The following is a 65,149-nucleotide window of genomic DNA, read 5'->3' on the forward strand; positions in this document are numbered from 1 at the left end:
TGAGAGGTGTTGGATCTTAATGAGAAAGCATGAGATCTTTGACATCATCACAAAAACCAAGGTGTAAATGTTCTTTGAAGGCTCCATTATCCCATGAAATATCAGTGGCAATCCTTTAGAAATCTGGTGTATAAGAAGATGCAAATTTAGAGCCTTAGCACAATTGTTGCAATTTATTGATGGTGGTGCACTCTCGATTATCTCTAAATATGTTGATAAAGAGCTAAATAAAGAGGTCAAAATCCTAAAAAACAATATCACTCTTTTCAAAAAGGGCAAAGAAGCAAGAAAGAAGTGTACCAACAAGAAAAGATTTGATTAGGAGGTTATATGGAAATTTGACATCTAACTTAGTTGAGAAATCCATGGAACTCAAACCATATACCATCAAACTTTGCATACCAACCTTTGACTTTGAATCAAGAAGCCATTGTTGATGTTGAGTAATTTGCTAGAGTTGTGAATGAAGTATACTTCATATGACTTTTGTAGAGTATCAAGATATAACTAAAGCTATAAAAGAGGATATGAGGAAGCCATTGATATTAGAGTATTCAAACTATTCATCAAGAGAAGGGGAGATGACAAAATTTATTAAATAATATGATCTAAGAAGATACTTTCATGAAAAAGAGAGAAGAAAAAATGAATTTACAAAATTTTAAAACCCTAATTTATAAAAACTAATCTTGTTTAACCATCAACTAATGTAAACCTAATCTAGCCATGTCCTAAATGAAATCTCATAAGCAAAGGTTTAGGGTTCAATTTTTACCATGGCCAGTAGTGGTGAATATACTCCAAAGAGATGGTAAACACATGAAAAACAACGCCTTTCTACCAATTAATAAAGAATGTCAAGCAACATTCATTATTAATTGCATCCTTCAAGTGCTAAAGCAACCACTCCCAATTTGTGTCATTCTCAATATCAACTATAGTAAATAACCAAAGATATAACACTCTTTTCATATCAACATCAATAAACAGCCTAAGAGTTCCATTTAGCCCATTTAAAGACCTACAACATGAGAAATAAGTTAAGTATGCTCTAAAAGTAATGAAAAACTGCTTGAAGCAGCTTATTTCATCTCTTCTATGAATACTTTGCTCTTAGGATTGCTCTCCAAAAACTTCTCACAGTACAAAGAAAGCTTTACATAAGCTTCTCTGTGATTTTTATGAATTTCTTCAACTACTTTATGTTTTTCCCTCTAATCTCACACATTAATACCATCTTCTTGAACATCCTAGATAATACTTCTCACTTCAATCCTAGTTCTTTTAACAAGTTTTGCTAAAACCTATCAACAATTTACATAGAGCTAACTTTCTTATTCTCTAAATGTTTAACTCCTCTACATTGATAAACACTTGTGAAGGTTCAAATCAAACAAGTTAGCCTTCCTTCTAGAACCAATTCATGCAACTTCCAAGGGCAACCCTCACTCTTATAAGTTATAGTATGTCTTTTCCAATCCGATGCAATCATGTGGAGCTCATAGTGATCATAAATAACATCAATCCTGTAACTTCTTGATGGATCCTACAGTAACCCCCAACCCCAATGCTTGATTAACCTTAATCCCTAATCCCATTTACCCAAAACTAAATAGAATATTCTAGATTATTTTAAAATAAGTAGAATGTTCCAGATTATTCTAGTTGAAAGATTGAGTAAAGGTATTTTTAGTTTGCTTAAGAAAACTTGTAAGGGGAGGGTGTACTTAGAATATGCTTAGATATTCTAATATGTTCTACTGGTTGTTATTCATTTAGATGAATCTTGTATTTATAATTTATAATTGTTTATATTCAATAATATTAATATTCTGTTTATAAATTAGAAATATGCTTATAACAATAAATCTATATTTGATTAATTTGATTAATAAATAAAAATAACACTAATATTAAGCAAACAAAACGTTATTGCATGCAATGTGTAGCAAATTATTGTAATTTTCAAAACTTCATTAGAGAAAATTTATAATCTTAGAACTTCTAGAGGCAAATTTGTAATTTTACAAAGTTAAAATGATAAAAATGTAATTTTTCATTACTCCAAAGCATATTAAGCATCTAGTTACTCCTTAAGAGCAATGCAGCTTTAGTGAGTGAGTCTAATGAGAAGTTCTATAACATAAAGTCAATTGTGGCATTAGTAGGTGGCCTCTAGACTTTAGTTGTACTAATCTTATAAGAAATAAGAATAATCTCTTTGTGTTCACCTTTGCAATGATACCACTTTACTAGTTAAGGCACTGCTCAATTTCAACCTCCTCTTGCTGCAGGGAGCCATGCATGTTTCCATATTGCATCTTTGATCACAAAGCTTGGAAGCAAGAGATGGATGTCTTCTCAACATCCATTCATAAATGGACTCTCAAGTAAATGAAGAGTCAACCAAAGAGATGCCAAACACCACAACAACTCCACAATTTGATGTCAATCTCGATGCTGTAAGTGTTGTTCAACCACTTCCAGAGTGGACTTAGGAATTGATAGAGCAACAAAGAGAACATTCCAGGATAGGCACATTGCAATGCTCCCTCTTGCTTGGAATCTAGAAAGGTCTAGTTATGAACCTTAACAGTTTAGGCTCTAATAATAGGTAGGATTCAAAATGGATCTTGAATCCCTCAAAACCTTCTCTATTAAACTCACAAATTGATGACTTTCCTTCCATAGTGGTATCCTTTAAGATCTAATTGACCTGCGACAGGGAAGCCTGGTAGGTGAGCTAATGGCTAGTTTCTCTAGGAATCTCCACAGAACCTAATTGCCCAGGGCTAGAATGAAGTTGATAATGATCCATATGATTGACAAGCTTCCCTAATTGGATTTGAGGTGCTCAGGGCAGATCAGCCACCTCAAGTAGAAGACTAGAAAGGATTGAAATCTTCAATCCTTATTGCCATTGCCAAGATTGTTTCCCATAATCATTGAAAAGGAGGTTAAAATAGGAATATTACTTTCATATGAAGTTTAAGCAATTATTGCAAACATTAAATAAAATTTAAAATCAAATTTTTTAAATAAATAAATATAATCCAGGATATTATTATAAAAAATAATAGTGGAATGGAAGACTTTATTATTGATTATAATAATGAAGAGTCAAAATGATTAAAAGAACTCATGGAAAATACACCCAACAAATAAAAGAAACAACAAGAAATAATAAAATTATAGATGACAAAAAAAATGTAATGTAGAAACACTTAGTTTGCTTTGGTTTTTTATATGTTTTCTAAGCTCTTTTATAATTTATCACATCTCTAATCAATCACTCATGCAGTCCCAATGTGTATGTATTCTACCTTACCAATTCCACTTTTTATAATTAGAATATAATTTGAGTGGCATTATACATATTATAATGTTACAATCAAATTACTAGCTAGAAAGCATTATTTCTTGGAATAGAAAAAATGAAGGTAATGAATTTTTTAAGATTAATAAAATAAAATAAATTTTGGAATAATTGTCTTCACTAATGTACATTATAATATGGAATATATATTTATAATCTTAATAATTTAATTGCAATCTATTAAATTAACTTCTAAAAATTATAATTTAATATTTAGATCCTTTTAGAAAATATTAAATTAAGTTAATGTTTGGTCTATATTTTCATGTAGTTTAGCATCATAAAACATGCATTGTGGTAAGTTGCCATTTTGCACCTAATGAACGCAGCACACCAGTGAAGAACAAGGCATTGTCTTTTAAATCTCCCTCCAGGGAGTTGGAACCATCACTGCTGCAACACGCCTCCTCCTTCATCTAAATTTTACTAATGTTAATATTAATGTAATAAAATATTATCATGAATAAATGAACTAATTTCACTTTTAACTAATACTGGTGGGAAGAAAATTAGAGTTAATGATTTCAATTACATAGAACATATGCTTTGTATTTCTGGAAGTTCTTCCATGAATTCGGCAATGTTAATAAAGATATGCTTGCCCATGCCAAGTGCCCTGCATGTTTCCACCCTTGTCCTCAGAAAGTGTTTTGCATATCTCCTCCACCTTACTTCTTGAGGAAATGCTAAAGCAAAATCACCAGCTAGATCTCAACAAGTGGTTTGCAGATCAAAGAGTTAGATTGGGCCTCACCCCTTTCTTTCTTCCACCTTGCCCTGCAAACAGTTCCTGGCACACAGTCATCACCGACGTGGATTGCATCTCTCCATCTTGGGCAAATACTTCTTGAGGTTGAGGAAACGCTGATTGACTGTAAGTTCCACCTACAATCACCTTGCATGAAAGTATTGGACGATTCACCCCTCTCAAGAAGACCCTCAGCTACTGTTGTCTTGCCGCAAACTCCCACAACTCTGTATGACTCGCAATCCTTGCCCCTCTTTGGCAATCGCTCCCTTATCACGCCACCTTGTGTCCACTTGGAGCTTCTTCCAGGCCTTGTCCCTACACACGTAGTGCGCTTGCTCGTGTTTGATATTATTGTGGTAGTCATAAACCACAAGGGTCGGAAGATCATGGGGCTCCCAGCAGTGGCCGTGAGCTTACAAGCCCTCTCGCACTTCCCATGCACCGCCTCTTTGTCTCCACTAAAGTATTTAAGCTCGTATAACCTTAAAGGGATCCACCCAAATAACTTTGCCACCTTTTTGGTTAAGTTTAGAGCTAAAACACAAAAGAATAATGCCACGGACAAATTATTTCCTTTTCTGTTTCGCCTCGTTCTCCCGCTTCATGTACAACCGGTTCAACACGGACTTGGCCTCACACTGTGGAAAGTTACTCAAATCGTAGTAGTGTGGTGCTATATCGATCAGCCTGTCACACACAAGAAGAATCACAGCGTCAAACGAAGAAAAACTATTGGCAAAACCAAACCAAAGACACGTACCAGTCACCCCGGACCTCGGTGTTGATCCGGATGTAGTTCCTTGTGGTGAGCACGAACTCATTGTAGATGACGAACTCCGGCTTGCGCTCCAGGCACGACGAGGGATGCAAGCTCACCGTCTAAAGAGAAAGAGCAGCGTAAGTAGCTTCGAAGCAGCAAAAAAACGATCACAGACCTGGTTGTCCTTGACAGTCAAGTAAGTCCCGTTGCGCTCCAGGTGCGCCACTTGCATGAAGTAGCCCGCCAGCATACACTTCCGGATGTTGGTGTAGTAGTCCCGGCTTTGGAAATCTGTGCTGCACAGCTTGAGGTTGTAACGGTTCATGATCCGAACCAGTTGGTTCCGGACGTTGTCTGCCGACTTTAACGCTCTAACATTGAGGAAGTTGTCATAGCACCAGTTGCTGTCCTCGTCTGTTTGCACAAAGAAAGAAAAAGAAAACCCAGTTGACAAAGCAAGGAAAGCAAAGGAAAAGAGCGCTTACTGTTTTGCTTGTAGGCGTGGTAGACGTTGAGCAAAGTGAGATGATCCCCATCAACATGCGCGAACCTCGACTTTGCTTCATCGGCAGACTTCTGCGCGTCTCTTGGGCGAAGAAAGCAGTTCGGGACTATGGAGATCAATCAGTTCAAACCAAGGTTATCACAGGTAAGGCAGCACCCGGGGTCAGCAGACGTAGAGATGCGGAAACCGACGATCTACCTGAAAGCATCGCAGTGATCGACAGGATCTCGTTCGAGCAGTTAAACTCGGGGCTGACCACGAGCATCTTCGACATCTGTGGGTCCAGCGGGAACTCGCTCATCAGCTTGCCGAGGTGTGTCATGTTCCCATCGTCGTCGAGAGCGCCCAAGTAGTTTAGCAGCTCCAGAGCTCGCATCAGCGTCTCCGGCGCTGGAGGGTCCATGAAGTCGAAGTGAACCAGGTCGTCGATACCGAGCTTCTTCAGCGTCAAGACCACGTTCGCCAGGTTGGATCTCAGGATCTCCGGATATGTCTGTGGCTGGAGATCGTTGTTGAAGCTCCTCTCGGTGTAGAGCCTGAAGCACTTGCCAGGTTGCGTACGTCCAGCACGACCAGCTCTTTGGTGAGCGCTAGCTCTGGAGATGGGCGATACCAAAAGCGACTCCACCCGTATCCTGGGATTGAAAACCTTCTGCTTGGAGAAACCGGGATCGATCACGTACACGATCCCATCGATGGTCAGCGACGTCTCGGCAATATTGGTGGACACGACAATCTTCCTTCCTGGAGGACCACCTTCTCTTGCCGGGGGTGGCGCGGAGTCGAAGATCTTTTGCTGCAAAGCCGGGGGGAGTGACGAATAAAGCTGTACCACCTTCACAGGACCAGCCTGTTCTCCACAGTTCTGCACGTCGCGAGCAATCTTTTTACACGCATCTTCTATCTCTTCCTCCCCCGTCAGGAACACCAGGATATCACCAGCGGGCTCGCAGGTGTGGATCTGCACGACCGTCCGGATGGCCGCCTCTAAGTAGTCCCTTTCCGGCTCCTGCGTGTAAAAGATCTCCACTGGGTGCAGCCGTCCGGGCACTTTCATCAGTGGAGCACCGTTGAAATACGCCTGGAACTTCTCGGCCTCCAAAGTAGCACTCATCACCACCAGCTTCAAGTCGGTCCTGTTCTTCAGCACCTCTTTCAGCAGCCCAAACAGGACGTCCGTCGCAAGAGTTCTCTCGTGAGCCTCGTCGAGAATGATAACGCTGTATCTCTCCAGCAACGGGTCCGTCATCGCCTCTCGCAGAAGCATACCATCGGTCAAGTACCTGGAAAGGAAAAAAGGAAACTTTACCACGGAACACACACAGATCCGTAAAGAACTTACTTGAGAATGGTTTTGGCACTGCTGCAATCCTCAAACCGGATACTATACCCGACTTCTTCACCGACAGTCACGTCCATCTCCTCGGCAACTCTGCGCGAAACCGACATAGCGGCCACTCTTCGAGGCTGTGTACAAGCAATTTGCTTGCGATTGGAAGTGTATCCAGCCTCCACCACGAATTGGGGGATCTGTGGCAATCACAAGAATTATAGCTCAAGAACTAACAGCAATCGATCATCCATACCTGTGTTGTTTTACCGCTTCCGGTCTCTCCCACAAGAATCATCACCTGGTTCTTCGCCATTGTGTCCATAAACTCTTGCTTCTGCTGCCACACCGGTAGCGTCTTCCTCTTGTCGAGAATATCGTGGTACCTCTGCGAAAACGGCCGGTGCGTGTAGGGATTGAGCAGCGACACTCCATTCGACTTGGCCTTGTGCAGGGCGCCATCGTCCACGACGTCGAAGAGGCTCAGCTTGCGCTTACGCTCCGTCGCCATCGCCGAGAGCTCACACACACAAGACCTAACCCTAAAAAAATCCCCGATAAACCCTAAATTCTCCTTTCTTTTTCTTTCCCTTTGAGGGAGCGAGCTGGAATGCCCGGCGATGGATGATCGATCGAGGTAAGCGCGATTTCTTCCTTGGACCAAGCGCTTATCGATCCCCGCATTGTGATTCTCAGATGATGGACCGAAATAAGCGCAAGTTCTTCCTTGGAGCGAGGATCGAATGCTCCCATTGCGATTCTCAGGTGGGACAAATGGAAGAATTCTTTGTTCCATTTGTTTCGTTCCTCGAGGCGGTTTGTTTGTAGGTAGGTCTTAGCTTTCTTTGTTTTGGTGGAGAGAGTATACATCGCATCCATCCATGCTTTTTTTTTTTTTTTTTTTCTTTCGTTCTTTAGGCAAGCTATCGAGAGAAGCTGTCGATTCTTGGGTTAGGCAAATGCCAGTGAAAGCTTTCACTCCCTTTCGCTTGATATATCTCCATTTTCTTTACTCTCTTTCTCACTTTGAATGTTTTGCAGCGTGAAGCACGGCAATTGTGGAGGTAGCGGAGATCCAAGACACTCAAATCAAGGATCAATCCAACAGGTACGTAGCCTCCTACTCCTACTCGATCGATCGATCGATCCAAGCGCAAAAAAAAGAGAGAAGTTTTTTTAAAAGTTGTCGTGGTTTCGAGGCACACTAAGAGAGGAAGAGCTCGACTCGTGTGCACAGAGAACAAGACAAGCACCGTACTTGTTCCGTGCGAGCTGGCCAAAACTCGTTTTTGAGCCGCTCACTCACATCACTCACAGGCATCCTGACTATTTAGTCCCATTGGGCCCTCCTTGAAAGGTATAGTAGTCTTTTTTTACTCGCAAGCTCCTCTCATTCTCTCTTGAGTGTTGCAGAGCACAGCATCATCAAGGAGGAGAAAAAAAAAGAGGAAAAACAGTGAGAGGGATTCTCACTGCTGCGGAGAACTCACAGATAAGTAGCTCATCATCAACTGCTCATATCGATCTCCGATGGGTTTCCAGTTCTCGGCCGTTTTCGACATCATGTGGAATCATCCACTGGTGTGCGGATCCATTTTGTTGCTGCTCACGCCCTCGCTGTTCCACATCCTGCTCTACTTCTCGCCGCTGCTCATTTCCACCACTTTGTTCATCATCGCGCTCATCAGCATGAAGCCGAGGTTGGAGGAGACCACGGAGGAGCGCGAGCGATGGGCCAAGGGGGAGAAGTCCATTCCCAGCGTCATGGACGAGAGCTGGCCGTATGGAGACTGGAGCCAGGCGAGCAACGAGGCCGTGGCTGTGAAGCGGAGACGATCGGAGGTGGATGGCTCCGGCCCGACCTGGATGGAAGTGATTGAGGAGTGGAAGATCAAGCTTGCTTCCTGGGTGGACGAAGTTTTCAAGGCCGGAGAACTTAAGCCTCTTGCTGGAGAACCGGTAGCTCCTCCGGCCGAGAGCAAGAAGAAGAGTGGAGAAGAAGATGGTGTTACGCCCTCGACTGTTCGTGATCATCCTCCAGTGGCTTTTGCCGGGTCGAAGCTCGAGGAGTCGGCTCCACCGAAAACTCTGGAAGAGGTCAGCAGTAGAACTCTGGTAGAAATAGTGGAAGAGGTAGAGGAAAAGCCGGTTTTGGTCGCTCCAGAGTCGAAAGTTCTCGAGGTTGCTCCGATCGAGGTGAAGGAGATCGATATGCCAGAGTTAGAGACAGTGGAGGCGCCTCTTCTAGAACAAGTTAGCGTTGCTGGCCCGGAGAAAATTCCAGCGAAAAGCGGACCGATCTGGGACGAAGAAGCTCCAGCGACTCCACCTCCGGCGGCCGAGTCCTCTCCTCCGGTTCCATTCTCAGACGATGAGTTGCTCGAGGTCTCGCTGCACGATCCGGTCCAGGAAACCGTCCGTGAAGATCTTGAGGAGATCCTTCCAGTGAAAGATCTCGTCAAAACCGAGGAGCCACCGAAGAAGAATCCCGAGGAAATTCTTCCAGCCAAAGAGATCAACCGAGCTTTCAAGTCATCGCCAGTTTCCAAGGAGCCGACTACCACCTCTCCGGCAGCCTCGGCCCGGGACGTCCACCGGCGAATTCTCAAAGATCTTCACACGCAGCTCGACGAGCTCCAATCCAAGCGGCGCGCCAAGTAGTGAGTGCCTCACTCTCCTCTGTTGGTATGCTTTCCTGTTCGTTGTTAGCTCCTGTTTTTCCAGTTTTCGTTGTTCCTCCAAAGTAGAAAGTTGAGCTCTTTGTATGCTTGATTTCACGGATTTATAAAGCTGGCTAATGCAAGATGTCGTTCTTTTTGGGATTTTTTTATAGCACTCAGGTTCTCTCGAGGAGAACATCCACGAAGAACACAACCGGGCTCTAGAAAAACTACACTACACCAAAGAAATCAAGAGAGAGGAGAAATCCAAGGACAAGGTACAAGAGGTCAACAAAGACAAAACGAACAACGAAGATCTTTGTGAATCTGACCGCTACATTGTATAAAAACAAAAAAACCTCCAGTTTAGTTCTAATCACGCTTTAACCTGTGATGAGAGCGCCCGCCCGTTTAACCCCGTCCCCGTCATAATTAGAGAATTTACCCGAAAATCCTGAATGTCCGTGCCCACATTTACTTCCCTGGGGCCAACTCTTTTTTTAACTCCCACCGTCGTCGTCTCGTCCGGCGGCCAGCTAGAACACGTAAAAGAAAAATTATCATAGTAATTACTCAAGTGGGGTAGAAAATGAATGACGGGCGTCGTAATCCAGGCCCCGCATTTACACTGCTTGTGCCAACCGAATCTCTCTGCGGCGAAAGAAATCCCACAACCCTAAAATCTAAGCCTTTAGTAAGAAAGAGAACGTTATTTAGCACATTCCGTCCGTACATAGAATAGTCCTACCGTACCCAAGGCCGTACAGAGAGGGGTTTAAGCCCACGGCGGTACACAAGGCCGTACAGAGGGGTTTTACGCCCCCGGCGCCGCCTCTTGGGCCTTGCCGCCGGCGTAGCTGCCGTACTCGCGGGCCTTCTCGGTGGCCTGGTGTACGGAGCCCAGAAGCCTCTGGCGCGCGGCCTCGATCTTGTCGGAGCCGACGGGATGCCTCCCCTTGAAGTAGTTGTAAATCCACGACACGGAGGAGAGGAAGGCGACGAAGGCGACGCCAGTGATGACAATGCCCGAGACCGCGAGGAAGAGGACGATGCCCAGGGGGACGAGCACCGGGCTGAAGAAGAGGAAGACGGGGATGCCGATCACCACCGCCAGCGCCAGGCCGCCCAGCATGAATCCGCCCACCGTCAGCACCGCCACGGTGCCCAAGAGCAGCGCGACGAGCCCTAGCACCTGGCGCGCGTTGGGCGAGTGCTCGCGGAGCTTGCGCTCGCCGCTTTGCATCTTGTCCGCCATGGAATTTGGAGCGAGAGAGAGAGAGAGAGAGCTAGAGCTGCGAGAGAGTGGTCTTCTTTCCAGCGAGACATGGGGTTTATTATAGGACACAGCAGCGGCATGTCGTTGTTGGTGCATGGCATCCACGTGCCACACTTCTACTTTTTGTGCCCTAAAAAGATCCTACAATTCATCTTAGCTTTTGACATAAGGGGAAAAATAGTTTAGGGCTTGCGAGGGAGGAATGTCGTTTGTGCGGGCGCTCAAGCGCGTGTCCAGATTCTCGTGGTATGTGCTTGTTGGCAGTGAGATCCTCTTGGTTGATTCCTGTGCGCTTCAGGGCCACTGGAAGATTGGAATCAAGCTCTGGAATTGATCGCTGCGCGATTCCATTCCAAGCTTTGGTTTTGGGAAGGAATGCTGATCGTTTGAGCAGGTTTTTTTAATCGTTTGGTGTGTGGTCTTGTTTTTCTGACCTTCGTTCTTTTTTTCAGCTCTTCCAGGAGAAAGTGTCTTACCAGAGAGCCCTGGACTCGAGGTAGCGTCTTGGTTTCGAGAGTTTTAGCGAAAGCACTAAAATGCCGAGTTGTCATTCTGTAAGCTGAACTGTTGCAGGCTCCAACTTAACGCGCGAGAGATGCCTCGGATGCGAGTTTTCGTTCCGGCCAGTGCGTTTCATGTGCAAAGACGCTGGCGTTGAAGGTCTGCGCTGTTTTCCTTCATTGTATCTGGAGCTCCCATTCTTTTTCTGTTTGTTTTCTTGCAGACGAGAAGGAGTCACATAAACACAAGGCTTCTCACGAGAGCAAGAAGCAGAAAGAAAAAGAGGAGGACGATGAGAAACGGCGTGTTCTCAATGCGGCTCTTACGTATGTTGTATGTACACTCGTTTCTCCGTTCTTCCTAGAGAATTCAAGAGCTGTGATACTTTTGCAGCCTACTTTGGGATGGACAGAGGCCGCCATTGCAGCGGGAGCAAGAGACGTAAATCTATCGCCCGCGATCCTTGGAGCCTTTCACAGGAAAGAAGCTGCTCTCGTGGAAGTAAGTCTTTCAACAAAAGGTCTCTTGTTTTCTCAACAGACACTCTCTCCGTTGCTGAGCAGTACTTCATGGATGAATCGCTGGACGAACTTACGGACGCTGTTGAAGAGCAAAGCGAGGAGCTCGAGAAGCTGGTGCTGCATGAGAGATTGGCGAAAGTCATCCGCATTCGTCTCGAGATGCAAGCTCCTTATATTTCCAAGTGGGCTCAAGCTTTGAGTATCCAAGTAAGTTGTTCTCACTTCTCCCAAGCTTTAAACTCTTCTATCCTTTCTCTTTGTACCAGGCGAATCCCATTAACCTTCCTGTCGCGATGAAACAACGAGCCGTGCTAATGGACGAGATCTGGCACTCCGTCGGAGACAGATCCACGGACTGGGATTTCTACTCCAAGCGAGCGATCCTCGGCGGAGTCTACACAGCAGCAGAGGTTTACATGCTCACAGATTACTCTCCCGGTAAGTACAAACGCTCTCGCAAGTTTGTTTTCGCGACCAGATCTATTTTTTGGTTCCAGGATTCAGGGATACTTGGACTTTCACGCAACGCCGGATCATCGACGTGATCGATTGTAGGAAAACTGCCAAGGAGGTAATGCAAAGGCTCTCGGAGTCGTGGAAGTTTAGGCCGGTTTTGCTGAGCGGTAGTGGAATGGTGCAGGCAGCTCAATTGGCACAGGCCATCGGTGCGGGATTGGGCAACACCATAGCTACCTTCTTGAAGCAACCACGGCCTGGACCGTGAGAAAAAAAAAACGCAAAAAAAGCGAGAAAGAACTCGTAAGAATCGATAGAAGAGATAGAGAGGATAGAAAACTATCTTATGCTCGATAGTTCTACAATACGTGGCCATTTTATTGGTATCTTTGATGTGGACAGATCGCGACCGTTCACGCAAAAACTATGAACAAGACAAAGAACCCGCATTGGTGGTAGGGTTTTGGAACAACGGCGCTATCTCTCGATCGATCGCTCGCTCCGTCGCGGCGCGCGCTACCGGCGATCAGGTAATGCTAGCTCCCCGCCGCCGCTGCCGAGCTGTAAGCGCCATTGCGCCAGCGTTATATGCTTGCAGCGAGATTCTGGGCTCCGGCAGCAGGATTTTCTCGAAATCCCGACTTGCGAGCGCTGAAATCGACGACGATGGTGGCCACTGCGACGCACCAGGATTCCCCTCTCCTCTTTCGACAGCTCTTCGAGAAGGACTCGTGTACTTACACGTATTTGCTTGCGGACATTGGGCATCCAGAAAAGCCAGCAGTGGTAAGCAAAGATATTTCTTCTTTTGTGTTTCCTTTCTTCTTCTTTTGTGGCTAAGTTGTGGAGCTTCCAGCTGATAGATCCCGTGGACAAGACCGTCGATAGAGATGTAAACTTGATCAAGGAACTTGGGCTAAAGCTCAAGTACGCGATGAACACTCACGTACACGCCGATCATGTCACTGGAACGGGTCTCCTGAAGGTACTCTTTTTTCTTCTTTTGTCGTTCTTTCTTCTAATCACGGTTCCTTGTTTAGAGTAAACTCCCGAGTGCAAAATCCCTGATATCCAAGGCGAGCAAAGCACAAGCGGATGTTTTCGTGGAGCCAGGAGAAAAGATACACTTCGGGAACTTGTATTTGGAGGTACATTTTTTTCTTTTCACTGCTTTTAGCTCAAAGATTTATTTGCACAGGTTCGTCCCACACCGGGACATACCCAAGGATGCGTCACATATGTGTCAGGAGAAGGTGAAGGGCAGCCATCGCCACGAATGGCTTTCACAGGAGACGCTTTGCTCGTTAGAGGGTGTGGCCGCACGGATTTCCAGGTGTTTTATTTCTCTCTTTTTTGGCCTTCGAATCTCGGAGTAAGATTTTGCCTGCTTGCAGGGAGGTAATGCAAGAGAGCTTTACAAGTCGGTTCATTCTCAGGTATGAATGATTGCCTTATCCTTTTGGTGGAAATTGAATTTGCTGCTTCACTGCCAGATTCTCTCGCTCCCGAAGGACACCTTATTGTATCCTGCACATGACTATAAAGGGAATACTGTAAGTCGAGCTATCATGTTCTTCGATTTTCGCCCTTAACTCTTTTTTTTTTTTTTTCTCAAGGTTACAACTGTGGGGGAAGAGCTGCTTCACAACACTCGACTTACGAAGGACGAGGTATTTTCCTTTGCTTGGTTCGCGTGTTTCCTGACGTTGGCTTGCGATTTTGCAGGAAGCATTTGTAAAGATTATGGAAAGTAAGTGAATTTCTTGCTGGTCTCGTACACTTGAATAACTTTGTGTGTGTGTGTGCAGATTTGGGACTGCCTTATCCCAAGATGATCGATGTAGCCGTTCCAGCAAACATGGTCTGTGGCCTTCAGGAAGCGAATGCCGCGACAGCTTGATACCACGTCAAAAATCCTCGGAGAAGTCCAACACCATAAACACATACATACACTCCCAGTAAATTTCTGTCGTCGATTTCTGTGCTAACAATTCCGTTTATAAACAGTGCAAGGCAATGAAAGTGATCCATTCTCACTCTTTCTCCTCTTGCCTTTATTTTCTCTTTCCAGGGGAGGCAAAACTTTTCCAAGACTCGGGAGGTCCACAAATAAAATACAATACTCTCGGTCAGGTTTGATCTGAATTTTGTATCAACAACCATATTCATTGATCGTTCTTTTCCAGCAGAAAATAAAGAAAAGAAAACGAGAGCGATGTTCTCGCTACATGCCAGCAATACCTTTGACAAACCATTGATCTATCCCTTGACAAGGTTCCTTCATTCATTTGACTATATAGTGCCAGCAAACTTCTCGCGAATTTGAAAACTAACAATGGATCAAGGATTGTTAAAGATGCTTTGGCGATCCAGTGAGTCATGGAATCAGTGAGTTTAGAACTTCTAAGTGTCCACAAATTTTCTCGTCTCGAGAAACTGACCAAATTTGACTTGGATCCACAATTCCACCGAATATTAATTCGTCCGTACGCTTTGGCTCCGCGTGGCCATGTGGCACATAATGTGGCCGTTTGTCAAACGTTTGTTCGTACTACTCACATGAGCCCAAGTTGTGTGTGAGCGAACTTCTTCCTATAAGTTTACAGGACGAGGACGAATCCAAGCATTCCCATTCCCGTGTGACCGCCGTGCTAGGTTTTCTTGCGCAGTCGCAGATTTCCTCGATCGATCCGGCATGGACCTCAATGAGGCGGAGCTGCATTTGCTGGAGCGGCCACTCTATCTCACCCCGACCTGGGCCGTATCGGTGGTTTGCACTGGATTCGTCATCGTCTCGCTCGGCGCGGAGCGATCCATCCATTGTCTTGGCAATGTAAGTCGCGAGCAATGGATTTCTTATGCTTTCTTTCTCGATTTGTTTGTGTTGCCGCATTTAATGCCTGTTTTCTCCCTGTTTGTTCGTGACCATGTCGCGGCAGCGATCGTTTTTCTAATAAATTTTCTACTGCTTGCGACTTCTTTTTTGATCGAGATCTTTGATCTTTGCTCGATATTTTTTCTTTGGCAGTGGCTCAAGAGGACTAAACGAAAGCCTTTGCTTCATGCCCTCGAAAAAATAAGAGATGGTATAGCCTACGTGATCTCCTCGTTTGGTTGATATCACATTGTAATGTTTTTCTTGCTTTACAGAACTTATGGTCCTGGGATTTATTTCTCTCGTTCTCACTGTCACACAGAACTACATATCGCAGTTCTGTGTGGATTCCAGTTTCTACGACAGAATGCCTACACCATGCAAGCGAGAGTCGAGCAGCCACGAGATGGAAGGCAGCATTCACGCGGCGATGCTCGGGAACCTCAATCCCAGGCGACAACTGAATTCTCGTTTCGGGATCACTTGTGTGCACAAGGTGAGGATCGAGTAAAACCCTCGGAACTTCTCATGATTTTCGATGCAGGGGAAAGAACCATTTGTGTCGTTTGAAAGCCTCGAGCAGCTTCACCGTTTTATTTTTGTTTTGGGAGTGACTCATGTAGTGTACAGCTGCTTAACTATGCTGCTCGCTCTGATGAAGGTGCTTAACTTTGTGAGTTTCGTTTCTGTTAATGGTCTGACTTACTTCCAAGATAGATATATAGCTGGAGTTCCTGGGAAAACGAAGCTCACGCCGAAAGCCATGACAGTCTTAGTGGTAGAGTATGTCCTGCTTTTCTTGACTAGTAACAGCGTTCTTCTTTTGTTTCAGAAATAACGAAGACACTGACTCTCAGACGGCAATCCACATTTGTGCTTTATCATACTTCCAGCAGATGGAGCAGAAACAAGCTGCTAGTGTGGATCGTATGTGAAACCAATCTAGTCAGTCTTGTGACTTTTTCTAATTGCATACTTTCCTGCAGGTTTGTTTTCTTCGACAATTTGGACAGTCGGTGACACGAGCCGACTATTTGACTTTGCGCTTAGGCTTCATAACTGTAAGGCCAAGATTAACCGGTTTCATGATACTCAGCTGGGTTATCTCATACAGAATCATCACACGGGAACATCGTATGATTTTCATAGCTACATGATACGAACTGTAGAAGACGAATTCAAAGAGATTGTGGGCATAAGGTAAAAAATCCTGTTGTTGTTTGTCCTTGCTCAGGCTTTCTGTAATGCAGCTTCCCCTTGTGGATATTTGTGATTGTTTTTATGCTAATCAACGTACATGGTAAGTTTCTCCATTGCTGTCATGTCTAAACTTTACGTTTGTAACAACAGGTGTAAACTTGTACTTCTGGTTTGCGTTTCTGCCAGTGATTGTAAGTATTCTCACCAGCCCGAGCTTTATAATGTAACAAGTGATGATTTGCAGCTGGTAATTCTTGTTGGAGCAAAGCTCCAGCACATCATTGCAACGCTTGCTCTGGAAAATGCTGGTATTCGCGGTCGTTACATTGGCCAGGCATTGAAGCCTCGGGACAATCTATTTTGGTTCAGTAAGCCGGAACTTCTACTCTTCCTTATCCACTTCGTACTTTTCCAGGTCCGTGATAAGGTTTCTTCTGGTATGTTTTGTAACTTTGTATTTCCTTGGTCCAGAATGCATTTGAGCTTGCAACGTTTCTTTGGACTCTGGTAACATTTGCTGTGTTGAGATTTGCAGTTTACATTTTGGCGAGTTTTTTGCAGTGGCAATTTGGATACGAGTCTTGTCTCATGGCTGATCAAGCGTATAAGAAATACATCTACGTATATGCTCGCTTGATTTCGGGGTAAGGCACTCGAATAAAAAACAGCCTGACGCTTAAATTTGCTATGGCAGGGTCTTTGCACAGTTCCTATGTAGCTACAGCACCTTGCCCCTCTATGCTCTCGTCACTCAGGTAGCTTTCCTTAAATTTTTTCCTGATCGAGTGTATACAGCAATGGAAGAAGCAACGCGTTGACTCATCAAATTGTGGATGCAGATGGGTACAAACTACAAAAAGACAATATTCCAGGAAAGTATTGTGCACTCGCTAAACGTCTGGCGCAAGTCCGCTCAACAAAAAGCCAGACAAGCAGCAGCAGCGGAAGACTCTCACAGCAGTGATCACGACCACGACCATGATGAAACCGTCACGGGCAGGCACAAGGTCTTGAAAAGAAGTGGCTACTCGTCTATTGGGAGGGAGGAGGATGCATTTGTGGAGGAACATCCGTGTTGACAACACATGTGTTTACGAAAAGGTAATGGCTGGTGTTATAGACTTTGAACGGATCGTGCGTTGCGACTCCGGAGTCACGCCGCTAACTTTGTTTGTGTAACGTTCAACAGGCTGACTTTGAAAAGCTGTAACTCGTTCCAAGTAAGAATGTGAGCTTTTCTCGCTCGGAAGCTAATCAAACAGATGGTTTCCGGTTCACGAGCAAACGCGCCACTGAATTGACTGTTTACCAGGCCCGATGGAGGAAGAACACTTCTTCTGTGTATATAAGACACTGGAGGCGCGAGCACTGAACACAACTTGAGCAGTTCTTCATCCGATCGAATCGTATCAGAGCAAGGACAGCGCCTGACAAGAGATCCTGGTTTCTTACACAACGATATCATCACTCTCTTGGAACACAAGTATCAGCAGCAAGAACGTATCAGCAAACGTATCAGCAGCAGAAAGAAAAGAGCTAGAGATTTGTTCCTGGAGCGGAGGAAAATGGCTCACGGAAGGATACTTCTCGCGATCGCGTTCGTGATTTTGATCAGCGGCAGCGTCCACTGCTCCAGGCTGGGCTCGTTTTCGGTGATGAACCACCAGGCCGAGCTTGGGAGCTCGCTGCAAGGCAGTGAGTCTCCGGGAGGCCCTTCGAAATGTATCGACAGCCAAGATGGGAAGTGCCCGGACAGACCGTCGAGCGTGGATCTTCTTAGCAACAGGAAGGCTCAATCCGGAGTTGAGATGCTCGTCAAGGATCAGAGCACTCCCGGGCAAGGCCCATCCAAGGACAACCGCGACTAAATGCTGAAACATTCAATTGTATATAAAAGAGCCTGAAATTTACACTTAGCTGTCCTAAACGAGTATTCGGCATTTGTAGGGTTTACGCTGTTCTTGAGCGTTTATCTGGAGCTGCTTCTCCATCTCTGCTCGCTTCTCTGCTATGGACGCGTTGCGATTCGTGCAAACAAGGCGCAACCACAAGATCAAGGACGCTGTGCCTGTTTTGTGGCTCGGCTAGTGACAACAGCAGAGAAGCAAGTGGAGATGGAAAGGTAGATTCCAGAAGATCATCACACCCTGGTAAGTCAAAAGAACAAGCGGCTGGTTTTAAGCTGGATCATGCAAGAGGCAAATCTCAATGTCCATTTCTGGAATTTCGTGTGCTGCTCTTGTACATAACAGGGTCAAGATTAACTCTTGTTTGAACTAGTTTCGGGAGGTTGCGTTTTTCAGTCGTTTCAGATTTGATTATACCCATGGTTCGCAAAAATCGCAAACAAAACATTCACACATGGTTTTTGTGTTCCTTTGGGGACAACATAGAATATATTATATACATTATGTATAGGTCGACCTTTATCTTTAGAAAATTTAAAACCTGTGGTAGATGCACTATAATAAAAAGTCATTAGGAAAAGGTGCAAAGTTCAAGATATTATTTTATGGTTGTAAACAGTAACAAATATTGCAAAACAATTCATCTAAGTTTGTAATAACCCAGCGTAGGAGACATCTGACGGCCAGCATGGTCCAGACTGTCCAAATTGTCGGCGCAAACACGAAGTCACGTTCGATCCACGGTACGAATCGCATATCCCGGGAATCCACAGTAAATCTTACCAGGTGCAATGTATTTACCATGCTTCCCACATATATACGGCTTGCTCCTCTCTCTAGGTTTTCCGTGCTTCCCCCATATTTGGAGCAGCCCACTCTCGCCCTCTCGTTCCTCCGGGCGCGCTCTAATCTCTTCCCCAGGCAGGCGCCGGTCACTCAGGTGAGATTTCTTGAAGAAATCCCAGGTTCGACGATTCCAGCCACAAATCTGCCGAAATGTGGCTGCCCTGGTGTCCTTGTGCCTAGATCTGTGAATTTCTTGCTAGATTTGTGAGCTCCATGCTCGTAGGTAGCCAAATCCTCGGATTCTCGAGCTAAATCTCCCCGCATTTCGATTCCAGGCACGAGCGGCGCAATGGAGAGCTTCTTGTTCACATCCGAGTCGGTGAACGAGGGCCATCCAGACAAGCTCTGCGACCAGATCTCCGACGCCGTGCTGGACGCCTGCCTGGCGCAAGACCCCGACAGCAAGGTGGCCTGCGAGACGTGCACCAAGACCAACATGGTGATGGTGTTTGGCGAGATCACCACCAAGGCCAACGTCGACTACGAGAAGATCGTCCGCGACACCTGCCGGGAGATTGGATTCACCTCCGACTCCGTGGGCCTCGACGCGGATCACTGCAAGGTTCTCGTCAACATCGAGCAGCAGTCCCCCGACATCGCCCAGGGAGTCCACGGCCTCGGCACGAAGAAGCCCGAAGAGATCGGCGCTGGCGACCAGGGACACATGTTTGGCTACGCCACCGACGAGACCGAGGAGCTCATGCCGCTAAGTCACGTCCTCGCGACCAAGCTCGGCGCCAAGCTCACCGAGGTCCGCAAGAATGGGACTTGCAGCTGGCTGAGGCCGGATGGAAAGACCCAAGTCACCGTGGAGTATCGCAACGAAGGTGGCGCAATGGTTCCCATCCGCGTCCACACCGTGCTCATCTCCACCCAGCACGACGAGACCGTCACCAACGATCAGATCGCCGCCGACTTGCGGGAGTTTGTGATCAAGCCCGTGATCCCCGAGCAGTATCTCGACGAGAACACCATCTTCCACCTCAACCCGTCCGGGAGGTTCGTCATCGGGGGTCCTCACGGCGATGCGGGGCTCACTGGCAGGAAGATCATCATCGACACCTACGGCGGCTGGGGAGCTCACGGCGGCGGAGCTTTCTCTGGGAAGGATCCGACCAAGGTGGATCGGAGCGGAGCTTATATCGTGAGGCAAGCTGCCAAGAGCGTGGTGGCGGCGGGGCTGGCTCGCCGATGCATCGTCCAGGTTTCTTACGCGATTGGAGTCCCAGAGCCGCTGTCGGTGTTCGTGGATAGCTACGGGACTGGGAAGATCCCCGACGCGGAGATACTGGAGATCATCAAGAACAACTTCGACTTCCGCCCGGGGATGATTGCCATCCATCTGGATTTGAAGCGCGGATCGAACAAGCGCTACCTCAAGACCGCTGCGTACGGGCATTTTGGTCGCGACGATCCGGATTTTACTTGGGAGACGGTCAAGCCTCTCAAGTCCGAGAAGACTGCTGCTTGAGAAGCCAAGGGAGGTGAAATTCTTCTTTTTGTTTGTATTACCTCGCTAAAGGTGAATGAATCACGACCGCTGGAATTGCTTTTTTTTTTTTGCGTGCATTTCTTTGGACGGCCACGATGGCGCTGTAATCGTGGTGCCACATCAGAGATGTTTGATTACGATCGTGTTTGATTGCGATCGTGTGCCCGGAATCCTTGACTGCAATTCCACGATCCTCACAAGCCTGAGGAAGTACAAAATACTATCAAATATTATTGTTGCTTTAAAAGTATCCAATCTTGCCACTGAATTCCTCTGATATAATGACTTGATCAAATTAACTAAAGAGCTTTAAAAAAATTAATAACCTGAGTTTGCATATTTATTAAATGTTTTTGGTGTTTAAGAAATTTCATAATGTTTATAATTTATAAACACGAGATTAATCTTATTGCATATCAACCGTTAGATGGTAGAATAAATTAAAATATACTTCTAGGTGTTTAAAATTTATAAACACAAAATTAATCTAAATAAATATCAAGAATATACAAGAATATTCAAACATATTCTTAATCATTTGTTACATTTACGAGTTTCTGACTAAAATTTGAAAATTGAGGAGGCGGGATTCTAAAACAAACCAACTTGCCTCGGGCGCGAATCTGGAAATAGTCCGCGAGGAAACTCAACAGGAAATTCACTTTATTCCAGCCTGAGTAAACGACGAGATCCTTTTTGTGTGCTCCAAGCTTCTTCACCTATAAGATTGCTCTGATGCCTCCATTCCAATTGATCGACCCGAATGCCATGATGGAATTGGGCGATCGCCAATAATTCTATTCTCAATCTTCTTGCAACGAAACAAGATCTCTTCTCCCTCTAATCCCATCGTGATAGAGCGACATCCATGGAGTACTCGATGCTCATCGCTTTCTTCTGGTCGGTGGAGGGCGTCGCGGCCTTCTTCAAATTCCCAATTCCTCCCGATTTCTATCTCTTCTTCGAGCATCTCCAGCGCAAGATCCTCACCCGCTGGTCACTCTACCACACCATTACGATTACCTTGCGTTCGTGATGGAAAGTGGCAGAGAGATCGAGAAATCCAGCTGCGACAAGGAACTCCTCACTAACATCTATGACTGGTGGGAGTCCATTCCTTTCAATCCGCCAGCCACATTCGACACAATTGCCATGGATCCGGATTACAAAGCTCTGCTCATGGACGATCTCGCGAAATTCATGAAAGGCAAGGATTTCTATGCCTCGGTGGGACGAGCATGGAAGAGGGGGTATTTGCTCTACGGCCCCCCTGGAACCGGGAAATCCAGCCTGATTGGAGCCATGTCGAATTTCACTGGCTATGACGTCTATGATCTGGAGCTCACCAAGGGGTCCAAAACAACCAGAATCTCTGGCAGCTGCTGATTCACATCAAGGAGCGCGCGATTGTCGTGGTGGATGACATCGATTGCTCCATTCCAATCGAGAATCGCGAAGAAGACAATGCCCAGGTCCGAAAGTGGAGGAGGAGGAGGCGAGAAAAGGCGCTAGATCCTGGACAGGACGACAACCAGGGCGTGACGCTCTCGGCATTGCTGAATTTCACGAGTAGCTCATGTGGATGAGCATGTCCATTCTCCCCGGCCGGAGGAGCGCAGCGTCTAGTCGCGTCACGAAATTCGTGGTGAAGACGAAGATCCGCTCGCTGCCGCAGGTGGACCACAATCCATCGCTCGTTCGCGGCGTTTCGATCGCTGGCGGCGACCTATCTCAAGATCGAGGATCACGAGCTCTACCCGGCGATCGAATGCCTCCTCGAGAGCGTGAAGATGACCCCCGCCTCCGCCGTCCGGCATGGCGAGGATCCCACCGCCGCGCTAGAGAACGTGGTGAAAACCTTAGGCGGATAAGGTGTTGCGCGACGACTATCTCGATGATAGCGATGACGAGGAGGACGATTACGATGACTATGACGATAATAATGATGAGGACTATGGCGATAATCGGACAAAGTTTACTGCACTGCATTGTGGAGCAAGGATTGATCAGATCGCGAGAGAGTTTGTGATCAAGCCCGTGATCCCCGGATCTTCCACCTCAATCTCTACGCCATCGGAGTTTTCAGTGTTCTTGGATGACTCTGGAAAACAACTTCGACTTTCGCCCAGGGATGATCGCCATCAATCTGGATGCGGTGTGGATCTAGAACGTCATATCCTGCGCTTGGTGCCTTCGATGGTGAGCTGCTTACGAAACCTTTTATTTCACTTAAAATTTTTTGTGTACCCTTTTTCAACGCTGGAATTGCTGAATTCTTTTGGACGATGACATGCATGTAATGGTGGCCCTAAATTTCCCCTAGTGTTTCTCGGGTGGCGATGATGATTTCGGATCCATCAATGTTGATCCAAAGCCCAGGAGGCAATCTTTCTTCGTCCAAGGGATGGATCGCTATTTTTCCCTCTTCCAAGGGTTCGATTGGTGGGAGGAGGGGATCACTGGTCGTGGCGGCGGCGAAGATCCACGAGATCCTCATGCCGAAGCTCAGCGCCACCATGACCGAGGGCAAGGTCGTCGAGTGGACGAAGGCCGAAGGGGACAAGGTCAAGAAAGGGGATATCGTCGCGGTTGTGGAGTCGGACAAGGCGGACATGGATGTGGAAGTGTTCTACGATGGATATTTGGCTCGCATTGTGGTGGAAAGTGGCAGTTCTGCGGCGATCAACGAGTTGATCGCGTTGCTCGCAGAGAACGAGGAGGATATTGCCGAGGCGAGGAGAAAATCGATTGGATTGTCATCTCCAATATCTCCAGCTCCAGCTGTGGAAGCTCCTAAAGTCGAATTTCCCGACGCGCTTCCAGGGGTGGTGGCGGAGGAGAAATCTCTCGTCGCAACTCCTCATGCGAAGAAGTTGGCCAAACAATACAAGGCCGACCTCTCCAAGATCTCCGGAACTGGGCCGCATGGACGGATCGTCCCAGCTGACGTCGAGGTATTTGCTGGAAAGCCAGTGACGAGCCTGGGCAGTGTGCTGAGCTTGCAAGGTGTGGGAGCAAGCATCCTTGCATCGCCAAAGGAGCAGGAGGATGGAGCTCTAGTGGCAAATCCATCTCCATCTTCGGGAAAAGCTGAAGCTCCTCCTCGAATGGATTTCACCGTGCCTTTCACAGGCATGCAGGCAGCAGTGTCCAAAAACATGGTGGAGAGTTTGTCCGTGCCAACTTTCCGGGTCGGGTGTTCCATCTCGACAACTGGGATTGATGCTCTCTACAGAAAGGTTTGTGACTTCTTTTCCTACGTAACTTTGTTACTTCTTTTGCTAGCTTTTGAGGATTTTTGCTGCAGATCAAATCCAAGGGGGTCAGCATGTCAGTTCTTTTGGCAAAAGCAGCTGCTTTGGCGCTTGCCCGGCATCCTGTCGTAAACGCAAGTTGCAAGGAAGGCAAGAGTTTCTGTCACAACAGCAACATCAACATCGCTGTTGCCGTGGCTATCGATGGAGGCCTTATAACTCCAGTGCTCCAGAATGCGGACAAGGTAAACTCCTCTTTCCCAGATCAGATTTGAGTTTTGCGTTCGCTGTTTTCTCTGATGGCACTGTTGTATAATAGGCTGATGTCTACACCCTTGCTCGAAAGTGGAAGGAGCTTGTGGACAAGGCTCGTGCCAAACAGCTGCAACCCCAGGAGTACACCACAGGTTTCAGCAAACTCTAGTGTGTTTAAGCATTGCACAATACGCTTTGACAACCAATTACAGGAACTTTTACAATATCAAACCTGGGGATGTTTGGCGTGGATCGATTTGACGCTATACTTCCACCTGGCCAAGTAAGCATGGGTTTTGTCGAGTTTTCAGTGAGCTTGTTAAATTTCTTGTCTCCACAGGGCGCGATTATGGCTGTCGGTGCAGCCAAACCAACTCTTGTGGCAAGCGAGGGTCGCGTGTTTAGTGTTAAGAACCAGATGCAGGTATGAAAACGTCAAGGAATCTTTTGCTCATGAAACTTAAGTGATGGAATTGTCAGGTGAATGTGACTGCGGATCATCGGATTATCGATGGCGCGGACTTGGCATCGTTCCTCGATACATTCTCCAAAATCGTTGAGAATGCAATGGAGCTGACGCTGTGATCAAAGTTTTGTCTTTTAAACTGATTTCTGATTCTCTTGATCCACACGCCTACCTAATCGACCATTTTGTAGCATTTGTCCGCCACTGGAACGATTCTTTTCGTCGATCACTACACTGGCTCGATGTGCCAATCAGCACTGCCTACGCGCTACAAAACATGAGGTACGAATATCTGAGTTTGATCCCTATGCGAAGATGAAATTAACATAATAAGAAAAGCAAGTCCGGCGCCGAAAGAGTTTACTTTGTTTGACAAGTAAACAGTGAAGAGGACGAAGATTCGTTGGACGTTCCATTTGTGTGCTGTCCAAGCTTCTTTTCCCTATAAAGTGCGTTCTCCACTCCACCATTGGAATTGGGCGATCGCCGAGGTCAAGCCGAGTGATAGATTTCTTCTCTCTCTTCCAATCCACTCGTTCATACTTGGAGAGCGAGAGAGAGATCCATGGAGTACTCGATGCTCATCGCATTCTTCTGGTCCGTGGTGGGCGTCGCCGCCGCGCTCAAAACCCTAGTCCCCCCCGATTTCTATCGCTTCCTCGAGGATCTCCGCCGCAAGATCCTCCACCGCTGGTCACTCTACCACAGCATTACAATCAGCGAGCGCAGCGGCGCCGGAAGCAACGATCTCTACACCTACGCCGCCCTCTACTCGTCCAGCCTCAAGAACAGGGCCGACGCGCTCACCGCCGAGTGCCCTAGAAACGCCAAGAAGCTCACATTCACCATCGCCACTGGCCAGCAGGTCTTCGACGAATTCCGGGGCGCCAGGATAGTTTGGGAGCTCCAGACGATCGTGAGCGAGGGAATGTATCGCAGGGAGGAGCAGCGATTCCTCCATCTAACAGTCCCCAAAGCCGATCGAGGTCTAGTGCCCGATTACCTCGAGTTCGTCATGGAAAGGGGCAGAGAGATCGAGAAATTGGGCTGCGAGAAGGAGCTCCACACGAACATCTACGAGTCGTGGGAGTCCATCCCTTTCAATCCGCCCCCCACATTCGACACGATCGCCATGGATCCGGATTACAAAGCCCTGCTCATGGAGGATCTCACGAGATTCATGAAAGGCAAGGATTTCTATGCTGGGGTGGGGCGAGCGTGGAAGAGGGGGTATTTGCTCTACGGCCCCCCTGGAACCGGGAAATCGAGCCTGATTGGAGCCATGTCGAACTTCACTGGCTATGACGTCTACGATCTGGAGCTCACCAAGGTCCGGAGCAACCAGGAGCTCCGGCAGCTGCTGATTCACGTCAAGGATCGCGCGATTATCGTGGTGGAGGACATCGATTGCTCCATTCCAATCGAGAATCGTCGCAAGAACAAGAAGAAGAAGAAGAAGAACAAGGACAAGGAGGACGAAGGAAATATCTCCAAGATCCAAAAGAGGAGGAGGAGGAGGAGAGAGAGGGCGCTAGATCCAGAGGATCAGGGCGTGACACTCTCGGGATTGCTGAATTTCACGGATGGATTGTGGTCCTCGTGCGGCAGAGAGCGGATCTTCGTCTTCACCACGAATTTCGTGAAGCGATTGGACGCTGCGCTCCTGCGGCCGGGGAGAATGGACATGCACATCCACATGAGCTACTGCTCGTTCGCGGCATTTCGATCGCTGGCGGCGACCTATCTCAAGATCGAGGATCACGAGCTCTACCCGGCGATCGAAGGCCTGATCGCGAGCGTGAAGATGACCCCGGCCTCCGCCGTCGAGACGCTACTCCGTCATGGCCAGGATCACACCGCGGCGCTGGAGAATGTGGTGAAAACCCTAGCGGACAAGGTGTCGCAGGGCGACGATCTCGACGACAACGAAGACGAGGAGGACGATTCCAGCCTCTGCAGCAGCGGCAGCGACAGCGACAGCGACGATAATGACGATAATAATCAGGATTAGCATAACACTTAGTTTTTGACAGTGACTGGCCGCATTATTGTGACAAAAGTTGGAAGAAAAATCTTTCCACGTTTTTTTTTTCTATCATGTGCTGTGGTCTTTGTGTAGACTGTGCAATGTGATTGCAAACATAACATGGCCGCGTAGCGCAGTGGATTAGCGCGTCAGACTTCGGATCTGAAGGTCGTGGGTTCGAATCCCACCGTGGTCGCATTTCTTCTACTTTTATGAACTTTTTCTTTTTGGTGGTTTTAGGGTTTTTATTTTCTGTGGTTTTAGGGTTCCTGGATGAGCGATGGAAGCACAGGTTGTGGCATTCCACGACAAGCCGCAGGAGCTGCAATGCGTGGGATCGATGCAAGTCCAGAGGACGCTCAATCACAGCGGCGATGATTCTCAGGCTGCGGGGCTGAGCTTCATATGCGGGAGCTTGCCCGTGCCGACGGCGAGCCCGCCCAAGGCATTTTCCTCTACAGCAGTCGTCTATCACAAGAGGTGAATTCTTGCGATCGATGTGATTTTGAGTGACGATCTTGCGATGGCTCAATAAATTGCTTGCCTTGCATTCATCCAGGGTGATTGCGCCTCACTACAAGCTACTTCCAGCGGAGACTGATCTCAATGCGCCTCTGAGCAACAGAGCTCTCGCTGCTGTTAACGAATCATCCGGAAGTAAGAGCTGATCGTTTGGATTGTTCTTTAGTTTTTAGTCTTTTCTCTTTCAGACATATGTGAAACAACCAGCAAAACAGTCGCTCAAAAATGCGATGCTTTAGCTGCCAGTGCCCTCTCCGGCCACGGGGACGGGATCGACGTGATTGCTCCCGTTGACATACTGAAGCAGATCTTCAAGACTCCATACTCGAAAGCTCGGGTGTCAGTCGCGGTTCATAGGATTGGGAGGACTCTCATACTGAACAGTGGGTGTGTCAACTTTTGTCTTTGCTTTAATTCGAGTTTCTTTGCGTGCTTACGTTTGAATGCAGGCCGGATGAAGACAGAGAAACGCTTGTTCGTAAAAAAAAAGCAGTCAAGCTGGGTGAGAAGCTGCTATACTCGAGATTTGTCCACCATTCCATGCAGTCGAGATCGCCCCCGCCGTCGGAATCAACCAAAGAGACGGACAGTTCGACGGAGTCCTTGTTCAGCCCATGGCAGGAAACTATAGACGAAGAAGGCTGCGAGGGAAACCTGTGCGCTACGATGAGACTGCCGGTCCAGCATAACGGGAAGCTCTCGCGTGGAAGGCAGGCTGAAGTTGAGCTGGGGGATGATGATGACGAGGATGATGATGCGGAGTACAGTGAAGAAGATGGAGTGAGGCAAAAGAAGACATCCGACGATTTTTTGCGGGTCCTTTACTGGCAGTTTCAGAACTTGCGAATGCTTCTAGGAAGCGATCTACTGGTTTTCAGCAACGAGAAGCATGTCGCTGTAAGTTTGCACCTCATGGAGATTAAACGACAGGTAAAAAGAAGATGGTTTGTGTGCGAGGCCGTTGCTGACAGCCTCTTTTATGCAGGTTACGCCTCTGATGTGGCTCGATGCCTGGTTAGATAATGTAATGGCCAGTGTTCCCGAGCTGGCTATTTGCTACCATCACAATGGCGTCGTTCAGGGATATGAGCTTCTAAAGACCGACGACATTTTCTGCTTAAAGGGCCTTGCGGAAGACGGGACAGTCTTTTTTCAGCCACATATTGTGCAACAGAATGCCATTTCAGTGCTGAGGTTTCTTCAAGAAAATTGCAAGCATGACCCTGGGACCTACTGGGTAAGCTATCAATCCGGAGTGTCATGTACTAATACTTCACTAATTTTGTAGCTGTGTAAGAATCATGGCGAGGACGTGTTGCAGCTGTATGATCTATCAGATATATCTAAGAGCTGCAAGAAAGTTGACAGCCACAGCACACTACCTTCGCGGAATGCTAATGGTAACTGTTATACGTTGCCTCTGGCAATGCTTTTGTACCGCATTGCTTACAGCTTATCACGTTCTCAGGTATGTTTTGAAGTAAGGGGACTTTTTCTTAATTGAAAGTTTGTGTTTATTCAGGAGTCAAGTGACATTTGCAAATGTGCTAAATTGTTTCGGAAATGTCTAGAGTTCTTAGACAACGAAGAGCATCTGGTAGGTTGCTATTCGTTAATTTTTTGAGCTCTGGCACTAAGTCTGAGTTTGTTTTGTTTAGATAATCAGAGCAATCGCGCATGAGCAAGTTGCCAGATTAATTCTAAACTGTTGCAAGGAGCATGACTCTTCAGCGAAGCCTGTTCTGCTTTTAGAAGCCTACGATCATGAAGAAATAGTTGATCCGGACCTTGACGGGAAAAGCGTTTGCATCGAGGAATTATCTACGACATCGGGCGAGACAGAAGTTTCGGAGAAAGAGCTGACTCTTTACGACTCTCCTGTACAAGTCATGGATGCCGAAGTCGATCCTGTCTCTCCGCGCCTGGCCGCTGTTCATCACGTCTCTGAAGCCATACTATCTCTACGGTCCCAGAGGCAGCTTCAAGACATTGACAAGGAAAAGTTGAGGGTGACAAATATCAAGCAGTTCCCTCTGTGCCTTTGCGGGGATATAGACTGTATCAGCTTCTACGACATTGGAAGCAGCGAGTTCGGTGTTTTGATGGACCAGAAGCTCAGGGAGCTCATCTTGATGCTGGGAGAGTCTTATCTTGCTCTGGGGGAGGCTTACAGCGAGAAAGGAGACCTGGTTCGGACAGTGAAAGCTGCTCAGCTCGCCTGCTCCGTTTATGCGTCAGTGCTGAAGCTGGAAAACCTGCCTAGTCCGTATGGCTGCCAGTACTGTTTGCCGGCAAGCAGCTCAAAGAAGAAGTTCCTACCTCGTAAATCGGGAACTCAGCAGAATGACCTCCAGAAAGGACTCTTTTGGGGCCAGGTGTGGCGGTTGATAGGCGACGTCTACATCAAAAACCTCATGGTTCTCGGTGAAAATAGCCTTCCACGCAAGGGAATGAAAGGTGGCGAGGAGCTACAAATGGCTGAGGAGATAGTGCGAGAAGTTAAACGCCTCAGGAAGAAGTCCGGACAAAAGCCGGGATGTGGAGTCTGTAGTGCCAGTGACTGTAGCTGCCATATGGATAGAATAAGCAGTGGGAGCAGTGCAACGAGTAGCAGTGATTACAGCGAGAAAAATTCCTCGAGGCAGCGGACAAAGCACAAGAAATCAGGGAAAGCGGTGGCAACTGTTTATGAGGCGAAAGATGGGACAGTGGAGGAAGAATCGAAGACTCAAGCAGACTACAGTTACAAGCAAGTTTGCAAGAATCACGTCTGCTTCCACTTGCAACGAGTTCTCACCAAAGACTTGAAGCTCAACTTCGTGGCGGCAGTGGACTGCTACGATGCTGCGATATACGCTCTAACAGACGTTCCTGGAGCCTCTAGAGATCTGGACGCAGCCGTTCGGAAGAAAGGCTGGGCCTGCAACGAGCTCGCACGTCTGATACTGGCTAGCGAGGATCTTGCTCTCGCCGAGATGGCCTATCTCACCGCCATCCGAGCGTTCGAAACAGTTGGAGATTCGACAAACGTACTCCTCGTGAACTGCAACCTCGGCCACGCACTAAGATCGGCTGCCGAGAAGCTGGTTGCCTGGATGTCCGTGGGTGACTTGAGTCCGGAGAAACGCGAACGAGTCGCTCGCGAGGCCAGGGAGTTTTACTTGAAGGCCTTGAAGTGCTACCGAGCTGCGAAGAGAGAAGCCGCCAACTTATCCGGCTCGAAGGAACTCGAGGAAAACGTTGTGACGCAGCTCGCCAACACGTACCTGAGGCTGGGACTCTTCACGGTGGATCAGCAGACTTCCGCGGTTCTAAACTCGGGCGACTCGCTGACGAGCTACAAGCTGCAATCGCTGTTTGCGACGTCGGACATCCTCGAGGCTCTGCTGCTCTACGAGTCGATTCCTCGAGCGCAGGAGACCGCCTTCACGCACTTCCAGATCGGCTCGCACCTTCGGAACTGCCTCCAGATCGCCAAGCTCAAGACCGACTACAGCAAAGACACGAATCTCAAGTTCCACGCCTCGCTAGCGGACCACCATCTCCGGAAAGCTCTCGGCTACTATCGGCCTCATTCGCATCCGACGATGTTCCTCGACATCCTCCTGGTGGAATGCGACCTTTGCTTCTTGGTGCTACCATTTTCCGGCGCAAACCAGGTACTACCACTTTGCTTTTTGCATAACAAAGTTCTTTTTCTTCGATCGTGAAGTTCTAGTGTTCTAATGGAAGGTTTCTTTGCGCAGCTGTTGATACTGGAGCAAGGAATGGCGTGCATGCTGGAAGGCCGGCGAGCGCTGGAAGTGACAGTGGAATCGAGGCCAGCGGACGAAACTCTGGAAAAATTCATCGCCCAGCTCCAGACTTTACTGAAAAACTTGCTGGGAGCTGTGATCAAAGAGGACAAAGCGTCGAGCGCTCGAGCACTGGACGTGGAGACGATCAAAACCATGTACCGCATTGCTTTGAGGTCCTCCATCCACGCTTTGCCAAACGAGTTAAAGGAGCTCCATGATCTCTGGCAAAGACTATAATAACACTACTGTTTTTAGGGTTCTTGAGAGGACACGGTCTTGACTTGACGAGCAGCGTTTGGCGATCGCATCAACGAGGTGAGGATCGAGCGAGCGAGCGCCAGTTCCTGGAAGACTTCGCTGGGATCTCAGGAAAGAATGCTTCTGGATCTTAGATTCTAGAGATTTCGCGAGAGATTCTGGGATTGGACAGAATGCTGCGCGGCGGCATAGGGAATGCGGTGTTGGCACCGATCTCCGAGGTGCTGGCTCGATTGGTAGTCCAGGTAACGGACACGGCCATGGCTGCCAAGGATGTGTTGATCGAGAGGGAGAGCTTTAGCGAGCTTGGGAGCTACCTGGAGAAGATCTTGCCCGTGTTGCGAGAGCTCCACGATAAGAATGTGAGGGACACGCCGCCGATGAGAGTCTCGCTGGAGAGCCTGGAGAGGGAGATGAAGAAGGCACAGGAGTTGATCAAGTTGTGTGGATCCAAGAGCCGGATCTACCTTCTTCTACACTGCCGGACGCTCGTCAAGCAAGTCCAGGACATCACGCACGAGATTGGGAGGTGTTTGAGCCTCATTCCACTGGCGAGTATGAACATCTCGGTGGACAGCCGCGAGGTGACTTCCAAGCTCTTGGTGGACATGCAAAGCGCCCAGTTTCGAGCTGCTGCCGCCGACGAAGAGCTCGTGGAGAAGATCGAGCTGGGGATCCGAGACCAACGAACAGACAGTGCTTTCGCGAATGATCTGCTGCTCCAGATTGCCAGGTCCGTTGGAGTGCCTCAGAACACACTCGCTCTCGCTCAGGAGCTGGAGGAGTTTAAGAAGGAGAAGGAAGAGGCCGAGCTCCGGAAGAACCGAGCCGAGGCGTATCAGCTTGAGCAGATCATTGGGCTCTTGAGCGCCGCCAACGTGAAGAATGGTGGCAGTGGGGAGTTTCATAGAGTGACTGGAAGTAACTGGCAGTACATGCCTTTCTACTGCCAGCTGACGCGAGCTCTCATGGAGGACCCGGTGGAGATTGCTTCCGGCCAGACTTTCGAGAGGAGCGCCATTGAGAAGTGGTTTCGGGATGGGAACACTGTGTGCCCCGTGACTGGGGTCGAGCTCGACAGCTTCGAGTTGAAGCCGAACCACTCTTTGAGATCTGCGATCGAGGAGTCCAGAGACAGAAGCACGCGGTACAATATCGAGGCTTGCGGACGAAAGATCAAGAGCCAGGAGGATACTGAGGTACAAGCTGGACTATGGGAACTACACAGGCTTAGCGAAGAGAGGCCTCGGAACCCCACGTGGATTGCCGAAGCTGGACTTCTCCCGGTTATAGTGAGCTTGCTCGAGTCCAGACAAAGAGCTACAAGGATGAAAGCTCTGGCTGCGCTTTCTAGCCTTGCTGCTGGCAACGAGAACAAGGTATGCTCTGTCACCTTTTGCTCCTTGATGGTCTGATTCAGTTGTGCAGGCAAGGCTCTAAATTACGCACACTTTGAGGCAGGAAAGGATAATGGACGCAGGTGCATTGCCCCTCACGGTGAGGTCGCTGTCGCGAGATGGTGAAGAGCGAAAGGAAGCGGTCAAGCTCCTGTTGGAGCTATCGAAGGTTCCCAGGATTTGCGACCAGATTGGGAAAGCTCAGGGATGCATTCTTCTGCTTGCGACGCTGAGGAACGAGATCGAAAGCGCTGTTCAGGATGCCACGGCTTTGCTGGATGCTCTTTCGAACAACAGCCAGAACGTGGTACAAATGGCCGAGGCAAACTACTTTAGACCCCTTGCTGTCCGGCTGGCTGAAGGTATGCATGGTTCTCTTTTGGAACAGGCATTTCATCTGTTTTACTGGTATCTGTAGGCTCGGACAAGGACAAGATTTTAATGGCAAGTGCGATCGCGAGGATGGGCCTTACGGATCAAGGCAAAGCGACACTAGCACAGGATGGAGCTATAGGTCCTCTGGTGAAAATGATTTCCCTGGGTAACTTGGAAGCCAAATCTGCAGCGCTTGGTGCACTTCAAAACTTGTCAACGCTTCCGGACAATAGGGACGAAATGATTGCTGCGGGCGTCGTCCCCTCCCTGCTCAGGCTCTTGTGCTCAGTCACGTCTTCCTTGGTCACGCTCAAAGAACAAGCTGCAGCAACTTTTGCCAATCTGGCATCGTCACCTGCGAATACATCCAAGAGCAACGAGGTGCTGGAATCCGAAGATACACTAGTGCAACTGCTTTCGCTACTCAATCTCGCCGGGCCAGAGATCCAGGGACATCTTCTACGTGCACTCTACGGAATTGCTACTTCTAGAGACGCCGCAGAGGCCAGAAACATCCTAAGAGCGGCAGACGCCATCCAGCTGCTTCTTCCATTTTGCGAAAACAGCGATTCTGGCGTCCGAGTCTACGCTCTCAAACTGCTCTTCTGCCTGTCGGGAGATGGCTCTGGACGTGAGATATCCGAGTTCCTTGGCCCGACTAGCTTCAAGACTTTAGTCGACGTACTATCGGCTACATGGAGCTCGGACGAAGAAAAAGCTGCCGCCGTTGGGATCCTTGGCAACCTCCCGTCAACCGACAACCAAGTGATCGAGAGGCTGCTCCAAGCCGGAGCGCTTCCTCCAACGCTAAATCTCCTGGACGGTGTGGTTCGGGGTACGAGAGCCATGCCAAAGAGCGTCCAAGACTCGGTCGTGGAGAACTCGGTGGCGGTGCTACTACACTTTACAAGGCCAGCACGGGAGGACTTGCAACGCCTGGCTGCTGATCACGGTGCCGTGTCACGCCTGGTCGACGTACTTTCGGCGGGGAGTCCACTGGCAAGAGCGAGAGCTGCGACAGGACTGGCACAGTTCTCGGAGAGTTCCCGGAGGCTTTCCACGCCCGTGGCGAGAAGCAGCGCCGGATTGTTCTCGTGCTTCTTCCGGCCTCGAGAAACAGGATGCGAGCTCCACCAAGGCCACTGCTCCGAGAGAGGCTCGTTTTGCATGCTCGAGGCCAAAGCAGTGGCTCCGCTGATCCAGTGCCTGGAGGCGAGCGAGGCCCAAGTCCAGGAAGCCGCACTCACTGCGCTAGCGACGCTGCTCCACGACGAGATCTGGCAGAAGGGAGTGAAAGTCATCGCGGATGCTCGCGGGATTCGCAGCCTGGTGAGAGTTATCACGTTTGGAACGCCGGAGGCGAAAGAAAAGGCGCTGTGGATGCTGGAGAAGGTGTTCCGTATCGAAAGGTACCGGAACGAGTTTGGGAGCTCGGCTCAGATGCCACTTATTGAGCTGACCTCGCGAGGTAACAGCGTGACGAGGCCGATGGCGGCAAGGATTTTAGCTCATCTCCAGGTACTCCACTCTCAGTCATCGTATTTCTAATCCATTTGTGTGGTATACTAGTGATTGTAAATAGATTTTTCTAAACGAGAGCAATGGCTCTCTACAATCCTGCGTCTTGTTCTTGCGCAAAAGTTTATGTGGCCACAGTTCCTCTTCGTGTTCCTCCAGGTCCTCCATCTTGGCTTATCAACACAGTGGAAGCCAGTGGGATTACAAAGCTTTGCCACTACATGACCATTGTCCAATCCAAGCAGCAGTGCACAGTGTTTGATTTCCAGCCAGAGAATCCAGAGGACCCTCTCGTGGCACTGGCCTTGATTTGTGGCCAGCAAGTCTCAGGTAGATTTGGATTTCTTTCTCTTCTTTTGATTTTCTTCTTTCAAATAGTATAAGATTTGTATTGTTTGCAAGGAATTGTGCAGCAAAGAAGGCTGCCAAGGCTTCCTTCCAGCAGAATTGAGCTTGTTGGCAACATGCTTCCTGGATTGGATCTTACTTCTGCTGTGGAGTTTAACAATTCATGGCCTACTGACCTGATTCTCCACAGGCATGATTGTAGGCACCACACTGCAGGTATTTGGGAGATATGTTTGTTTTCTTAGCCACTTCTTTAAGCAGGTCTCGTTGGTCATCTTACTGGGAGAATGGTTGTTCCTTTTTAAAAGCTGCATTTTCATATAAACAGTAACTTAGCCAAATCTAAGGAGGATTAACATCTCTGATCTAGATTTCTAAATTTCTCTTATTCTTACCATCTCCTGTCATCTCCATGCTTGTTTTGACCCAAACAAACTGTCGGGCAAGAATAACTCGCAGACTAGTGAAGTACCAAAGAGCTCTATATGGGATTGAAAGAATTAACTGGATATATATTAAAAGTGTTGAGGGGGAACAAGCTAAAATGATTGCAAAACGAACGGGGGACCACTTGCTCGCTCTCCCTCAGTCAGGAGGAGGGGAGAGCGGCAGCTGCGAGTTGGTATAGGACAACATTGAGTTACATATACCAAATACCATAAACATTAAAAACATTTAGAAGCATTTGAAGTACTAGTTTAGCTTGGACAAGTTTTTCATGGATGGATGGTGGATAATGATCATTTGTCCAAGAAAGATCAAAGAACATTATCAAGAGATCAATGTAGTTTTTCCGTGCGCTTTAACAATCGTTCTACTGTATAAACTAGATAGTTTAACAAAGATAATAAACAGTATCAATTAGTATAGTATGTGGTCATGAAATGAATGCTTTCTCATTATTTTCAAGTTGAAAATCAGTCAGTGGATTATTATAAAACATTTATTTTTAGACGATTTGTTAATGCCTTCAATTATTTGCTCAGAGAAATTTTTTTAGAGGATCTAATCTATTCTTATTAACTGGGTATATTACTATGCATATTATTTTTAGTTTACAAAACCTTAAGCTATTAAGCTAATAATTTAGCAAAATGTACCTGAATTCCATACATTTTTCTTTATGGGTTTAGTGCTGAATACCTTTTGATATGAGAAATATAATACTAAATTACAATTATTTTGTACTACTAAATGTGCATTTTCATAACAATTATTATATTTACAATAAGTACCAGAAGCCCAAATAACTTCTTTATTATAAGAATATAAAACTAAATTTCCATCTTCTTGTAACCTTAGTATACATTCTGTACCCTTATTTGTTGTTTGTGTAGACCATAAACTTTTTTTTTTAGTATATAGTACTAAATTACAATCACTATTTAAATATAAATATGCTTTTTGGTTTGAAGAAATTAAAAAATGTGTTGTTAATAGATATTGATATAACATATTAACATACCCACTTATTAAGATACTTGAAAATACGTTACAATTAAAAAGTTTTATTGCATAAATTTGATTATGACGGGGAATATAGTTTCTAATGTAATAATAAATAACAAAATGTTGAGTGTTAATATAAATATAGGAAGCAGCAAAGTTCCTCATCTCATTATATGATCTTTCTAAAATATGATTTAATGAGTTTCTAATTACAGATCCTACATCTTCATTGCCTTCATTATTTGAACCACAAAGTTGAGCAGCTGTTTGTAAAGCATAAATACCATATACAATAGAAGTAGTACTTCTACCTGGATTTATAAGTAATAAAAGTCCATGGAAGCTTTGATCTCTTGGAAGTACATTATTTGGTATAAAATTAATTGCATTTTGAATAACATGGAAAATAATATTTACTGCTTCTTCAGATAGAACATCAAAATCACCTGTTTGAAAATTAATATCTTGTGAAATTGTTGTTATTATTATCAATAGTATGCCAAAGTTTGATATATATATCTTTCTCATTATTCCAATTTATAATAATAATTACATTCTTCATTGTTATAAGTACTTAAAATAATTATCTTTTGCCAAAAAATATTTAGCAAGATCAGTAAAGTTAAGTTTACTTTTGTAATTAAATATTATTATAGAATTTCATTTAATATATAAAAATCTTAATAATTATAAAAGTAAAGTTCACTCGTAATTTTTAAATGAATATGGCTTTATAGGGATAAAATGAGTTTGAGGTTTGCACATAATAAGATTTTCTGTTTCTCTTAAATTTAACTTGCGGGAATCGAACTCACGACTTGCAACAATGTAGATTCAGGCGGTGTTATAAACCTGTCATAACGGTGGGAGTTTGGTTATAAACCGGCTCTCTAATGGCCCAGCAGCTACGCAAAGCCGCAGTGTACAGCAAAGAAGAAGGCGAGTGCGGAAGCCCAGCTTCGTCCATCGGCAAAGGCGTCAACCAAAGAGCCGAGGCCATCGCCGAGGCACACCGCAATCGTGTGGAGACGGAAGCACAGGCCTACTTGGAAGCCGCCACTCGCAAGGCCGAAGCACGGGCTCTCAAGCTCCAGGTAGTGACGAGAAATACTTCCAAGTTCCTGTGTAGCTTCATCCCCCTCCTCTTCTGGAACTCTTTCTACAGGGAAAAGCCGAGAGGCAGCGAATGCTGGAGGAGTCCAAAGCGCTGGAGAATCGAAAGAAGGAGGAGCAGCGAGCTGAGATGCTCGTCCACTCTGCCGAGGTTTGACTGATTGGATTGCCTTCTTCTCCACCATGGAGTTGTACTGCTTGATCTCAAGTGGAATGCAGGTAAGGGTTGATAAACTCCTGGCCAGAGCCCGGCAAGAGTGCCAGAAGATCAAATCCCACTCCCACGAGCACACCGAGAAGAGCATCGCCGATTCCTTCACAAAAGCCGAGCGGGTAAAAACGGACCACGAGTTTTGTTTTATCGCTCGACTCCACATAAAAAGAGAAACCTGACTTGCCACAGTTGAAAGCCGAGATCGAGGAGCAGAAGAAGAAAGAGCTTGCGGACATCGTGGACCGCGTCCAGCAATTGATAGTTATCGGAGAGTTGCCGGCTGCAGAGAACAAGAGCGTTGTCAAGAAATTGAAAGATGGCCTTGCGCGGTACTTCTGAAAGAAAAACTGTAAGTTAATGGTATGACCTCCATACCCGGTGATGCAAACTACAAAAGTAAAAGAGTTTACCTCGGAAGTAGCTTCTGACACTTCAATCACTGTCTGGATCGCCGTCGATAATGTCTGGAAGCGCATCAGTCTCCGAATCAGATCCTAGAGTGATTTTGGAAGCAGCGAAACTAGAGAGGTCCACAACAGGTGCCTTTTCCGAGAGTGAGCAAGGCTCCTGTTTACCTGGGACACTGTCTTGCTGCTGGTCTTCAGAGTCCATGAGCCGCGCAAAACTTGGAAAGTCGTTTTGCAGGCTGGTTGCCACTTGAGCACGCGCAACGTCCAGTATGTCTCTCTTCGGCGACGAGCTGAATTCGCCACCGGGTGTTGAAAGAATCGACATGGACGTTGCAGTAGCAGGCATACCGATGTCCACGTATCTCAAAGGATCCATTGGAATTACTTCGTCCCCCGCAGCCTCGGCCATTGCTGTCGCAGCTGGCTGCTCCGAACCACCACTTTGTTGGTCACCTTTAAAGACCAGCCCCTCACCGCTCAAATCTTCAGCGAGCAATCCCCTCCAGTCTTCTCCAATATCTTCTCCATAACCAAGCCAAGTGTCTACTTCCGCCCACGGGTCCACAGCCAGCTGATTATTGACCTTTAATGCTGGAGGAGCTGGAGGAGCTGAGGGTGCCGCAAAGCTTATACCCGTCGGCGGAGTCCCAGCTGGAACTGCTCCAACATTTGCAGCAGCGTTCGAGGAAGTCTTTGCGAGCTTCTGAGTGCTTGACGGATTAGTAGACGGGTTTCCAGAAGCACTTCCTCTCGCCCCCGCCACCGCAGAAGCAGCCATGCCCGAGGCCACCGCCGCGGGAGTGTCCAGAGGTGGCAAGCATCGAGGATGGATGAGTGCTTCTAAAGCGAGTAGAGCGTGGGCACAAACTTCAGCTACTTCGCTCCCAGCGTCTTTTCGACCTGAATGAAGTTCTCATAAATAACCAAACTAAAAATGTACGTGAGAAGAGATTATACCTTTGCGGAAGATTGATAATCCTTGCGCAAGGTAGGGAGGCCGATGAGCGCAAGGTGACAATAGAGATGCCAGCAGTGCCTTGTATGCGGCGACCTGGAAAGAAGCCGATGCCGCCGACAGATTTCCTTCTAGTGACGTGCTCTCGTCATCAAAGCCGCCACCAGATGCGCTTTTCGAGGAAGCTAAGATTGCTATGCTTGCAAGTAAACTGTCCACTTCAGCTCGCACACGTTCCGGAAGCATTGCACCACCCTGTAACATTGAAGGATTAGAATAATATAAAGAACAGCATATAACAGCTTACAGCAGTGAGCAAAGCTTCCAAAGCTTGCAATGCAGAGATTTGTACGGAGACAGGGATCACTATTTCGTTGAAACAGCTTGCATCTGGCATACCATTTCCTTGATGGTCTACAGGAACGCCACCCGGTTCCTTCCTTTTCTTCTGGTTTATCCCAGGCCCCCAGGCAGCAACGGTGGACATAGTACTTCCGGGACGTGTGCCCCTCGGAGAAAAAACAAAAGAACCAGAGGCGCTTCCCCTTAAGTCGGATAGAGCATTACCCACAACTACAGGAGCAAGTGCTTCCGCCATTCCTGGATAAAAAAAGTAAACAACTGACTCATGCACAGTATACCGTCGAAAATACCTGCACCGAGGGATATCAACAAATGCTTGGATATGCCGTAAAGCTTAACTCTCAAACCAGGTGGTACAGCTCCGCACCTTCGGAAAGCATCAGTTAATAAGTGGACAATGTGGGCCGCTCGTGGAAGAAGCTGACTGCAAGGACCAATGCAGCAAACATAAGACACAAGATCATGGGAGTACGTCCACTGTACCTCCTAGCCCCGCATATGGTTGAATGGAGAAGATTCAATGCGCAGAGATGTAATGCTGGAAGTTCGGAGCAAAGAGCCGTTTGATGAGCACTTGATACGGATACACACAGAGGTGATGCTGCTGGCAAGCGAGATCCATCAACCCTGAGGATCCTTGTGGACAATGCAAGTAAAGGAAGTATAGGCACCGGCACCTTCATCAAAGGGAACCATAAGAGAGGTCCAAACAAACCCGTCTCGTGCTTACCGGGACTGGGTATGGATTGACAAGCAGATAATGGCAGCTTTGCAAGAGCGACGATATTCGTGGAACCAACTGTTGCCAAAACCTTTTGTTTCCTTGAGTGGACATGTTTGCGCCAGCAAAATGCCACCCTCCTTCCCTGGGCTGTAATGACATAGTGGCCTCTTCGGCAGCGTTCACTACAAAGAAGACTTAGGAAAACCAAGCAGCTTAAAAATTTGACGTCCTTACCCTCTTCCATACCACGAAAGGCTCTATCGAGCTCGGAGTTTACCGCGATGAGGATGCGACGAACCATTGCGCTCCATGCCGACGCTTCACCATGAGCTCTGGGAAGTAAAGCCAAACATCGAGCACACCTCTGCTTCCTTAACATTTGAAAAGAATTAGCCGCCAGCGCTTCGAAAACATAGATAATAAATACCTCAGAAAGTGCGATATTACCGTCAGCATCCATGATTTGAGCGACAAGAATGCTTTCAACCTGAAAGTTTTGAATTATAAAACGCCTCAAAACGGAGTTTCACAAAGAACTTACATTGCTATAGTGTTGTCGGAGACAAGCCGGAAAATACTTAAGAACGGTGGCTAACAAATCGATAGCCTCATTCTGCAAGAGCGGCAGTGAATGATTTACTGACCGATCGACAATGACTCTACATACCCATATTGCGCAGGAATCCTTGTCAGTAAGCAGCTGCACAAGGGTCTGGACCAGCTTAGAAGCCAGAGCGGCGCCTTCGCGCCGTACTCCCGGGTAGTCAAGAAAGCTTCCCAATCTGAAAAACAATCAATCAGCTTAGAACAAGATAGAAAGCTCTAGTACCTCGTAAGAAAATCATTAAGCGCAGCACAGACTGCTGCACGGATGAAAGTTGGTTCTGTGGGCTGCCAGAGAAGAAGTTTCAAAAGTGTAACAATTATGTTTTCACAAACCTTGAGCTGGACAAGGAGTTTCTGAAACCATGATACATAGGACTCTAGAAAACGTTGTCTTGTAAATTCCTGAAACGTAATTCCCAGCAGTCCCACTCCCGCATAGCGTGAATCAGCCTAAGGGAAAAAGATAAGACAAGGAGCTTATGAAACAACACAAGCGTACCACCGGACTGGAGAGAAGACCATGCAAGCGCTCGACCCACGCATCCACCGCGCATTTCCTAGCATCAGCAGCGGCTTTGGCAGCCGCGCCACCATGGAAAGGATGCAATCCCGGCGCCACTGCCGCAGCAGCCATGGGCTCGGACAGCAATGCATGGCGCCGGATGAGAGTCGCGGCGAATTCCAGCTGCGCCAATCGAGACCCGCTACCAATGAAATGCCGCTCCTGCTGCGACCTGTGGAGGTGATGATCTTCCGGCAAATGCGTCTGCATCACGGCCTGGAGAAGCGCTGGGCGAAGACGAGGATCGTGAACGTTGTGGATGCCGTCCTCAAACCCCAGCGCCATCGCCGCCATAGCCGCCATGGGAATGGAAACCTCGCAAACCCTAGAAATCCCTAGTGGGGGTTTTAGGAGCTTTGGAATGCAAAGAGGCGGGATATAGAGAAACCGTCTTGGACGATAACGCGAGTTCGAATCCTCGGTAGCGCTTCCACTCCACTGCCATGGCATTGGCGACAAGCACATAGCCACTGGCGGCGCGCGGGTCGAAATATTTCGCCCCGGCCCTCGCGATCGCGAGATCCGCCCCATTCCTGCAAGATCGAAGCACACAGCTCCACTCCAAATCATCCGGGGCAAAGGGCATAGCAGCGATGAGATCCATGGCGTCGTCCAGCGATCCCGCGCGGCACAGCAGATCGGCAATGCAGCAGTGATCGCGCTTCGAGGGGTGGACGCCGTAGCTCTCTCGCATCGACACGAAGATCGACCGCGCAGCGTCCATCTGGCCGAGATGGACGCACGCCGCCAGCGCCGCCTCGAAGCACGCGGCATCCGGCGCCTCCTCTAGCTGCATTTCGAAGAAGAGGTCCAGGGCTTGGCCGGGCAGGCCATTGCTCGCAGATGCCGCCAGGATGCCGCCCCACGCCGCGGTATCCCGCTGCGGCATACAGCCGAAGAGCTTTCGCGCCATCTCTACTTGCCCGCTTTGGGAATATGCTGCGGACAGTACCGTCCACGACGCCGCAGTACGCCGTGGCATGCTCCCAAACACGGCCTTGGACTCCGCGAGCCTCTCGTTATTGAAAAACGCTACTAGCATACAGTCCCAACTGACGGAATCTCTCTCGGGCATCCCATCAAACGTAAATTTTGCTAGCTCCAGATGCTCGCATTGGGCATATGCCGCAAGTATGGCATTCCAAGAAACTAGGTCCTTCATTGGCATAATTTCAAAGATGCTTTTAGCGGAATCAAGTCTCCCGTTAGCAGTATATACAGAAAGCAATGTGTTCCAAGAGAAGAGATTGTGGCGCGGTATTTGATCAAACACAAGCTTGGCCTCCTCCACATTCCCGTCCTGGGAATATGCTGTAAGGAGAGCTGTCCACGTTATAAGATCCGTCTGTGGCATATCCTCCAATACTGCCCAGGCACCCGTGATGTTTCTACTCTGTACAAATGTGGAAACCATCGTATTACAGGAGCTAAGGCTTCTGTACGGCATGGCACAGTATAATGCCCAAGATTCCTCTAGATACCCAGCACGGGCATATGCGGCAAGCATTGCGTTCCAGCACACAATATCTCGCTGACGAATCTCATTAAAGATTCTGATGGCCTCGCCAAGATTCCCTATCTCAGAGTATGCTGCCAGCATGGCAGTCCAGGAGACCACATTGTGCTCAGGCATCTCGTCAAACGCGCGTTTGGCGTATTCTAGGTTCCCGCTTTGGGAATATGCCGTGAGCTTGGCATTCCATACGACAAAACTCCTCTCAGGCATCTCGTCAAAAATGCGCTCGGCATCTACAAGATGCCCATTGGTGGCATAAGTAGAAAGCATTGCCGTCCATAAGACTAAGTCTCTCTCGGGCATAGAATCGAAAAGTTTTACGGCCTCTTTGATCAAGCCGAGTTCGCCATGAAATTTGAGCATGGTTGTTCCCGAGACAAGATTCCTGTGGGGCATGACAGTGAAGATTTTTTGGGCCTCCTCCATATGCCCGTCTTGTACATATGCATCCAATATCAAATCCCAGGAGTAGTAGTCTTTTCTGCGGATGCTTTGAAAAATTTTGCGAGCGTTCTTTGGGCTTCCACAGCTCGTGTACATCTCAATCAGTTTGTTGGCTAAGAAGGTGTCTAAGATCTTAATCCTGCAGTGAAGTTCTTGTGCAATTGTGAGATCCCTACAAGATTGTATAGCTCTTAGTAACTTGTTTCGATCCATCATGCCATAGTTTCAGCTAGAATTCATAAATAAAGTGATCTTTTTAAGTTACAAAAGACCCCAATTAGTAATATTTAATGTTGGCAAAATGTAAACTTTCACTCTAAATTTATTTTTTAAAGTTAAAATAAAGATAAGATCATTTATTTCTTTTTCAGGGGTTTTGCGGGATCATTTCAGGCATTTCAAGATCACAGTGAGCGTTTCAGCTGAGGATAGATTTCTACTGCTCACAAGCGTGGCAACCTCAAAGCTGGTCACTTCCCTCCTGGCTGCCAGGCCCAGGTTGTAAATCTCTTGGTAGATACGATAGTTTTCATTCTTGCAAGCAGCCTCGCCAGCGATTCCCAGAGACTTGGTCCATCATCCCGAGCGAGATTGTTTTTAAGAAGCTAGGTTGAGGATCCAGGAAAATTTTGAACTCCTCTCCCAGGATGTCACACACTCGCTGGGGCAAGGAGGCGAGGAAGGAGCTCGTTCTCCATTCCTCGAAGGATTTCTTACATCTCCATCTTTTATGATCAAGAAAATATAATCGCATACCTCACTTTCACCCTCCGGGGGTCATAGACGGCGAAAATTCTCTCCTGGCCTCGTGTGAACTCCACTGGAACTTGCAGATGCGCCACTGGCAAGAAAGTAATCCCCCTCTTCTTGCCAAACACGAGTGAATCTTTGCCAGAAGGGGCCGCTCGCAGCGAAGGCAGTGTTTCAGCTTGTGTCTCAAAAATGCTCCCCAGGGCCACCTCGCAGAGAAGAACAACGCGCAACCCATTTGCTCCTGCTGTAGCATAGGACAATGCCTTCCCGACGTAATCGGTCAAGTAGACAGCGTACCTATGATGCAAAGAAAACACAACACTAGAGACAAACTACGAGTAAGAAAAACAAGTTCAAACTCACCCGTACGTGTCAAAAGCGTTCGAATTTGTCGGGATCTCAAGACCATTTTCCACTATTGCCTTCAGATTATTGATGTGCGTACCGTGCCACAGAGCTAGAACACAAAGAAAATCAAAGAGAAAATGTGCAAGTTTTTTCATACCCGTGCGAGCGAGCGATGCGAAATCCTCGTCAAGATCTCCACCATTGCACTTTAAAATCCTATCAATCTTGCCTGGATTTCCCCACCTCGCCCAAACGTCCTCGATCTCACGCACCTCTGGATTCTTCGCAGCCGAGAGTGTAGTGACGTTGCCCATGGCGCTGTTTGAATTAGGGTAGAACCAAGTTGCTTTGATTTTTCTGAGCATTACTTGTGTGAAAAGTATCTAAAATGGAAAGGAAGTCGAATTTTGGGCCACTTGAGGATGAAGAGCTTGCAAGAGAGGATGGGTGCTGAACCAACATGGTCACGATCCAGAAAAATTTTATCCTGTGCTCCAGCGAGGCGCTTGGCATAGGACCTAAAAACCCTGAATCACTATGTTCACGCTACATGTAGTGAGCCGTGAAATGGCGATAGTTTTCCTTCTGTCACAACCCAGAGCTTGCTCACGCTTCCAGATTGTTGTGGCTCACCTATAAGAAGCATTGGAAAAAGCAAACACAATGTCTTGCAAAACTCTCATACCATTAAAACTCCTCCCTAAATGAGTGATAAACCTTCTTCCCACGACATCAAGGTCCTACAATAATCCAAACAGCAGAATCACGAAAGTGTTGAAAGACAATATAGGATTCTTACAAGGTGATTTGAAGGCTTATTAAAAGATCTGTTGAATGTGATTTTTGCAAGAGCCACATGACTCTTTTGCAGTTTCCCAAGAGACCAAATGAACCCAAGAAAGTGCGAATCTTTTGCTCTGGAGCACCCTGTACCAATGAACAGTCATAAACTGATAACAAGCAAGACAGCCCACCCTCCCAACCTTTAAAGCATTATAGACCATGGAATATTTTTAAAATATTCCTGTGGTTTGTGTCATTCTCCCCTCCCAACTATATATAGCAGCCTTGAGAAGCTAAACAATTCAAGACAATATAACCATGGAGAAAAGATGTGTAAAAAAATCTAGGAAATCACAAGCATGAGGTATCTGAACCAAAGCCAAACTCAAACTTGCTAGAATTTGTTCCTTCAAGGCTTGAAATGAACTTTGAGCAGCTTCAAACCAAGAGAAGTTGGATGAGTGAATGATATCTGTAAGAGGAGCTACTATTGATGTAAAGTGCTGCACAAACTTGCAAAGGTAGTTAGCAAAGCCCAAACATGCTCGAAGTTTCTTCAATGATGAAGGTTCAAGCCACTTACTAATAGCACTGCACTTATTTGGATTAGCCATCAACTACCCGTTGGAAACTTTGAACCCCAGATGTGTGATCTCAGTTATACCGAAGTTACACTTGGATAATTTTGCCACCATGCCATGCTGTTTGAGTACAGCCAATACGGTTGAGATGTGCCAAGAACAGCTGTAGATAAGTATATCATCAAAGAAAACTACAACGAACTTGAAGAGGAATGTGGCCTGAAAGGTAGCAGGGGCATTAGACAAGCCAAAAGGCATTACACAAATTCAAAAAGCCCCCTGTGTGTCCAAAATGTTGTTTTATGTTGACCTGCAGCTGCCACCCTGATCTGATAATCTATCTTGCTGAGAAACTTAGCATGACATTGTTCCTTATTCAGCACTCGATAATCCACGCACAGTCGCCATGTGCCATCTTCAAAACTAGAAGCACCGGGGATGCAAACGCACTAGTGCTCTCAAAGATCATCCCTTGCTGAAGAAGATCCTCGACCATGGAGTCTACAATTTCACGTTTGTCTCGTGTCATGCATATAATCGGCCAAGTGATAGAAGAAACTCTTGGCTCCAAGTCAATATGGTGCTATACTCCTGTGTGGTCACTGATAAATGCTGAAAGTGAGCACCTAAACACAAGGAGGTGTGCCTCAAGGATGGCACACAATGCACTTCTACTTACTTCACAACACTCTTTCCATCACCACTTCCTCCACTGAGATATTGCTGGCGGAGAGGTGATCGTTTGCTTTCTTCTTAGCTGCTTTCTTCACGGCTTTCTTCTGATCTGCATCTTTCTCAATCACCTCCCTGTTAGACAAGCTTTCTAAGGTCTCTTCTTTCTTCACTGCTTTCTTCAAACCTTCAAAGCAACTCAAGTTGCTACTGTTTTCTTGATTATCATATCGGGGAGGATTCTTAACTTCTGCTTTCTTCATGTCCGCTTTCTTCACCACTCCTTTCTTTAGTTCTGCTTTCTTCGTATTGTGATCCTCCTCCTCATCTACTTTTCCCCTGCTGAGCTTTAATTCTTCCCTCGGCCAGTCCGAGATAAGGACCTCTGCACCTTGTTTTGCAAACAATAGCATTGTGCTGCCATTGCCAACACAATAGCTCCCATGGAGACCACCCCTTTCAATGCTGTTCTTGGAAGTTAACCAATATATCCGCCAACTGTGCCAAGGTCTCCACTCTAAGAACTACATCCCCTACTCCCATGTCAAGCACGTAGAAGTGTTCCAAAACAGCGTAGTCGTTGATCATAAAGGAATAGAAAACCTACTCTCTTGTGCAAACTGTTTCCCCATCAGCTATTTCCTAGAACTTGCTCCACCTGCTGTGCATGCAACTTCAGCTTCGATAAGGATCACCTATTGATGAAGGTATTAGAAGCGCTAGAATCCAGTAGGCCAAAGGCCTCCCGACCATTAATGTGTCCCTTCAACCTGAAACAGGCTAGACTTGCCAAAGAATGCTAGACTAGAAATTGTTGCCTTCGCCTCTGCCAACCCAGGGCGCAATAGCTCATCCTTATGAGCTGCCTCCCAGATCAACACTTCGCCAGTTTCCTCAAAGTCATCCATGTTGACTTGCAAGAGATTTCCATTTCATCCTCTTTAAAGTACAACATGGCTGCTTGTCCTTGGATGATTGTCTTGTTCTTATGCACTAGACACGAAAGGTGGTGATCGTGACTCCATTTGTCTCGGCAGTTGAATCACTTGCCCATCTTCAAATCCTCCATGCATTTAGATTTTTCGTCATAACTGCTTCTCTCCTGCTGTCGATTGGTCTGGAGCAGTTTGGGTGAATGGCAGAATCTCTCAAGAAGGTTGGAAACGACATCCTCCATTATCTGTGCATCTCACGCAGAACTGTGAATTTGCATTCACCATTGCTTCTCTAATTGAAGTTGGTTTTGTTTGAGCAACATCAGCTGCCATGGTTGTGGAAGAGCCGTGATATACTGTTCTGTGAGTACATCTTCCAAAACATTACCGACCTCAAATCGATTCCGCAACCATGTAGCGTTGAAAACTTGCAAGCCCTACTTCTGCCAATCGTAGCATAGATCACAAAGCTTATTGAATGGGGAATTGGTCACTGGTGTCAAGATGAATGTCTCTTCCAACATCTTCTTGAACTGTGGCCACAAAGGAAAAATCTTTGCCTGCTCCAAATTATGGAACCATTCGGATGCCAAATCCTTTAGATGCATTGCAGCGAACGGCACCTTCTCGTGATCTCTCCATTGTCTACAAACAAAGTTGTGCTCCATTTTTGCCTAACGAAAGGTGAAACCGTGTGATGGTGCTCAAGATCCGTCATAGCATATATGGAATGGAAAATGTACATATGTGTGACATGGTGAACCGGTGAAGACTCGTGTCTCTCCACGTGGACTAACCACGTGGCACAGGGCACTCTCAACACTCCCACTGGCACTGTGGCCATCACGAGTGATGCTCATCAGTGGAGAAAGTCCCAGCCCTTCGCGATGGACTTGAAATCGATCTCGAGGTAGTGCTTTTGTGAAGATATCTGCAACCTGAGTGGTCGTGTCACAGTAGATCAGCTCAATTGTGCCATCTTCCACTTTCTCACGAACAAAATGATGATGAATCCAAGTGTTTGTTGCATGAATGAAAGCGAGGATTGGCCGCTAACGCAATGCAGCTTTGATTGTCGCAGAAGAGGCGAGTGGGAGTCTTCACACTCACACCAAGGTTAGAAAGTAGTGAGCGTAACCACACACCTTCTTTGGTAGCTTGTGAGGCTGCCAAATATTCTGCTTCAGTACTAGAGGTTGCCACTGTACTTTGCTTCCTGCTGCACCACGAGACTGTCGCACTGCCCAGGGAAAACGAATAGCCAGAGGTGGACTTGCGTGTGTCACAGTCTCCCCCAAAATCAGCATCACAGTAGCCCGTGAGGGTAAGCTCTTTTCCCTGGTAGCACAATCCAAAGTAAGTAGTACCTCGAAGGTACCTGAAGATGCGTTTCACCGCTGCCCAATGTTGAGATCCAGGATTAGCCAGGAATTGGCTAACTTTGCTGACGGCAAAAGAAATATCTGGGCGCGTACAAACAGCTGGATACATGAGACTGCCAACAGCTTGTCTGTAAGGGATGGAGTCCATGGCTCTCTTGTCGTCCTCTGTCTCAGGAGACATGGCTCGTGAAAGCTGGCAGCCTAGTTCCATTGGTGTCGCCACTGGATTAGAGCTCGTCATAGAAAACCTGGCCAGCATATCTTCTATATACTTGGCTTGGTGAAGATAGATAGTGCGTTGAGAGCGATCACGCACAAGTTCCATGCCAAGAAAGTAGGAAGCCGAGCCAAGAGTTTTCATCTCAAATTGGCTGCAAAGATCTCGCTTAACCTGGAGAAACATTAAGCGATGATTATGGATGACAAGAGTATCATCAACATAAAGAGCGATGATCACAAATGATTCACCCTCCACCCGAATATAAAGATTTGGGTCTGCCTCGCTACGGGAAAGGCCCACACTTAGTATAAAATCGTCAAAGCGTTTGTACCAAGATCTGGGTGCTTGTTTCAAGCCGTAGACAGCTTTCTTGAGAAGCCAGAGATGTTCCTCTTTTCCAGCGGCTAGAAATCCTTATGGCTGTGCCATATAGATTTCTTCGTCAAGCGCGCCATAAAGAAACGCCGTGGTCACATCCATCTGTTCCAGATCAAAGTCTCCCACCGCAGCAAAATTAATCAAGGAACGAAGAGTAGAATGCTTAACCACTGGAGCGAAGGTGTCGTTGTAGTCAAGTCCAGGAACTTGCGAGCATCCTTTCGCCACCAATCGCGCCTTGTAGCGAACCGAGCCATCAGGATTAAGCTTCAGAGCATACACCCACATGCTCTTGATAATCTGGCAATTGGAAGGCACAGTTGGAACAAGAACATGTGTCTTGTTCTTTTGCTGTGAAGCAATCTCGGCTTCCATTGCTACACGCCAGTAAGACGCTTCCTGTGAGGCCATGGCTTCTCCATAGGTCCTCGGAACAGTAGGAGTCCCAGCTGCACGAGAGGAGACCATTGTCTCGATGAGACGCTCAGTAGGCCGCCTTGTGCGGATCGATCTGCGTAGAGGATCTGGAGGAGGCGGCGGGGTTGGTGGTGTTGGAGTAGAAGCGGGCATAGATTGTTGCATAGGGACTGTTTGAAGCGGCACAGTGATCGTGCCGACAGTCAACTGATCTTGTTCCGCTTCAACGTCATTTTCTTCGGTCAAGGTAGGTCTGGAAGTAGAACCTAGAAGGAAGAAACGAATTCTCGTTGAAAACCACATCTCTGCTCAGGATCTCCTGCTTCGTGATTGGATTCCAGAGACGATAGGCTTTGTGATCGAGGCTGTAGCCCACAAACACAGCCTTCTGGCTCTTGGGGTCCAATTTCTTGCGCATTCCATCAGGGATGTGAGCCCACGCTTCACACCCGAATATTCTCAGATGCGTAACTGTAGGTTTCTTGCCACTCCATGCTTCTTCAGGAGTGATGTCAGCAAGGGCAGAGGTGGGGAGCCGGTTCTGGAGATAGTTCGCCGTCAAGACAGCGTGAAACCAGAAGCTGCGAGGCAAACCACTGGAAAGTAGCATTGCCCGAGCACTCTCCACTAGTGTGCGATTCTTGCGCTCAGCTACGCCATTCTGTTGTGGAGTCTCTCGCGTTGTAAGTTCTCGCACAATCCCTCCTTGCTCACACAGCTCGTTGAAAGCATTGGAAGTGAATTCGCCTCCACCATCACTTCTCAATCGCTTGAGCATTTTCCCAGTTTGTGTTTCTCCCATATCCTTGAAAGTCTGGAAGTAGTGTAACGATTGGGATTTGCGAGCCATAGGGTAGATCATAGTGCGACGACTGTAGTCATCAATGAAACTGATAAAGTATTGGATACCTCCCACTGCTGTGGTGGCCATCGGACCACACACATCAGTGTGTACAAGTTCCATGAGCTCTGTAGCTCGAGATGCTCCAGTCTTGGGGAAAGGTTGGCGAGTAGATTTTCCTAGCTGACAGCCCTGGCAAAATGGAAGAACGGCTCTTGGGTCCAGGTCTAGACCTTCAACCATCTGCTCGCGTGCGAGCTGCTTGATTCTATCAGCACTAGGATGCCCCAGGCGTGCGTGCCAAAGCTCCAGTGAGTGACTGGTCGTTGTCTTTTGTGCGTGTAGGCCCAGACTCCGTCCAGCAAGATCTGGCAGCATGGTAAGGCGGTAGAGGTCACGCCGTCCAGGCCGGGACGCTGTGAGGATGGCTCCTGTGGTCGAGATCAGCTGGAATTGGCGAGGTGTAATAGCGAACTGATACCCATCCTCAGCAAATTGTCCCACAGAGAACAAATTAGCACATAAACCAGGAATATAAAGAACCTCGTGGATCTTTACGACTATTCTTTGTGGTAAAGTGAACTTGATGGTTCCAATTCCTTTCACAGCAAGCTGCTGGGCATTGCCAACGATGACATACTCCTCTGTGGCTGTAGGATCATAGGCTTCAAAGTACTTATCACTGTTGAACATATGGTCTGTAGCAGCAGAATCCAGGTAGATGCACTCTGTAGACAGTGCTGCCACTGCCATAGCTCGTGACAAGATGAAGGCGTGTACCACCTTTTTCTTTGCATTGTTCCTTACAGGCTTGAGAGATGGATTTTTCACCCAGCATTGAGCTTCGTCATGGCCTTTCTTGTTGCAATGAGAACACTTGGGCTTCTTGGATGAAGAGGCTCCTTGTTTCCCTTTGTTCACTGTTTCTTTCCTGAGAGAAGAGTAGAATGCAACGGCCTCTGATCCTGTTGTTGCTCTTCGTCTCAGATCATCGTCCTGGAGGCTACTGATCACGCCATTCAGGGTTAGAGGAGTTCCAGTGGTAGTGAGGCTACGTATGAGAGGATCAAAGGATGGAGGAAGTGTGACGAGCACCAGCTCTGCTTCTTCTTCATCCTCTATGTTCGCTCCCACATCCTTAAGATCATCTAAGATTGTTCTCGCTGCAGCAAGATGATCCTTGAGGTCGTCCCCTTCAGCCATCACCAGTGCATGAAGCTGCTTCCGTAAAAAGATGCGATGGGATGTTGAAGGGATCTGGTAAGTCTGCTTCATGGCCTCCCACGCTTCCTTTGCACTCTTGCACCGTCCAATGCAATGGAATTCTCGCCCCTCCAGCGCTGCATGGAATTTGCCCAAAGCTCTCCGGTCCTTCTTGCGATACTTCGCAGTTTCATCCACTGTAGCTGTATCTGGAAGTGTCTCAGTTCCTGTGGTGATTTCCCAGAGGCCTCGTTCATCCATATAGGATTCGAATTTTGTCTTCCAGAAGCGCCAGTTCCTCCCATCAAATTTTGGTGGATTTGCGTCCACTGAAACGATATCCGCTGTAGGCACAGTCGGATTTGTGATGGGAGGGGAAATAGGTGGTGGATTTGGAGGCGGATTTGTGGGAACAGTGGCTGCCATGGGTGCCGACACCCAATCCCACCAGGCCTGGAGCGTTTGGATTAGGGCACGCCTCTGTCTACGTAGACGGAGGCTCCGATTCACCCTAGCAAGTGTCGCCCTGATCCTACGGTTTCGTATTCTTCTCGCTCTCCCAGGCATGGCTCCGATACCATCTAACGAAAGGTGAAACTGTGTGATGGTGCTCAAGATCCGTCATAGCATATATGGAATGGAAAATGTACATATGTGTGACATGGTGAACCGGTGAAGACTCGTGTCTCTCCACGTGGACTAACCACGTGGCACAGGGCCACTCTCAACATCTTGGAGCTTCAACCTATTGTCTGCTCCATCATACCGGTCAATGGGAAACTTCTCGCAATCCTACCAGCGAGATGGTGCTGGACCTTTGCCTAAGATTCCTTCTCCTGCTAAGACACATATATCGGCTTGCTAGATCTGCTCAATCAGTTCCTCGTACCATTGAGGTTACTTTGATGATTGAAAGTACCCTCCTTCACAGATGGAGGTCAAGCGGAGGTCCAGCATCGATGCACTATCGGTTGGACTTTCTTATGATGTAGCATCGACTGGTCTGTTCTGGAGAAGTTTTTGGCACCGTTGACGGTCTTACAGGCTTTTTGCAGATACAACAAGGTGTTCCAGTATCTACTACGTTTGAAGCGGATTCAGCTTGAGCTTGAGAAGTCTTGGGCAAAAGCCATGCAACGTGATCAAAGGTGAGGCCCTCAGATGATCCCAAAGTTTCAGGTATGCCATATGTCCTACTTGATAACAAATCTACAGTTCTACATGCAGGTAAGAGATTCAACAGAACTCATGATCAATATGCTTTGTTTGCTCAGGTGGATGTTATCGACAATGGAGCATAGAAAGGTTCTACAGAAATTCTATTTCATTCCATTCCAAGATTCTAAAGTATTTTTAACTTGATCTTTATATAGGTACTTGTCAGTACGCTCCAACGGCTATAGAACTCCGCCTCCACCCAAGCTGACCCACAGCTGGATTTCTGAGAGCAAGCGAGGGAGACTTTCTTGTTCCGGAATGGCCCTTTCCCATCTGCCTGTATGCATCAGCATGCTCCTGAATCCCCCTCCTTGCACTGCTTGCAGCAGCAGCGGCAGCATTTGAGAACCTGTGACTTTCTCCACCATAGGTTTTGACTGATATTTTGTAAGATCTGATATATGTGTGTTGAAATAAATCATTCATTTTTGTGGTGGAAAAAAATTGCAACAAGGATGTATCATTCCTTTGTAAGCTGAGTGGTATTTGTGGCCAAGAGGAGCAGAGGAATCTCATTTCATTCCAAGCATAAGCGGGAGCGATTACCAGTAGCCAAGAGGAGAAGAGGAATCTCAGGAGTTCTATTTCAAAATGGCAGCAATAAACATCACAGCAATTTACCTTGGCCGTATGGGTTGGTTGGCTTCTCCTGCTTTGGCTGCCCGAAGGTAAAACACCTTGTTCAGGATCACACCTTTAGTGCTCCCAGCTAGATGGTGCGGTGCGGCATTTAAACTTCTTAGTGCAAATGCATGCAATGGTCGAAGAAAGCAAGACAACACTGTGAAAAAAGCAGCAGGTTTTTAGCTTGAGATTCAAGTTTGGGTGTGAAGAAAGTAGGACAACATTGTGAAGAAAGCAGCGGGGACTTGACTATAGAGACTGCACTCGAAGAAAGCAGCAAAGAAAGTGGTAGTGCAATAAATTTGGTTGCTAGCGATGGGCAACTAGATTCAAGTCTTTGTGGAAGGGTGAAGCGTTCACATCAGTAGGTAGAGGAGGCAATGTCAGACATAAAGTCTTCTTCCATGCATGCAGATATCAAGGCAGTGGCGACCCAGCATGCCTGTGTTTTCACTCGAAAGATTAGTAATTGTTCTAGTGAAGTTACCGGGATAACACATTGGATTGAGTTAGAACCACACTCCATCGCAGTTAACTCTTCGATAATTCATCTAAGTTGGGAGGAATGAGCCATTGTTGATGCCATGTGGAGGAATTACAACAGGAAGGGTTGGTGGAGGAAAGCATTAGTCTGTTCGCATCTCCAATACTTCTTGTTTTTAAGAAGGATGGTTCATGGAGATTGGTGGTGGATTACAGGGCCCTTAATAGGATAAGCATCAAGAACAGGTTTCCTATTCCCAGGGTAGATGAGCTTCTGGATGAGCTTGGCAACGGCAAGTTCTTTTCCAAGATTGACCTTCATTCTGGTTACTATCAAATTGCCATGTAGGACGAGGACAAGGCCAAGACAGCATTTAGAACTCATCGGGGATTGTTTCAATTTAGAGTAATGCCTTTTGGCCTTACTAATGTGCCTGTTACATTCCAAAGTCTCATGAACAAGATCTTGGCTAAGTATTTCTTCCAGTTCATTATATTTTTTTTTTATGACATACTAATCTATAGTTGGGACTGGACAGAGCACCTACACCACTTGGAAGTGATTTTATCCATTTTGGAGAACAATGCATTGGTTGCAAAGTTATCCAAGTGTTCTTTTGGACTGAAGACCATTCAGTACCTTGGATCCTATGTAGGACATGGCAAGTTTTTGCATAAATCCATAAAAATTGCAAGTTTTTGCATCCCAAATCTTTGAACACCTTTTATGGCTTTGCAAACAATTTATGTCACTTTATAGAACACTTTGCCTCTATTGCAGCCCCGCTCAGCACTATTTTGCACTCTTCTACTTTTCAATGTTTAGATGCAGCCCAAGAATCATTTGAGTTGCTGAAGCAACGACTTTTGGGTGCACCATTACTTTTGCTTCCTGATTTCTCGCAACCTTTCACTATTGAAACTAATGCATCAGATGCAGGAATTGGAGCGGTTCTCTGCCAAAGAGAGGATTTGGTGGCTTTCAATAGTCGTCATTTCTCTATTTAGGAGTCCAGGTTACCAGTGTATGAACAGGAAATGCTAGCAGGTGGTCGCTGGTGCCACTATCTGTTGCCTTGACGGTTTACGCTCCAGACAGACCATCACAGCCTCAAATTTATCTTGGATCAACAACATTTGTCCAAAAAACAACAGTGCTGGGTGGAGCAACTGCAAGCATTGGATTTCACTATTGAGTTTTGACTAGGGAAAAGCAACATCCTTCCCAATGTGTTATCACGACAATTTGAAGGTACTGAAGCATCAACATTGTCTAGTATTTCCAGACGGGAACAACATATGTTGATAAGATTCACAAAGGCTGCTTGCTGGATCTGACACTTTCGGGTATCTAGCAACAGTTTCGTGACAATCCCGACTATACACATGACAAGCTGATGTATCATGAGAACTTATTATGGCGAAAGGGTCTATAGTTCTCAGTTCAAGCCACAACTTATGCAAGGAGACCTTCCAAGAGTGTCATGGAAGCATTTTGGCAAGACATCTTGGTGTTTGGGGGACAACAGTTGCAATCAAATAGTGGTTTTACTGGAAGGGACTCTAGCGGGAAGTTTGCAAATGGATATGAGCTTGTCCAACTTGCCAAACACAGAAAGCGGAGTCAATTGCAACACCAGGTCTGTTTGTTCCATTGCTAATTGCTTCTTCATCCTTCAATAGAATTTCATTGTGGGCTTCCCTTCAGTCTGTGGCTTCAATGCTATTTTTGTCATTGTGAACCGTTTTTCTAATGTGGTGCACTTTATTCCTACATCTTCAACTAGCTTGGCACGGCAAATAGCTGAATCCTTTTGGTCCAAGGTAGTTCGGCATCATGGTCTTCTATTAGACGTTGTCTTAAATCACAATACCAAATTTTTTAGTGCATTTTGGATGGCAACTTTTTGCCATTTGGGAGTGAAGCTGAACTTCTCCACAGCTTATCACCCTTAGTCTAATGGTCAGACCGAACGAACCAACTAGACATTGGAAGTTTTTCTCCACAGCTACACTAGGGACAAGCCGCATTCATGGTTGCAATGGTTACCATTTGTAGAGTTTGCTTACAACACTACTTTTCACTCATCTATCAGTATGGCTCCATTCACAGCTCTTTATGGGAAAGAAATTCGAAAGTTTCCTGTCCCGAGTGAAACTTCAAGTGAATAGGATGTTTTACAGTATATTCAAGTGATGGAAGCTCTTCAACTTCTACTCCATAAGCAATTGGATGCAGCCTGTCAATCTATGAAGGTGATAGCCCGTGTTACGAACACGGCCGGGATCCCGGCCGTGTTCACCGTGTTTCACGAACACGGCCATGGGTCGTGTTCCCACGGCCGTGTCGTGAACAGTGGTCCGTGTTTTTAACACGGACCACTGTTCAGAATATTCTCGCGCAGAATATTCTGGTTTTAGGGCACACGGCATCACACGACAATCCAGCCAGGGCGCACCATTTCAGGGCACAACAGCAGCAATCCAAGGCAAACAAGCATGGTGCAGCAATCCAGCATACTGCGAAAGCATCCTTCTTCGCGATGGTGGGATGAGGTAAGTGTTCTTGAGAGCAGGGGGCATGGCCACAAATTATGGTCATGCAAATACTGCCCAATGGTGAACAAACTGAGTGGTGTTGATCGTGTGCGAGCTCATCTGTTAGGAGAAGGCCCAGGCAGCAAGGATATTGTGAGTTGTGCAGGATATTTGAGTAGTTTAAAAGTGTGAAGTAGTTTATGTGCAAATAAAAATATTAAGAATAATATAATAAAATATAGCATATTCCTATAATAATATAATAAGAAATAGAATATAATTTTTAAATAACATATTCTTAGAATATTCAGTAGAATATTCGTGAGCCATCGTGGGCCGTGATCGTGTTCCGTGTTCGGGTTCCTGAAATCTGAGGCTCGTGTTCGTGTTCCGTATTCGTGTTCGTAACTATGGCACTGATACTGATAGCTGATTGTTCAAGGTCATTCTAGTCATTCCAGGTGGGTCACTTTGTTTATGTCAAATTTCATCCAGAAAGGCATACCTTGGGACATCAAGCTTCAGCTTGTTTGAAGCTGCATCTAAAGTTCTTCAAACCATTTGAAGTGATGGCTCAATTCAATGAGGTTGCCTACCGGTTGCAATTTCCCAACTCATCACGGCTACATGACATTTTCTATGTCTCCGAGCTGAAGCTTCACATGGGACCATCACCAACTTCCAGCATTTCTACTACTTTCCCAGAGCCTCAGATGGTATCAGGTGACCATACACTCCTTCAGCCATAGACAGTGGTAGCAATGGACTTTATTACTCTTTGCAAACATCATATTCCTTTCTTCTGAATTTGCTAGACAGGAACTAATTCATCTTTTGACACCTAGGTTGATCAGAAATAGTTCCACTAGCTACACTCTCTTTCAGTGGGAACCACTTCTTCTTGTGACTATTGAGGGACCAGTAGGCATTTTTTGGGGAGGAGTGTGATGTTAGGATCTTGGATGGTTTTGGCCTGGACAGTTTAGACTTGGTGAGCAAGGTATGGCAAGGATTCTTCATAAAAGGAGGGAGAACACAATATGGAAGGTAGGTTATATTTTGTGGGGTTTTATTTTCTTCTCTCCCCTCTTCTAATTTCTCTCTTTTTCTCCTCTATATTTCTCTTCCATGGAATATATTGGTGATTCCTACCAGGAGATCTGGGCAGATCTCAACAGTCAGCCTTGAAGTAGTACACCTCCCACTCCTATGTCCAAAGCATCAATTTTCATGATGAACTTCTTTGAAAAATCTAGAAGAGCAAGCTCATAGCTATACATCACCATAAATAGAGACATGCTAATAGTCAATAAATGAACACTATTGTGAGTAAACTGAAGCAAAGGCAAGTATTTCTCCCATACTCCCTGTCGAGTCAAGTTTCTTACAAAAGACCTTAATATATCTTCCAACAACTGATTCATATGCTCTATTTGCCTATCTGATTGTGGATGCTCACCACTACTTATGCTCAGCTTTCTTTAGCTTCTTAAAGACTGTTTGCCAAAACTTGGATGTGAACTTGGGATCTCAATCATTCATAATGTCACCCAAAAAACCATAGAGATTGAATAATCATCTACAAACAATTGAGCAAGTTCAAAGCCTTAATAGTCATCTTTACTGCAAAAAAGTGAGCATCTTTGTCAAAAGATCTAAAACAACCTAAATAGCATAATTTCCTCGAAAGGTTTTGGGCAAACCAATGATAAAGTAAGTTGAGATGCTATTCCACTTATTTTTGAGTACACATAGAGGATAATAGAGGCTAGTGAACTTCTGATGATCCTCTAATAGGTCAAATTATAAGCAACTGAATTTTCCATTCTACTTTAGTCACTTAACCAAACTTTTGACCACTTGAAAGAATTTCACTCATGACCTCTATAAGTCTTATTCCCGACTTAAGGACATGCTAGTCCTGAGAATGGCATTTATGCCATTCAGCCTTTGCACTTAATCCATGTGCTTCATATGTTTGATCCTATAACTGACACCTAAAGGTACCATTGACATATTAACCTGTTACACTAAAACCATACCCATTCACATTTATCACACTAGTGGTCTAAAACCACTTGCATCATAGTCCTATCTCTCAAACCCTCTATCCATGAGTGGTCATCCCTTGACCACACTTTAGCACCTTTAGGATGCCCAAAGACATAAGAAACACCCTTCCCTAATGTCTTTTCTTCAGTCCCCACCAAGTCTTTCTTCAACCATAGCTATGACATTGCCACTGGGTTAGGGCTCAAGGGCTTGACCACTAAGTCCTATTGATCCCTGGGGCTAATTGCATCCTTGGTCATTACACAAAAGGATTGCTCCTCTTTCTTTCCACTGTCCAAGACTTTGGAATAATATTTCAAAACACTGTGGCCTTACACTAGCCTTGTGGGTACTCTCCTCACCTTCCACCTTTGGGTGCCCTAGCCATGAGGCTAGAGTAAGGTTCCAATAAGCCACCCCAAGTATCCAAGTAGGTAGTGCCACCACCACACTTGGATTGGGAGCATCAACCATTCGATCTCTTAAGGGAGTTAGAGCTGGCTCTTGAACATTTTACCAAGTTACCCCACTTATCCATATATGTTCACTTTAGCCTTGGACTCCTTAGTGGTTATAGCATCACCCACCACATAAGTATAGCCTTCCTTAGTCACACTAGTTTTTTTTTAGCCAAACTGGCTCTACTGGAGTCCTCCCCCTTACTATACTTTTGGAGCTCACCAAACCCCCCAGGTTTGGGAGATAATCGCTTTGGGCTTCCACCCTTAGACTTAGATTGGGACTAGGACTTGGTCTCAGTTTCGGTCTCGGTCTTGGTCTTGGTCTCTTTCTCGGCCTTGACTTTGGACTCCATCTTAGGTCCATCTCGGATTTCATCTCGGGTCCATCTCAGATCTATATCAAACTCCATCTCAAGTCTATCTTAAGTTCATATTAGACTCCATCTCAGACTTGTTCCTGACACTTCCATGTGTCACAACACTTGCCATATATCAGTCCTTCTTGTGTCCTTTTTTAGAGACTCATTCACCAATTTCTTTGTGCTCATCCCTTGAGCACTTCGTTCAGAGTTTCACTCTCACTTTCGACTTTCCAAGTCGAAGCCTTTGATCCAAACATGTTATACTTGTTGGACTTCTGCTTTGACCATTGCCATGTGGCACCCTTTCTGCTCCACTTTGGGGCTTAGGAATTTGTGTTTCACACAAACAGCCATGTATATACTTCTCAATATCTAACTTCATCCCAGGCCAAAAGAAATGCTTCTTCACCAATATATACGTTCTTAGTACCCCTGAATGCCCAACACTTAGCACATCATGACACTCAACCAAAATCCATTTGATGAGTTTGTCAATACAACGAACTACTATATGTCCCTTCTTCACTAGGATTCCATCTTGTATCTCAGATGACGCAAACTTGCCACCCTTTAAATCTATAGAGGCGTCCCTTGATAAAACTTTCGCATGAATATCAGTGATAAAGGAATTGAAGTTAGAAAACTCCTTAAGCTCATCCAAGAGATCAATGGATAGCTTCACGAATGAGATATAATTTACCATCCTGGATAATGCATCAGCCACCTTATTATCACCTCCATGCTTGTATTTAATTTTAACAGACATTTCTTGTAGAAACTCTTACCAATGAGCAAGGCAGTCTCAAAGATCCTTTTGTTGACTAAAATGCTAGAGGGACTGATAATTTGAATCTACTTGGAAGTCTGATCCATACAAATAATGTTGCCATTCCTTGGCTTATATAAGAGAATGCCCAACTTGAAGCAAGACAACTCTAATAGCAATGTCACTTGCATCTATCTCAACTACAAGAAGCTAGATGTGAAAGATCCACCACAATAAATACTTGAGCTGTATCCATAATGGATCCCTTCAACCTCTTCAAACTTCTTGACAAACGAAGTGTGGAAAACCTTTGTCAAATCACTCCAAGGATTGGGGTTAGATTAGCTTTGATGTATTTTTTCCACCACGAAGAAGCATGGCACGTAATCTTCATCACAAAAAAATCAATCTTCACCTTATCTTCACAAGGGTTGTGAGACTAATAACTTTCCCATAATTCCAGCCAAGAATCAACTTCCTAACTATCACAAACATCACAAACATCTAATGATGACTTCCATTCCACAATACTATAATCCTTGGCATGCTTGACATACGAATGGTAATCACAAACCCATTTAACCCTTGAGGGTCCATGTGAAGCAAGAAATCTTTAATGAGATTGATAAAATCCTTAACCTCCTTAATGTCACTCTAGAAATCTGACGTCTTTATTGCACAACAACATCATCAAGAGTTTCTTCCTTATCGTCATAGCCATCATCACTAATGCCATACTCATCAAGATCAATATCTTACTCATCCACCATCCCTAAAAGAACATGCTATTCCGATACCAATGAAACGAACACCTACACCAACCTCCCAACCCTTAAGGTGTACAGCCTTAAATCCCATATCCTATGGAATATTCTCAGAAAATTCCTGTGGTTTGTGTCAAGTGACACTTACAGGGAAACAACATGATATGTAGAGGAGAGGTGTTGATGAAAGGTCAAGGTGCTAACTAAAAACTGCCATGCCTGGAGTGTAAGAGACTAATTTTTCCATTTTACTTTAGTCACTTAACTGCACCTCTGACCACTTGGAGGAGTCTCATTCACAACCTCCATAAGTCCCAGTTAGGACTTGGGGCTTGCTAGCCCCGAGAATGGCATCCATGCCACTCCACCTTTCCACTTGGTCCAAGTGCTCCACGTGTCCGATCCCATGACCGGCACCCCAAGGTACCACCAACATATCGGCCCGTTACGCTAAGGCCATGCCCATTTACCTTGGTCACACCGGTGGTCTAACGCCACCTGCATCATAGTCCCGTCCCTCAAAGACTTAGCCATCCGTCTGTGAGTGATCATCCCAAATCTACTCCTTAGCATCCTTAGGATGCCCACAGACATGGGGAATAGCCTTCCCTGACAACTCTTTTATAGTCCCCACCAAGTCCCTTTTTGTCCATGGCCGTGTTTGCCAACACTGCCACTAGATCAAGGCTTGCAGGCCCGACCTCTAAGTCCCACTAGCTTTTGGGACTTCCTCGCCATGTGACCGTATCCTTGGTCACTGCACTAGAGGATTGCTCCTCTTCCCTTTCACCATTTGGGACTTTGGGACAACATTTTGGAACACCATGGCCTTACGCAAGCCTCATGGGTACTCTCCCTGCCTTTCGCCTTTAGGTGCTCTAGCCATGGGCTTAGAGCGAGGTTCTGTTGAGCCACACTAGGTATCCAAGTAGGTAGTGCCACCCACATTTGGACTGGGAGCATCGGCCAGTCGATCTCCCAGGGGAACTAGAGCCGGCTCTTGAACACTTCACCAAACTACCCCGATTGTCGGTCCGTGTTCACTCTAGTCATGGACTTCCCAGTGGTTATCCCATCACCCAACACTGGGTACAGCCTTCCTAGGCCAAACTGGCTCCACTGCAGTCCTCCCCCTACTATACTTTTGGAGCTCACGGGAGCTCAGGGTCTGGGAGACGAACGCTTTGGGCTTTCACCCTCTTAGACTCAAACTCGGACTCGGACTCGGACTCGGACTCGGACTCGGACTTGGACTCGGACTCAGACTCGGACTTGGACTCGGACTCGATCTCGGCCTCGGCCTCGGTCTCGGTCTCGGTCCCGATCTCGGTCTCGGTCTCGGTCTCGGTCTCGGTCCCGGTCTCGGTCCCGGTCGCAGTCTCAGTCTCGACTTTGGACTCCATCTCGGGTCCATCTCGGGTCCATCTCGGACTCCATCTCGGACTTCATCTCGGGTCCATCTCGGACTCCATCTCGGGTCCATCTCGGACTCCATCTCAGACTCCACCTCGGGTCCATCTCGGGTCCACCTCGGACTCCATCTCGGACTCCATCTCGGGTCCATCTCGGACTCCATCTCGGGTCCATCTCGGACTCCACCTCGGACTCCGTCTTGGACTCCACTTCGGACCTTAACTCGGGTCCATCTCGGACACTTCCACGTGTCATGTGTTAGTCCTTTTGGGTCCCTTTTTGGAGCCTTGCTTATTGCTCGCTTCGTGCTCGTTCCTCGAGCACTTTGTTGGGAGTTCCACTCCCGCTCTTGACCTTTCAAGTTGAAGCTTTTAGTCCAAAAGTGTTATGCTCATTTGGTTTTCACTTCGGCCACCACCACATGGCACCATTCCGGCTCTACTTTGGGGCCTAGGGATTTTGTGTCTCACATGGAGATTGGCCACTTAAGAATGGTTATACAAATCTTCCAGAAGTACCTTTGGGGACCGAAAGAGATTTCCAAACATAGACTCCAATTCACCAGAGATCAGTTTCAATAATGTTGACTTCCCAAACAACTGAAATATCAAACATTAAAGCCCAATGTTACCAGCAGTATAACATTACTAAGCTAGGCAACTGTTCAAGTTTGAGGCCAAAAGTTTAGGTTTCTAAACAAGACTGAGCGCCTTGGATATCCAAATGATGCATCACAAGTCATAGATTATAATATACATACATATATGCTAGAAAAAAATAGAAAATATACCTAAAATCCCTTATGAATTCAAATGCTAAAAGCTGGAGCACACACAGTTTGGTCAAACTTTTAGTGAAACTTTACATATCCCACTTTTACTATTTTATTTGGACACTTTACGATCAAGGGTTGAGCCCTATTTGATAGTGTGAAAATGGAGTGTTGTTGAGTATGCTACCATAAAAAAATAAACACATTATATTGCTACTAGTGTGAGTGTATGGAATATAGAAATGTGCATATCAATTACCCCAAAAACCCTAGTTTATATACATGAGTGAATGGTTAAGATTGAAACTAATTTAATAGCTATCAAAATCCCACTATGCTAATATTAATTTACAACATTATAGTTGTACATTTGGACCTCACATCATCCCCTCCTCTCGAAATGATGGAAGATAGTCAAAGTGTTGTAGTGGATGCGCCGGGATTTAAAGGAATATCAGAAGGAGGTATTGGTGGATTTGTAATTGGTACCAATTATTCTTGATCCCTTTGTATGAAGTGTTTTAGCCACTATATATGCATAATTTTTTATTGGATATCATGCTAAATATAGTGCATATGATCATGGGATGAAATTTGGATATACTGTCACCGTGGATCCTTGGAATCTTGGGGGATAAATGATATACTAGGAGGGCTTAAGAAAGTTTATAAATTATAAATATATTTATAAATTATAAATACAAGATTAATCTAAATAAATAACAACCATTAGATGGTAAAGTATCCTAGAATGTCTAAACATATTCTTTTTATATCCACTATCTTTCTATAGGTTTGTGTAAGTGATTAAATTTTCCATTCTACTTTAGTTACTTAACTACACTTCCACCCATTTGGAAGAGTCTCATTCACAACCTCCATAAGTCCTATTCTAAACTTGGGGTTTGTTAGCCTTGAGAATGGTATCTGTGCCACTCAACTTTTGCACTTGGTCGAAGTGCTCCACATGTCCGATACCATGATCGACACTCCAAGGTACCACCAACATATCAGCTTGTTACACTAAAGCCATGCCCATTCACCTTGGTCATACCAATGGTCCAACACCACTTACATCACAATCCCGTTTCTCAAATATTAGGCCATCCGTCCATGAGTGATCCTCCTAGAGCCACTCCTTAGCATCTTTAGAATGCTCACAGATATGGGGAACAACCTTCCCTAATATCCCTTTTTACAATTTCCACCAAGTCCTTTTTCTGTCCATGGCCGTGTTCGCCAACACTGCCACTAGGACAAGGCCCACAGGCCCACCTACTAAGTCCCAGTGTCCTCAGGGATTTCCTCACTACATGACTGTATCCTTAGTCACTACTCTAGAGGATTACTCCTCTTCTTTTCCACAGTCTGGGATTTTAAGACAACATTTCAGAACACTGTGGCCTTACACGAGCATCATGGGTACTCTCCCCATCTTCCACCTTTGGATGCCCTAACTATAGGCTTAGAGCGAGGTTCCATTGAGCCACACTAGGTATCCAAGTAGGTAGTGCCACCCATGCTTCGATTGGGAGTATCGACTATTCGATCTCCCGGGGGAACTAGAGCTGGCTCTTGGACACTTCATCAAGCTACCCCGCTTGTCTATCCATATTCACTTTAGCTTTGGACTCTTTAGTGGATATATTATCACCTAGCACACGGGCATAGCCTTTTTGGGTCACACTAGCTTTTCTGGGTCACACTAGTTTTTCTTGGCCAAACTAGCTCCATTGGGGTCCAACCCCACACTCACCCTACTATACTTTTAGAACCCTTTACACTCCCCCGGGGACAATCACTTTTGGCTTTCACCCAACAACCTGTATTAGTATTCGAACTCGGACTCAGACTCAATCTTTGTTTTGGTCTTGGTCTCAGTCTTGGTCTCGGTCTCAGTCTCGGTTCCATCTCGAACTCCATCTTGAACTCCATCTCGAACTCCATCTCAGGTCTATCTCAGACTCCATCTTGGACTCCGTCTTGGACTCCATCTCAGACTCATACTTAGATTCGGATTCGGTCTCAGTATCGGTCTCGGTCACGGTCTCGGTCTCGGTCTCAGTCTCAGTCTCGGTCTCGGTCTCGATCTCGGTCTCCATTCCATCTCGAACTCCATCTCGGACTCCATCTCGGACTCCATCTCGGGTCCATC

General features: G+C 46.5%; 14 protein-coding genes and 1 non-coding gene across 21 annotated transcripts; 10 read left to right on the top strand and 5 right to left on the bottom strand.

Moving 5' to 3' along the window:
* Positions 1-4,605: 4,605 nt before the first annotated feature.
* Positions 4,606-7,233, bottom strand: LOC112346572 (probable pre-mRNA-splicing factor ATP-dependent RNA helicase DEAH2). The gene is made up of 7 exons (XM_024675848.1): positions 6,979-7,233; positions 6,735-6,922; positions 5,591-6,675; positions 5,373-5,498; positions 5,063-5,301; positions 4,888-5,006; positions 4,606-4,814 (listed from the first exon to the last, which is right to left on the bottom strand). Exons 1-7 carry the CDS (start codon positions 7,231-7,233, stop codon positions 4,694-4,696), a joined length of 2,133 nt encoding a protein of 710 aa, XP_024531616.1. The 3' UTR covers positions 4,606-4,693.
* Positions 7,234-7,293: 60 nt separating this feature from the next.
* Positions 7,294-9,800, top strand: LOC9642537 (fibrous sheath CABYR-binding protein). 6 transcript variants are annotated; one of them, XM_024675850.1, is made up of 6 exons: positions 7,294-7,359; positions 7,419-7,550; positions 7,764-7,830; positions 7,932-8,079; positions 8,136-9,382; positions 9,556-9,800. In XM_024675850.1, the coding sequence occupies exons 5-6, from the start codon at positions 8,253-8,255 to the stop codon at positions 9,605-9,607; spliced, it is 1,182 nt and encodes a 393-aa protein (XP_024531618.1). In that variant the 5' UTR covers positions 7,294-7,359; positions 7,419-7,550; positions 7,764-7,830; positions 7,932-8,079; positions 8,136-8,252; the 3' UTR covers positions 9,608-9,800. The 6 variants fall into 6 exon arrangements, with proteins under 6 accessions (XP_024531618.1, XP_024531617.1, XP_024531620.1 ...); XM_024675849.1 differs by having other exon boundaries at positions 7,960-8,079; XM_024675852.1 differs by having other exon boundaries at positions 7,419-7,487.
* Positions 9,801-9,930: 130 nt separating this feature from the next.
* LOC9641856 (oleosin 16 kDa) lies at positions 9,931-10,832 on the bottom strand. Its single transcript, XM_002971255.2, has one exon. It carries the CDS (start codon positions 10,752-10,754, stop codon positions 10,197-10,199), a length of 558 nt encoding a protein of 185 aa, XP_002971301.2. The 5' UTR covers positions 10,755-10,832; the 3' UTR covers positions 9,931-10,196.
* A 7-nt stretch (positions 10,833-10,839) lies between these two features.
* On the top strand, positions 10,840-12,524 carry LOC9642538 (ubiquinone biosynthesis protein COQ9-B, mitochondrial). The gene is made up of 10 exons (XM_024675856.1): positions 10,840-10,904; positions 10,957-11,052; positions 11,111-11,154; positions 11,232-11,318; positions 11,383-11,492; positions 11,553-11,660; positions 11,723-11,887; positions 11,947-12,118; positions 12,178-12,251; positions 12,321-12,524. Exons 1-10 carry the CDS (start codon positions 10,861-10,863, stop codon positions 12,402-12,404), a joined length of 984 nt encoding a protein of 327 aa, XP_024531624.1. The 5' UTR covers positions 10,840-10,860; the 3' UTR covers positions 12,405-12,524.
* On the top strand, positions 12,508-14,177 carry LOC9642064 (persulfide dioxygenase ETHE1 homolog, mitochondrial). Its single transcript, XM_024675855.1, has 10 exons — positions 12,508-12,666; positions 12,719-12,922; positions 12,993-13,121; positions 13,177-13,284; positions 13,335-13,469; positions 13,531-13,572; positions 13,630-13,689; positions 13,753-13,806; positions 13,862-13,886; positions 13,945-14,177. The coding sequence occupies exons 1-10, from the start codon at positions 12,529-12,531 to the stop codon at positions 14,034-14,036; spliced, it is 987 nt and encodes a 328-aa protein (XP_024531623.1). The 5' UTR covers positions 12,508-12,528; the 3' UTR covers positions 14,037-14,177.
* Positions 14,178-14,706: 529 nt separating this feature from the next.
* LOC9642065 (MLO-like protein 11) lies at positions 14,707-17,488 on the top strand. The gene is given in 14 exon segments (XM_024675986.1): positions 14,707-14,969; positions 15,165-15,222; positions 15,287-15,507; positions 15,556-15,672; positions 15,729-15,938; positions 15,998-16,072; positions 16,126-16,211; positions 16,262-16,311; positions 16,362-16,402; positions 16,456-16,626; positions 16,683-16,718; positions 16,773-16,855; positions 16,906-16,966; positions 17,051-17,488. Coding segments are annotated over 14 exon segments (1,587 nt in total). The 5' UTR covers positions 14,707-14,831; the 3' UTR covers positions 17,291-17,488.
* Positions 17,489-18,947: 1,459 nt separating this feature from the next.
* LOC9642066 (S-adenosylmethionine synthase 2) lies at positions 18,948-20,523 on the top strand. Its single transcript, XM_002971067.2, has 2 exons — positions 18,948-19,058; positions 19,240-20,523. Exon 2 carries the CDS (start codon positions 19,254-19,256, stop codon positions 20,433-20,435), a length of 1,182 nt encoding a protein of 393 aa, XP_002971113.1. The 5' UTR covers positions 18,948-19,058; positions 19,240-19,253; the 3' UTR covers positions 20,436-20,523.
* Positions 20,524-22,921: 2,398 nt separating this feature from the next.
* LOC112346619 (dihydrolipoyllysine-residue acetyltransferase component 4 of pyruvate dehydrogenase complex, chloroplastic-like) lies at positions 22,922-24,550 on the top strand. Its single transcript, XM_024675987.1, has 7 exons — positions 22,922-23,446; positions 23,504-23,695; positions 23,764-23,955; positions 24,030-24,117; positions 24,178-24,248; positions 24,306-24,389; positions 24,446-24,550. The coding sequence occupies exons 1-7, from the start codon at positions 22,952-22,954 to the stop codon at positions 24,548-24,550; spliced, it is 1,227 nt and encodes a 408-aa protein (XP_024531755.1). The 5' UTR covers positions 22,922-22,951.
* Positions 24,551-24,730: 180 nt separating this feature from the next.
* On the top strand, positions 24,731-26,509 carry LOC112346665 (AAA-ATPase At3g28510-like). Its single transcript, XM_024676155.1, has one exon. The coding sequence runs from the start codon at positions 24,997-24,999 to the stop codon at positions 26,440-26,442; it is 1,446 nt and encodes a 481-aa protein (XP_024531923.1). The 5' UTR covers positions 24,731-24,996; the 3' UTR covers positions 26,443-26,509.
* Positions 26,510-26,579: 70 nt separating this feature from the next.
* TRNAR-UCG lies at positions 26,580-26,653 on the top strand. Its single transcript has one exon. It is a non-coding gene; the product is annotated as a tRNA-Arg (tRNA).
* A 75-nt stretch (positions 26,654-26,728) lies between these two features.
* LOC112346616 lies at positions 26,729-31,042 on the top strand. Its single transcript, XM_024675983.1, has 9 exons — positions 26,729-26,937; positions 27,017-27,114; positions 27,168-27,366; positions 27,429-27,909; positions 27,965-28,216; positions 28,268-28,447; positions 28,502-28,576; positions 28,638-30,638; positions 30,726-31,042. The coding sequence occupies exons 1-9, from the start codon at positions 26,738-26,740 to the stop codon at positions 31,011-31,013; spliced, it is 3,774 nt and encodes a 1,257-aa protein (XP_024531751.1). The 5' UTR covers positions 26,729-26,737; the 3' UTR covers positions 31,014-31,042.
* A 15-nt stretch (positions 31,043-31,057) lies between these two features.
* LOC9642068 (U-box domain-containing protein 44) lies at positions 31,058-35,013 on the top strand. Its single transcript, XM_002971069.2, has 5 exons — positions 31,058-32,413; positions 32,496-32,793; positions 32,850-34,654; positions 34,727-34,888; positions 34,934-35,013. The coding sequence occupies exons 1-3, from the start codon at positions 31,208-31,210 to the stop codon at positions 34,352-34,354; spliced, it is 3,009 nt and encodes a 1,002-aa protein (XP_002971115.1). The 5' UTR covers positions 31,058-31,207; the 3' UTR covers positions 34,355-34,654; positions 34,727-34,888; positions 34,934-35,013.
* Positions 35,014-37,568: 2,555 nt separating this feature from the next.
* On the bottom strand, positions 37,569-41,926 carry LOC9642071. Of its 2 annotated transcripts, none has more exons than XM_024676014.1 (14): positions 41,006-41,926; positions 40,840-40,956; positions 40,730-40,791; positions 40,568-40,682; positions 40,442-40,513; positions 40,328-40,387; positions 40,135-40,264; positions 39,907-40,082; positions 39,660-39,853; positions 39,467-39,600; positions 39,121-39,413; positions 38,816-39,068; positions 37,859-38,758; positions 37,569-37,783 (listed from the first exon to the last, which is right to left on the bottom strand). In XM_024676014.1, exons 1-13 carry the CDS (start codon positions 41,840-41,842, stop codon positions 37,881-37,883), a joined length of 3,321 nt encoding a protein of 1,106 aa, XP_024531782.1. In that variant the 5' UTR covers positions 41,843-41,926; the 3' UTR covers positions 37,569-37,783; positions 37,859-37,880. The 2 variants fall into 2 exon arrangements, with proteins under 2 accessions (XP_024531782.1, XP_024531783.1); XM_024676015.1 differs by having other exon boundaries at positions 37,569-37,795.
* On the bottom strand, positions 41,855-43,010 carry LOC112346593 (pentatricopeptide repeat-containing protein At4g02750-like). The gene is made up of 2 exons (XM_024675912.1): positions 41,992-43,010; positions 41,855-41,948 (listed from the first exon to the last, which is right to left on the bottom strand). Exons 1-2 carry the CDS (start codon positions 43,008-43,010, stop codon positions 41,855-41,857), a joined length of 1,113 nt encoding a protein of 370 aa, XP_024531680.1.
* A 361-nt stretch (positions 43,011-43,371) lies between these two features.
* Positions 43,372-44,869, bottom strand: LOC9642540. The gene is made up of 4 exons (XM_024676017.1): positions 44,815-44,869; positions 44,287-44,762; positions 44,145-44,238; positions 43,372-44,078 (listed from the first exon to the last, which is right to left on the bottom strand). Exons 2-4 carry the CDS (start codon positions 44,492-44,494, stop codon positions 43,763-43,765), a joined length of 618 nt encoding a protein of 205 aa, XP_024531785.1. The 5' UTR covers positions 44,495-44,762; positions 44,815-44,869; the 3' UTR covers positions 43,372-43,762.
* Positions 44,870-65,149: the final 20,280 nt, after the last annotated feature.

Source organism: Selaginella moellendorffii, unplaced genomic scaffold, assembly GCF_000143415.4.
Source record: "Selaginella moellendorffii unplaced genomic scaffold, v1.0 SELMOscaffold_16, whole genome shotgun sequence".
In the NCBI taxonomy this organism is placed as follows: Eukaryota; Viridiplantae; Streptophyta; class Lycopodiopsida; order Selaginellales; family Selaginellaceae; genus Selaginella; species Selaginella moellendorffii.

Bases quoted from the DNA above. Each gene is read 5' to 3' on its own strand.
- LOC9642071 (XM_024676014.1), bottom strand. From the start codon at position 41,842: ATGCCGCGTGCTTCGAGGCGGCGCTGGCGGCGTGCGTCCATCTCGGCC. The intron at 40,957-41,005 runs GTACGCTTGTGT...TTTTTCCCTTAG, and splicing joins GTCTTCTCTCCAGTCCGGTG to GCTGATTCACGCTATGCGGG. The intron at 40,388-40,441 runs GTAAGTTCTTTG...CAAAACTTTCAG, and splicing joins TCCGACAACACTATAGCAAT to GTTGAAAGCATTCTTGTCGC.
- LOC9642068 (XM_002971069.2), top strand. From the start codon at position 31,208: ATGCTGCGCGGCGGCATAGGGAATGCGGTGTTGGCACCGATCTCCGAG. The intron at 32,414-32,495 runs GTATGCTCTGTC...ACTTTGAGGCAG, and splicing joins CTGCTGGCAACGAGAACAAG to GAAAGGATAATGGACGCAGG. The intron at 32,794-32,849 runs GTATGCATGGTT...TGGTATCTGTAG, and splicing joins TGCTGTCCGGCTGGCTGAAG to GCTCGGACAAGGACAAGATT.
- LOC9642537 (XM_024675850.1), top strand. From the start codon at position 8,253: ATGGGTTTCCAGTTCTCGGCCGTTTTCGACATCATGTGGAATCATCCA. The intron at 9,383-9,555 runs GTGAGTGCCTCA...ATTTTTTTATAG, and splicing joins TCCAAGCGGCGCGCCAAGTA to CACTCAGGTTCTCTCGAGGA.
- LOC9642064 (XM_024675855.1), top strand. From the start codon at position 12,529: ATGTGGACAGATCGCGACCGTTCACGCAAAAACTATGAACAAGACAAA. The intron at 12,923-12,992 runs GTAAGCAAAGAT...TGGAGCTTCCAG, and splicing joins ATCCAGAAAAGCCAGCAGTG to CTGATAGATCCCGTGGACAA. The intron at 13,887-13,944 runs GTAAGTGAATTT...GTGTGTGTGCAG, and splicing joins ATTTGTAAAGATTATGGAAA to ATTTGGGACTGCCTTATCCC.
- LOC112346593 (XM_024675912.1), bottom strand. From the start codon at position 43,010: ATGGAGGAGGCCCAAAAAATCTTCACTGTCATGCCCCACAGGAATCTT. The intron at 41,949-41,991 runs GCAAGTAGAGAT...TGTATGCCGCAG, and splicing joins GCAGCATATTCCCAAAGCGG to CGGGATACCGCGGCGTGGGG.
- LOC9641856 (XM_002971255.2), bottom strand. From the start codon at position 10,754: ATGCACCAACAACGACATGCCGCTGCTGTGTCCTATAATAAACCCCAT.
- LOC112346619 (XM_024675987.1), top strand. From the start codon at position 22,952: ATGCCGAAGCTCAGCGCCACCATGACCGAGGGCAAGGTCGTCGAGTGG. The intron at 23,447-23,503 runs GTGCTGAGCTTG...AAGGAGCAGGAG, and splicing joins CAGTGACGAGCCTGGGCAGT to GATGGAGCTCTAGTGGCAAA. The intron at 23,696-23,763 runs GTTTGTGACTTC...TTTTTGCTGCAG, and splicing joins TTGATGCTCTCTACAGAAAG to ATCAAATCCAAGGGGGTCAG.
- LOC9642066 (XM_002971067.2), top strand. From the start codon at position 19,254: ATGGAGAGCTTCTTGTTCACATCCGAGTCGGTGAACGAGGGCCATCCA.
- LOC9642538 (XM_024675856.1), top strand. From the start codon at position 10,861: ATGTCGTTTGTGCGGGCGCTCAAGCGCGTGTCCAGATTCTCGTG. The intron at 10,905-10,956 runs GTATGTGCTTGT...TGTGCGCTTCAG, and splicing joins CGCGTGTCCAGATTCTCGTG to GGCCACTGGAAGATTGGAAT. The intron at 11,493-11,552 runs GTATGTACACTC...ATACTTTTGCAG, and splicing joins ATGCGGCTCTTACGTATGTT to CCTACTTTGGGATGGACAGA.
- LOC112346665 (XM_024676155.1), top strand. From the start codon at position 24,997: ATGGAGTACTCGATGCTCATCGCATTCTTCTGGTCCGTGGTGGGCGTC.
- LOC9642540 (XM_024676017.1), bottom strand. From the start codon at position 44,494: ATGCTCAGAAAAATCAAAGCAACTTGGTTCTACCCTAATTCAAACAGC. The intron at 44,239-44,286 runs GTATGAAAAAAC...TTTGTGTTCTAG, and splicing joins CGCATCGCTCGCTCGCACGG to CTCTGTGGCACGGTACGCAC. The intron at 44,079-44,144 runs GTGAGTTTGAAC...TTTGCATCATAG, and splicing joins AACGCTTTTGACACGTACGG to GTACGCTGTCTACTTGACCG.
- LOC112346616 (XM_024675983.1), top strand. From the start codon at position 26,738: ATGGAAGCACAGGTTGTGGCATTCCACGACAAGCCGCAGGAGCTGCAA. The intron at 27,367-27,428 runs GTGTGTCAACTT...GTTTGAATGCAG, and splicing joins ACTCTCATACTGAACAGTGG to GCCGGATGAAGACAGAGAAA. The intron at 28,448-28,501 runs GTATGTTTTGAA...GTGTTTATTCAG, and splicing joins ACAGCTTATCACGTTCTCAG to GAGTCAAGTGACATTTGCAA.
- LOC112346572 (XM_024675848.1), bottom strand. From the start codon at position 7,233: ATGGCGACGGAGCGTAAGCGCAAGCTGAGCCTCTTCGACGTCGTGGAC. The intron at 5,499-5,590 runs GTAGATCGTCGG...TGATCTCCATAG, and splicing joins GATCACTGCGATGCTTTCAG to TCCCGAACTGCTTTCTTCGC. The intron at 5,302-5,372 runs GTAAGCGCTCTT...TTGTGCAAACAG, and splicing joins CCACGCCTACAAGCAAAACA to ACGAGGACAGCAACTGGTGC.